General features: G+C 37.6%; 1 protein-coding gene across 5 annotated transcripts; it reads left to right on the top strand.

The window, feature by feature from the left end:
* Positions 1-15,610: 15,610 nt before the first annotated feature.
* Positions 15,611-37,726, top strand: PSMG1 (proteasome assembly chaperone 1). Of its 5 annotated transcripts, none has more exons than XM_044666914.1 (8): positions 15,868-15,947; positions 18,415-18,476; positions 26,871-26,977; positions 30,079-30,230; positions 32,193-32,255; positions 33,209-33,407; positions 35,187-35,323; positions 37,543-37,726. In XM_044666914.1, exons 4-8 carry the CDS (start codon positions 30,099-30,101, stop codon positions 37,615-37,617), a joined length of 606 nt encoding a protein of 201 aa, XP_044522849.1. In that variant the 5' UTR covers positions 15,868-15,947; positions 18,415-18,476; positions 26,871-26,977; positions 30,079-30,098; the 3' UTR covers positions 37,618-37,726. The 5 variants fall into 5 exon arrangements, with proteins under 5 accessions (XP_044522844.1, XP_044522845.1, XP_044522846.1 ...); XM_044666912.1 differs by lacking the exon at positions 15,868-15,947 and adding an exon at positions 16,862-16,881; XM_044666909.1 differs by lacking the exon at positions 18,415-18,476 and having other exon boundaries at positions 15,611-15,947.
* The last annotated feature ends 30,536 nt before the right edge of the window (positions 37,727-68,262 follow it).

Genomic DNA, 68,262 nt, shown 5'->3' with positions numbered 1-68,262 from the left:
TGTTGAATGCCCATACTTTTCCCTGGAAATATATAGTCAATTTTGATGGGTAGTTGATCCATGGTGGCAGGCCCAGCTCTCTTGCCTTTCTGAATATTGTATTCCAAGCCTTGCGATCTTTTAGCATGGAGGCTGCCAGATCCTGTGTGATCCTGATTGGTGCTCCTTGATATTTGAATTGTTTCTTTCTGGCTTCTTGTAAGATTTTTTCTTTTGCTTGGAAACTCTTGAATTTGGCAATTATATTTCTGGGTGTTTTCTTTTCTGGATCGAATGTCGCAGGTGTTCTATGAATCCTTTCAATGTCTATATTGGCCTCTTATTGTAGGACTTCAGGGCAATTTTGCTGGATTATTTCTGTTAGTATGGAGTCCAGGTTTCTATTAATTTCTGGTTTTTCTGGAAGACCAATTATTCTCAAATTGTCTCTTCTAGACCGGTTTTCTTGGTCTGTCACTCTCTCATTGAGATATTTCATGTTGCCTTCTATTTTTTCAGTCTTTTGACTTTGTTTTATTTGTTCTTGTCTTGAGAGATCATTATGTTCCAATTGCTCAATTCTAGCCTTTAGGGATTGGTTTTCGGCTATAATCTTTCGGTTTTCAGCTATAATCTTCTGGTTTTCGGCCATAATCTTCTGGTATTCCTTTTCAATCTGGTCATTTCTGGTGTTCAATTTGCTTATCAGTTCATTTGGTTTCTGAGCCTCACTTTCCAATTGCAAGAAAACTGTTATTTTCTTGCCAGATCTCTTCCATTTTCCTCAAAATCTCAGTTTTGAACTCTTCCATAGCTTGTGAGGAGTTTTCCTTATTTGAGGAGGGTACGAATGCTTGTTTGTTCTCCTCCTCTGTTTGCTTGGTTGTCTGGATTTTCTCCGTGTAAAAGTTGTCGAGTGTTAAAGACTTCTTTTTCTTGTTGTTAATCTTTCTCTTCTGAACTTCCTGAGACTGGGTAGCCATCCTTAGCCCAGCAGCTTCTCAGGTTTATCCTTGCTCTCAGGTTCTGTCCGTGGTCTATTGGCTCCTGAGGTCTGTCTGGTTTTTTCCAAGGTCAAGCCCCCTGGTGGACCCCCTTGCTTGATCCTCTGCCGGAGGTTACTTTACAAGTCTCAGGGCGCTGCTTCCACAGTCGTATGGCCGTCTGCACTGGTTCCCCACTCAGGGTTTCAGAGCTTTAGCTCGTGGCTGTGTCTGCCTCCACCCAAGCCTCCACCCGTGCCTGTGCTCTCAGCCCGTGCTCTGCGCCCTGCGTCCGCTCCCGGCGTCCTGCTCCCGCGCTCAAATTCTGCGTGCGCTCGCTAGCTTCCTGGGGTCCCAAATCCTCCCGCTCTCAGGAACAGGCCCCGGAGCCGCCAATGACTCAATGGGTGCCCCAAACTTGCTCCACCTCTTCCTAGCTGGCCTCGGCGCTATAGGTGTTATGTGTGGAGGGGGTGGGGGTGGGGTGGTTGCTCAGCTCGCGATTTAGTGAGAGCTGTTTCATCCCTTTATAGCATGGAAATGCCTTGATTCCACGTACCTTCCACACTGTGCCCTGTTGTGGGGTTCCTCCGTTCGTCTGGACTTGTTTTTATGTCCCCTTAAGGAGTTTTGTATGTTTCGGTCAGGAGAGGTTAAGAGTTGCTTCTTACTCTGCCGCCATCTTAACCCGGAACCCGAGACTGATATATTTTTAAAAATCCTATTTAATTGTAACTATAAGAATAAAGGGAAAGGTTTATCATACATTGTTTTGCTAATGTCACTTACCCCAAGTCTATTCCACTGATCCTCTCTTCTGTCTCTTAGCCAGTACCATATTGTTTTGATGACTGCTGCTTTATAGTATAGTTTAATATCTGGTACTGCTAGGCCAGCTTCCTTGTAACATGGAAATGGTAGGGTGGAATTCCTGCAAGATATAGGGTCAAGCTCCACCCAGAATTCCATGGGTCCCCCCCTGGAGAACTCTGGGTGAGAGGGCGGTTAAGGCAGTTGGTTCCTAGGGGGGTTGTGGTGAGCTGATCACTCTGCTTGTTGATCCCAGTTATTGATTGCTTTGGAGGCCATTGTGGTAAAAGCCAGTTTGGTTCTTCTCTGCCGTTTGCCTGTTTAGCTGAATTAGGCCTTTCCTGCAATGGCATTATAGTTCCAATTAGTTATTTAGATATTAGAAGTGATAATTATAGGCTTTGAGGGCAAGCTAGTTATAAAGTCTGCCACTCCCTCCTGAGGAGGGAGGGGCTGTTTCTACAATAATTTAAGGCTTCCCAGATCTTATCCAAATCCTTGTATCCTCTCCCTTCCTTCCCTTCCTTGGTTTTTATCAGTAAAACTTCATCTTTGGGTAGCTATGCCTGGCTATAATTTTGGGGATACACACATCCTCTATAAAGCTTGGTTCCTTTCAGTTGCCATGGCCCATACAAGTCTGATCCTCGTTCTGTTCCTGATAGCTACTAGACATCAAGCTTCTCCTATCTTCCCTAGTCAAACCTGTGGGGAAATAAGTTGAGAAAGTGAACATCTTGAGGGGATTAGCCTTGCGCATCCCTAGTCAGTGTATCTGATCAACCTCCATTTTCAACTGATTCTAACTGCTTGGTGGGAGGGGTGAGAGTAAAGGAGTACTTAACCCTCCCTACTCACTCAAGCCTGTGTGTGTGGGAGGAGTGAGTCCTGCAGGTTTCTGGTTTCTGGCCAACACTTCAGCTTCCCCAATATCTCCATTAAAACCAATATAACACCTTCATGTTTTTTTTTTCATTATTTCCCTTGAGCAGTCAATGTTTTTCCAATTGTTTAGATCTGGTTTTAATTGTTTGGAAAGTGTTTTGTAGTTGTGTTCATGTGTTCATGTGTTCAAAAACACATAATTCCTGTGTTTGTTTTAGTAGATAGATTCCTAAGTATTTTTTTATCTTTTTTTTTTATTTTTATTTTTTAACATTTATTAATATACATTTTTAACATGGTTGCCTGATTCATACTCCTCTTATCCCCTTCACCCCCCCCCCCGCACTCCCCCTACCCATGGCCGATGCGCATTTCCACTAGTTTTGTCATGTGTCCTTGATCAAGACCAATTTCCAAATTGTTGGTAGTTGCATTGGTGTGGTAGTTCCACACCCTCAATCATGTCCACCCCGACCCATACGTTCAAGCAGTTGTTTTTCTTATATGTTTCCTCTCCTTCAGTCCTTCCTCTGAATGTGGGTAGCATCTTTACCATAAATCCCTCAGAATTGTCCTGGGTCATTGTATTGCTGCTGGTACAGAGGTCCATTACATTCAATTTTACCACAGTATATCAGTCTCTGTGTACAGTGTTCTTCTGGTCTGCTCCTTTCACTCTGCACTGGTTCCCCACTCAGGTTTTCAGAGCTTTAGTTCCTGGCTGTGTCTGCCTCCACCCATGCCTCTGCCAGTGCCTGTGCGCTCTGCGCTGGGCGTCCACTCTCTGCCCTCGCGCTCAATAAGCTCTGGCTTATTGGGGTCCTAAATCTTGCTGCTCTCAGGAACAGGCCCCGGAGCTGCCAATGACTCGATGGGTGCCCCAAACTTGCTCTATTTCTTTTTAGCTGGCTTCAATAGATTTTGTGTGTGGAGGGGGTGGGGGTGGGGCGGTTGCTCAGCCCGCGATTTAGTGAGAGCCCTTTATAGCCTGGAAATGTCTCGATTCCACGTACCTTCCACGCTGTGCCCTGTTGTGGGGTTCCTCCGTTCGTCTGGACTTGTTTTTATGTCCCCTTGAGGAGTTTTGTGTGTTTCGGTCAGGAGAGGTTAAGAGCTGCTTCTTACTCTGCCGCCATCTTAACCCGGAAGATTCCTAAGTATTTTATATTGTCTAGGGTGATTTTAAATGGCGTTTCTCTTTCTAACTCTTGCTGCTGTGATGTGTTGGAAATATATAGAAATGCTGATGATTTATGTGCATTTATTTTGTATCCTGCAACTTTGCTAAAGTTGTATATTATTTAGAGTGCAACTTTTGGGACAAAAATCCACTATTTGACAAATACTGCTAGGAAAATTGGATAACAATATGGGAGAGATTAGGTTTAGATCAACATCTCACATCCTACAACAAGATAAATTCAGAATGGGTAAATGACTTGAGTATAAAGAAGGAAACTGTAGGTAAATTAAGTGAACACAGAATAGTATACTTGTCAGATCTCTGGGAAAGGAAAGATTTTAAAACCAAGCAAGAGTTAGAAAAAATTACAAAATGTAAAATAAATAATTTAGATCATATTAAATTAGAAAGGTTTTTTTAATCTAAAAACAAAAACAATGCAACCAAAATCAGAAAGGAAACAACAAACTGGGATAAAATCTTTATAACAAAAAATTCTGACAGAGGTCTAATTACTCAAATATACAAGGAACTAAATCAATTATATAAAAAATCAAGCCATTCCCCAATTGATAAAATGGGCAAGAGAAATGAATAGGCAATTTTCAGATAAAGAAATCAAAACTATCAATAAGCACATGAGAAAGTGTTCTAGATCTCTAATAATTAGAGAAATGCAAATCAAAACAACTCTGAGGTATCACCTCACACTTAGCAGATTGGCTAAAATGATAGCAGGGGAGAGTAATGAATTTTGGAGGGGATGTGGCCAAATTGGGACATTAATGCACTGCTGGTGGTGTTGTGAACTGATCCAACCATTCTGGATGGCAATTTGGAATTATGCCCAAAGAGTGAAAAAAGAATGCCTGCCCTTTGATCCAGCCATACCATTGCTGGGTTTGTACCCCAAAGAGATAATAGATTAACAGACTTGAACAAAAATATTTATGGCCGCACTCTTTGTGGTGGCAAAAAACTGGAAAATGAGGGTATGCCCTTCAATTGGGGAATGGCTGAACAAATTGTGGTATATGCTGGTGATGGAATACTATTGTGCTCAAAAGAATAATAAACTGGAGGAATTCCATGTGAACTGGAATGACCTCCAGGAATTGGTACAGAGTGAAAGCAGAGCCAGAAGAACATTGTACACAGAGACTGATACCCTGTGATAAAATAGAATGTAATGGACTTCTGTACTAGCAGCAATGCAATGACCCAGGACAATTCTGAGGGATTTATGGAAAAGAAAGCTACCCACATTCAGAGGAAGAACTGCAGGAGAGGAAACACAGAAGAAAAACTACTGCTTGAACACTTGGGTTGATGCAGACATGATTGGGGATGTAGACAGGAAATGACCACACCAATGCAAGTATCAATAATATGTAAATAAGTCTTGATTGATGACACATGTTAAAACCCGTGGAAAAGGCAGTTGGCTATGGCATGGGGGGGTGGAGTTTCAGGGAGTGAAGGAGAAAGTAAAAACATGAATCATGTAACCAAGGAAAATTTTTCTAAAAATAAAATAATTCTATTAAAAAAAATAAAGGGAAAGGAAATGAAGGATGAAAAGGAAAATATGAAATATATTCTTATATTATTTATATATTTCCTTAAATCTAATACATTCTAACTGGATCCCAAACCCCAAAACTAAAATTCCATGAGGAGCGTCTTCTGCCTGAAACCAGGCCTACTCTAAGCTCCTTAATCTATCTAAATATATTTTCTACGCATATACTCTACACTAATTATAAAATTCCTTATATTATGTGTTCAAAGGTCATTTAAGATTTTTCTCTCTCAGTCTCCAGAATTCTAGCTGTGACAAGAAAACAGTCACTGTAGGCTCACAGACTTGAGTTGCCCTTTTCTGCCCCCTGCTGAATAGAATCAGGGAAGCAGTCAGAGTACCACTGAATTTTCTCCAGTAATTTTCAACCATGAGATATTATTCCTAATCAACTATATCTCAAATCCTCAAGGAATATCCAAGAGGAAAATGCCAACCAGCCTCTCTTGAGCTTCAAACCCAAAAGTGTGTCCGTTATAATCCCAACAGTCTCACCTTAGGCACTTCTGGGAATTCTGCCCCTCTGACCTCTTAAACATTGCATAGAAATCTTAAAGTACCCTCCATAAATCTCAACTTACAGCTTTGATACAGCCTATATCTGATTACATTCTATTTTCACCTAGGCTAAATAACAAATAACTCTTTATACTCTCTACCTCTTTATCTCACACCATTCATATCCCTTTTGCCACTATATCTCTTCCTTTACTCCTGTCTCATATGAAACATGTGGTCCTTCCCGGCAAGGCTAATCTCTCTACATGCACAAGTGATGTAATTCCATTTCATTTTCTCCAGCAGATTAGTCCCTCTTCATTACCCTTACTCTCACTTATCATCACTTTCTCCCTATTTTCTGCTTTCTCTACTCCCTACAAACATGCCCAAGTCTGCCCCATTTCTAAAAAAATAACAAAACTCATTTGATCCATCCATCCTTGGTATTGTCCCACATCTCCCCAGCCTTCTGTGGGCTAAACACCTGGAGAAGAATATCCCTAACAGGTGTTTCCACATCCTTTCCTCTTACTTTTTTAACTCTCTGCAGTCTGGCTTCTGATTTCATCATTCAAATGAAACTGTTCCCTCAGAAGTTACTAATGGCCACTTAATTGCCAAATCTACTGACCTTTTCTCAATACTCAGTTTCTTGGCCTCTCTTCAGTCTTCAATATTGTCAATCACCCTCTTCTCCTTGATATTCTCTTCTATGTTTTTATGATACTATTCTTTCCAGGTTCTTCTACCTGACAGCTACTTCCTAGTCTCCTTTGCTGGCTTTTCATCTAGGCCATGCCTGATAATTATAGGTGTTCTACAGGGCTCTGTCCTAGGCCCTCTTCTGTTTCCTTCTCCCTATATACTATTTCATTTGGTAAACTCATAAACTCTCATAGATTATATATATATATATAGATATAGATATAGATATAGATAGATAGATATAGATATAGATATAGATATAGATATAGATTCTGAAACCTGCTTATCCTTAATGTCTCCTGCAACTTCAACTGCCTGCTGGACATCTCAAACTGGATATTCTGTAAACAAAATATTTCTAACTAAATAAACTAAATATTTCCCAAACTGAATAAATTATCTTTCCCCTAAAACCTTCCTTACTTCCAAACTTCTCTATTACTGATGAGGGTATTATTATCCTGCTAATATTCCAGGCTCATAATCTCAGTGTGATACTCAACTCCTCACTCTCACTCCCCCTCCTCATATATATATATATATATATATATATATATAATGTGATGTCAAGGCCTGTCACTTTTACTTTCATAACATCTCTCACATGTGTTCTCTTGTCACTGTGACACTATACTGTTACAGACAATTATCACCTAAAGTTTGGACTATTACAATAGACTTCTGATTGATCCGCCTGCCATAGGTCTTTTCCATCCCAGGCCATTCTCCACTCAGATGTCAAAATGATGTTCCTAAAGCACAGATCTGATCATGTCAACCTCTTACTTAATAAATTCCAGGATCTCCTTATGACCTTCAGGATCAAATATAAAATACTGTTTGGTGTCCAAAACTCTCCATAACCTCCCCCATATCTCATGTTTCCAAACTTCTTAAACCTTTCATTTTCCCCCCTTATCCTGACAGATACTATATGGTCCAATGACATTGACCTTCTTGCTGCTCCCACAATATATTCCCAACTTCCTGCATTTAACCTGGTGTGGGATCCATATTTCTGAGAGGGGTTCAAGCTGCATCACAGAATTCCATAGTGGCCACCCCCCCAGAACTCTAAGAGAGGGGGCAGTTAAAGGCAGTTGGAGTCCTGGTATAAAAGCCAGGACACCCCTCTTGCAGGGGGTCCTGACTCTTTGCTCTTGGCTCTGAGCAGAGGGACAATCTGTATAGCTCTGGGCTGGGACATTCAGTCACTGACAGCCAGGGCTGCTTTACCTTGATAGCAACCTCAAAGACTGACCCTTCAAGCAAAATCACAGTCTACCTTCAGTTTAGCAGTTTAGGTTTTAGAAGGAAGATTATTTAGGGGTTTAGATTAGAGCTCAGCCATTCCAGATACATTCCCACCCACCCCCTTGGGGGGATGTGTTGTTAGCCTACAGTTTTAGCCAGGTTACCTTCCCTCCTCTTTCCTTAAACTGATTCCCTTTCCTGTTCCCTGAAATCATTAAATACATTTAGTTTGTGAAAAGACAGAGTTCAGTGTATAGTTAGCTGGGGAATATACTTACAACCTTTCTTTCACCAAGCCAAGTATTTCATCTAGCAGGGGCTGTAACTGCCTTTGCCCTGGGGGTCTGTGGTCAGTTTTGCTGAAGACTTTAACCTCCTACATTTCCATCCTGTGAGAGAGTAATTCAAACAAAGAAAGTTAACATCACAAAGAGTTTAGTCTCTATCCACTTACCATCTTGGCCCAAAAGTTACGAAGCTAGAATATCCTCCATAACCAGTTAACTGATTTCCAACTGCTTACAGGGTAGGGGGAGGTAAAAGAGTACTCCACAGACTCCTGCCCCTCCCATCCAGTCAAGTCTGCCTGCTTCTTCAAAGACCAGGGATTGGGGAGACTCATTTGTCATCTGACCCCTAATCTCACAGTTTCCCTAATCTTACACTGGTTGCCCCCTATCCATGAGATGCCTTCCCTCCTCATCTCTGCCTCCTGGCTTGGCTTTCTTTACATTCTAGCTAAAATTCTCTTTTCTACAGGAAACCTTTCCTGATCTATCTTAATTCTAGTGGCTTCCCTCTGTTAATTATTTCCAATTTTTCTTCTACATAGCTTGATTATACCTGCTTACTTGCATTTGTCTGCCCCCATTAGTTCACGAACTCCTCAAGCACAGGGATTGCTTTTATTTTTATTTTGTATCCCCAATACTTAGCACAGTGGCTGGTTTAAGGTGCTTAAAAAATATTTACTGATTCTCAGGGTCTTAGTTTCCTGATTTGTTCCATGAGACAGATTGATTAGATGATAGGATTATAGATTTGAAGGTGGAAAGGACCTTAGGAGCCATCTAGTCAAACTCCTTCATTTTACTGTTAGAAAATGAATACCATTTATTTTTTCATAGAAGAGAATTGAGGTCTGGTGTCTTGCACAAGGTCTCACAGGTAGTAAGCATCAGAGACAGAAATGGGGAGACAGGGCCTCTAACTCCAGAGTCAATTCTTTTTCTACTGAGGACCTCTGGCATCTTCTTGTTTGGTAATATAGTAGTCCCTCACTATATCGTGGTTTACTTGCTTCACTATATCATGGGTTTTTAAAAAATATATATCTAATTATGTATTGTGAGGTTTTTGCTATATTGTGAAATTTTGCAGATGAATATTGAACTGTATATAATGGAGAAGCAGTATGCCACTACCATTTACACAAGTTTTCCAAAGTGAGATTGTACATGATATGCTATTGGCTGCTGGAACGAAAAGCGACCAACCTATAGCTCTGTGTTCTGTATCCTGGGTGCTGATTGGTTCAGTTTTTATAAGAGTGTGGGAAAGGTTAATGAGTGTGGAAAAGGTTTAAATGTGAGTGAAAGGGTTTACAAAGCCTTAATATATATATATATACACATATATATACATATATATATATATGTAGATTTGTTAGTTAGAGGCCCTGTCTCCCCATTTCTGTCTCTGATGCTTACTTCCTGTGAGACCTTGTGCAAGACACCAGACCTCAATTCTCTTCTATGAAAAAATAAATATATATATATATATGTGTGTATATATATATATGTGTGTGTGTATATATATGTGGGTATATATATATATATAATAAAATAAATATAATGCCTCTATTTCACAGATTTTCACATATCTAGGGGTTCTCTGTAATGAAACTCTCTCAATAGGTGAGGGATTGTTATTCTATTCATATTGTGGTCTATTCCTTGGCATGAAGTCTAGGTAAGCCTTCATTCACAACTGGCAAAAGGGAGAGTAGCTAGGAATAAAGTAGGGGTATACAAACACATGAACCTTTTTTTTCCCCACTGAAACCTTGAAATGGATACAGATTATGTAGTAAATATGGTGAGAATCATCTTATTTTCTTTTCTAATTATCTTTTTAAATTTTGAAAGTCATACATGCCAAATAAAATGGGCATTTCCATACACAAAGAAAAAAGGACCAATGACCATTATATAATAAATTCAACGTATATCTTTCAGAATTTTCATGCTTGCCAGTAAGTCTTTTTTTCTTTTTCTTTTTAATTTTAAACCCTTAACTTCTGTGTATTGGCTTCTAGACAGAAGAGTGGTAAGGGTAGGCAATGGGGGTCAAGTGACTTGCCCAGGGTCATACAGCTGGGAAGTGTCTGGGGCCAGACTTGAACCTAGGACCTCCCATCTCTAGGACTGACTCTCAATCCACTGAGCCACCCAGCTGCCCCAAGTCTTTTTTTTTTTTCAATCTTGTGTTCTCTGTGCATTTAAAAACGCTTTAATGATACTTTTCCTTCTTTTTTCTTTTTGGCTTGTAAGGGTTAAATTAGGAGTTTTGACAAAATAAGAGAGTTTTTTTTTTAATAACTTAAGGTTTAATGAGAATATAGTAGAGTTGTAAATTAATATTAACCCTTTAAGGCAGAGAAAACTTCTAGCAGTTTTTAACAATTAACAATTTGGTTTTATTAAAATAGAGATAGTAAAATGAATATAGTAAAATGAATATAATAAAGGAAAGAAATATAGAAAAGAGGTAGAGAAAGAAATTGCCTAATACCTAACTAGCTACCCTGTAACTACCTATAGCTGCCATTAGAGAAAGTCCAGCTGATTACCCTTCACCTCAGCTCACCAGGCAGAAATATATATATGTGTGTGTGTGTGTGTGTGTGTGTGTGTGTGTGTGTGTGTGTGTATACCCCAATCGCCAACTAACAACCAACCAACAACTAATCACCAATCTATACCACCAGCAACCTACCCCCAATGACCAACTACCAACCACCTCCCAACCCCCCCAAAAAGGTCAAAAAGTCCCTCTCAGTCCTCTCGCTGGCCTTTTATATCCTCTTCTTACCTCACTTCCTATCTCTCTGGTTTCTATTTCCTTTCAATGTGGGCTGGTATATCTTTATACATCTCTATGCTAAAAGGAACTAAAGGTCCCCAGTTAAATTAGAAGAAAGGGACTAAGAATTCCCTTTTACAGGCTACTCTAACCCTAGCCTCCCTCTAAAAACCAAAAATCTTATAATACATAAGTTTAGTCAAGAAAAACAAATTCCCACATTGGTCATATTAAAAAATGTCTTTTCTCACCTCTGGAATCTATCATTAATATATTGGTCATGGGTTCTTAAATTTTTGAAAGTTACCTGTGTTTGTCATGCTCTTGGTATGATAAAAATGGTTTTCCTGGTTCTCCTTACTTCATACAAGTTGTTATAGGTTTCTCCAAAACTGTCTGTTTCCTTTTTTCTTTGGTGGTAATAATAATACATTACAATTGGGCAATGGATAGTATTAAACTTGGTAGTCTGCCTCTGATACCTGTGAAATCAGGCAAATCAACTTCTCTCAGCCTCAGTTTCCTTGGCTAATTGTGTTAGTTAAAATCACCTGGGATTCTATTTGGAAGGATTGAACCTCAATATAGAGTTTGACAAACTTCTGTGGACCTGTGGGGGTCCTTAAAACTACATTTCCCGTGGTCCAACGGGTTTCCTGGGTTTCCTGTTTTGGATTACGTATTCAAGGTGAGGGACTATTTTAAATAGAGGGATGTGACTTGGAACTTCCTCTTTAGCTATCTGAGCTAGCAGGCGTGGGAAGGTACAAAAGGTAAAATGGCGGAGACAGTTTGAATTCTTACCAGCGCATGGTCTAATGATTTTATCCCTATCAGCATGGCTTTAACTAAAATACTAATTTCTATAATTATAGCAGCCTTTATTATTTTTAATCATAACATATTAGATAGAAATAATAGGACCTACCTCACAGGGTTGTTTTGGAGATCAAAAAGGAATGAGGAATAAAGTGCTTTGCAAACCTTAAAGTACATGGAAATGCTAGTTATTTAGAATGATTTTGTGTTATAACAAAAAAGAGGTGCTATAAATTTCTTTGTACCCATGTAAGGAATTAAATTTAGGGGTTTGACTAAAATATGAGAATTTTAAAGTAATATTGTGGTTACCAATTAAAAAATATTATAGTTCAAGTCAAGTGACTTTAAGTAGCTTTTATTTACAAATAGGTGGAAATAGTGAAAGTAGAGAAACGTAGGAAGAGGGTAGAGAAAATGTCTAACCTATCACACTAAATGTTGCTCCAGTGTCCAGCTCAGGCCCGGCAAGACTTGTTAATTCTCAGTCAGAGGACCCTGTGGTGTCTTATGCAAAGGTTCCTCCAATGCAGCCTCCTCCAGGAAAAGGAGGCCTCTCTGGAACTAATCTCTCCAGAAGCCAGGAAGGGAAGGCCAGTTACTCACTCACTCAAAACAAAGTCCAAAAGAGAAGATCTATAGCCACCTCCAAGAAGCAGTCCAAGAGCCAAGGTCCCAAGTTGAAGCCAAGGTCCAAGTCCAAAGGCACCTCCAAGAAGTAAGTCACCAGACAAAGCTTCAAGCTAAAGACCCCTTGTTATAGCCAAAAAAGCTTATAGAAATATTATAGCTTATAGCTTATAAGAATATTATAGCCAAAAAGCTAAACTTGGCAATTAAGCAAGGGGTTTTTGGATAACGTCATGCCCGGCTCAAGCAGGGCAGTTATCTCTGACTCACAGTCTCAGGGACAACTCCTGGCTAGAAGCCCCAAGGCCCCTAGATGAAACAGCCTTGAAGATTCCTAGACAGAACAGCCTTGAAGATTAAGAATCATATCCTGTGGCACCTGGAAGCATCCCTACTCCCTCTGTCTAGCTATTAGCTAACCCTAAGACAAAGGCACCTATATCCCAGAAACATATATATATTCCTTATTCTGAATGCCCCCTCGGGACTCTCTTTGCTGAGTTTCCCCAGTGCATACTGGCAATAAAGCTTTCTCCTGCTTTGATTGCATTGTCTTGTGTGTTCCTCTGGAGGCCACCCATTTTGAACCCTTAACACCCTTGGACAGGAAGTTCAGGGCTTTTTATGGTCCTTTTTCCACATCACTTCCTGTCCCTTCTTCCACTTTACAGGAACCAACTGCAGTCTTTAAATTTGCCTAGCGCTGCCCGGGGATAGGGCAGACACCTCTGGGATTGTCACTTACTTTTAGTAAATGACTTGGGAACGCCCTTATTTAGTGTTAAGGACGGATGTTTAAGCTTTTGGTTGATTAATTTAAAAATTGCTGATTGATAGACAAAGAAAATTTGGTTTACTCTTCACATCTATATCAGCTCAGTAATAATTAGTCTAATTTGGAAGCTCCAAAGTGGGAAACTTTCTTTCCATGACTGGCATGTTCTTCACAATTTAGTACTTCACTTTCCTAAAAAACAGAGTCTTCTAAGGGTAAAATAAGCTGCTTCAGAGCCATTTGCATGTGATATAATTTGCTTTGTCTTCCCTTTAGTGTATTTGCACAGGCTATCTGTTCAAAATTCTGTGAGGAATTTTCCTAGCTGTGTGACGCTAGGTAAGTCACTTAACCCCAATTGCCTTGTCCTTACCACTCTTCTGCTTTGCAGCTGATATTGAGTTTCAATTCTAAGACACAAGGAATGTTTTTTTTTTAATTCTGTGAGGAATTTCTAATGTAATCTATAACATCAGATATTCATGCAAAGATTTTGTCAGGTCTTGTTCTAAATAGCAAATGAGTTGTCATAAGGTTGTAAAGATTTTTGTAAATTTTAAAGAGCTATACAAAGAAGTACTAAACGGGGAGATGAAAATAAAAGTGAAAATTTCTTAGAAAACTCCAGGTTTACAGGATAGAGACAAGATGGTGGAGAAGGTACACAGATCCATCTGATCTCTATCAAATTACTCTCCAAAAAAAATATGCCTCAAAACAAATTGTGGACAAGAAATCATTAAGGAAAACTACCCTGATATTCTAGAACCAAAGGGTTAAAAAGAAATGGAAAGAATCCATTAATCACCTCCTGAGATTCCAAACAGATAACTCCCAAGAATATTATAGCCAAATTCCAGAATTCTTAGGTCAAGGAGAAAATATTGCAAGCAGCCAAAAAGAAATAATTTATATATATGTCGATCTACAGTCAGGATAATACAAAATCTAGCAGTTTCTACATTAAAAGGATAGGAAAGCCTTGAATATTTCATAGGGAAAAGGAGTTCAAACAAGAATCACCCAGAAAAACTGAACATAATCCTTCGAGGTAAAAAAATGGGTATTCAATAGAGAAGACTGAAACTGAATGAAATGAGCAGAACCAGAAAAACATTGTAAAATGGGTAAGAATACTGCTGAATGAACAACTATGAAAAACTTAGCTATTCCTAGCATTGCAATTGTGGAACCTAGAGTCAGAATTGACATTATGGTGAAACAGGCATGTCCACAGGAATTCCAAACTTGTAGACCTCTGGTCTCCAGAGCTTAACCTTATCTACCTTGCAGACCTTCCCCTTATTTGCAAGAACTCATCCCTGCAGACATTCTCCTTATCTGCAGGATTTCCCAACCTAAAGACATTCCCCAATCCTGCCCCCTGCTGCCTATAGACATCTCCCTACCCCACCCCCTGCTACCTACCACTCTATAAAAACCCAGCTCAGGCACAGTTCAAGGTCACACATCAGCCTTTCAATGTGAGACCCTTGGATTAAACCAAGACAATAAAGTCCCTTTGCATTTTGCATTGTTGGTTCAGACTCATTTATGGGGATAATTCTCCTGGCACTACAGCAATGATGCAAAACAATTCCAAAGGACTCACAACAAAAAGTGCCCTCTGCTTCCAGAGAAAGAACTAAAACTCTGAATCCAGATCAAAGAAAACTTTTTCCTATTCTGTTTTTTGGTTTGAGTTTCCTTCCACAAAAGGATTAACATGAAAAAATGTTTTTCATGATTGCATCTGTAAAATCTGAGATTGCTTAACAAGGGATAGAGGGGAGAGAAAACAACTCAAAATTCTTTTTAAAATGTTGGAAACGGTTTTTAAATGTAATTGGTGGAAAAATTAAATTAAAAATGAAACTCCAAGTTTATTGGATAGACTCCAAATTCTTGGGCAACAACTTGTGAAGACACATTTTCTAACTCAAAGAAGGGGGGGGAACCCTAAGTTGTCAAGGCAACTGTCACAGAAAAGCTAATGGTGCTGTCTTGTTGAGATTGGATATGGAACTCATCAACAAAACAGAGGATCCCCTGAAAGCCTCCCATTCCTATTTTTAATTGAAAAATTTCTTCCATAAAATTCCCTAGAAATAACTCATTGGCTTGAAGACCTGAAGTGTTTGCGGGGATAGGGTGTAGCATTATCTTTCTACGCCAATTCAACAAAATTATGTATATAGTTAATGGAATGCTGCTATTTGTTTTCCTCAGGGTAGGAAGGCTTAAAAGTTGTGATACAGTAGCCAAATCCCAGAACCGCGAGTCCCCTATTCCAAAAGCTGGATATGGCTATAAAGGAAAGTCCTTCCGGGCTGAGCCGGATGGGATCGCTGCGCACGCGTGCGCACTTCACGTTCTTTAAGCCCCTGGAAAGGTCTCTTCCTTGTCTTCAAGCTCTCTTCTCCACCCCTTCGGGGGCTTGGCGGGAGTTTCTTAGCGTCGCAAGGGGAGGAGTTTTGGCGATGCCGAGGTTGGAGTTCAGTTTTTCCCCAGTTGTCGGGTTCTGGAACAGCCTGTGGGCCCTGGAGAGGTTTCAGCCTTTTGCTTGAGGAGGTGGGGTGTTGCGCCGGCTGGAAGCCTACGGAGTTCCGCTGGTGAGATGGCGGCTACCTTCTTCGGGGAGGTGGTGAAGGCGCGGTCCCGGGCAGTGACCGAGGAGGAGGAGGACGATGAGGAGGACTCCTGGGCCCAGGATAACCACGAGGATAAAGAAGTCCGGCGAGAGCTGGAAAAAAAGAGGTAAGTCCAACTGCTTTTCCTTTAGAGCTGATTCTCGGCTTTGCAGCGCTGGCCCCTGCGCCCGCGGGGCTCGGGCGGTCTTTGTGGCCGCTTTTTCTAGCTTTATCCGAGACATCCTCGTGTGCCCTTGTGGTGATTCTCTCTTGAAGGGTGCTGGCCTTGGGAACAGAGGGCAAAACAGACCCTTTGTCTAAGAACTCCTTGGGTGGGAGTGTCTTCAATTGTGACTAGGTAAATATAGAGCTGGAAGGTACAGCTGCGCGCACGTGTGTATTTCTGTTCGTGTGTGCATGCTTCAGCGTGTATTCCTATGCGTATGCATGTTTGTATGTGTGTGCATGTGTTTGCGTGTGTGTGTATTTTCCTCATGTTTAAACATAGGTTACTAGCAAAAACTCACCCTCCGTGTGTTTGCCATTTTGCTGTTGTGGAAGACTGACTAGAGCTGGCAAAGAACCGATTTTTTAGAATTATAGCTTGCTACAAAGCTCAGTGGATAGAGCTCTGGGCCGGGAGTCTGGAAGATCTGAGTTCAGAAGTAGCTCTGAGTCACTTAATTAGCTGTGTGACCCCGAGAAAGTAATTTAATTCTCTTTACCTTAATACATTGGAGAAAAAAATGGCAATCACTCCAGTATCTTTGCCAAGAAAACCCCTTTAACATTATTGGTGTGCTGTGACCACAGGGTCTAGAAGTCTGTAGAACACGCCTGAATAACAGTACTTATATAGCGGTTTAACACTAGAAGAGGTAGTCCCTTAAGATGTGAAAATTTTATTATATTCTTACTTTGAAATACATTTTTTATCCTAACTCTATACTTTGCCTTAAGGATAAAAAGGGTCCCTTCACCTATTCTTAAATCCTAGGCCTTAAGATTTGCAAGCCACTTTACAAATAATCCCATTTCATCTTCACATCGGCCCCAGAAAGGTAGGTATTATTGTCCCTTTCTTAAAGATGAGGTAACTGAGGTTAAGTGAATTGCGTTAGTTTTTACAGCTAAGAGTCTGAGAGTGAATTTGAACTCTGGTCTTCCTAACTTCATATCCAGCGTTTGGCCATAGTAAGGAGTTACAAAGCGCCCTGTGAGGCCCTATCTGTTGTCTTTCTACAGCTTTGATGCCGCCTTTATTAGTGATATTGTCATGTCCAGGGTATGAAAAAGGAAATTAAGATAGTCCCCAAAATATTATTAATAAAACATTTTTTAAATGTTGGGGAGAAAATAAATACATAAAGGTCCACAAATAGAGCAATTTTGTTGCTACCTTGTTAAATGTAATGTATTTCTTAAGAAAAAGAAAACTGTGACAGGTTCCCTGTTTTTCAATGGAATCCTGTCTCTTGTCCATTATATATATCTGTTGATGGTTTTTAATCTCACTATAAAAAAGAAAATTTAAAAAAATTGCAGTATCTTAAATATTGGCACATTTTCATTAATGCTAAGGAATAAATTACTTTTAAAGTTGACTTAAACTTTAACTGTGCAACAGTATTTGCTGTATAAAGAACAATATGCTAGGCTTAGAGCACATTCAAAATCTGATAAACTATATAGATCTTTCTCAGTTTACAGATTAGTATGGGAACATCACAAACTCATATATTTATAACAAGGGAAAGGATTAAGCATTTATATAGTACCTACTATGTGCCAGTACATGCTTTTTATATATATTGTCTTATGTGTGTTAGGCATAAAACAAAGTACTTGGTGAGGTTTGTGGGGGTCACATCTGAGTTCCTGTCTTTCTTGTAGGTTTACAGGATTATGTGAATTTGACTTTTTTTAAGCCAGAGATTCTTAAACATTTTTTGTGTCATGAGTCATTTTGGCAGGCAGGTGAAGCCTATAAACTCCTGGGCAGAATAATGTTTTTAAATGGATAAAATAAATAAATGGAATTTAAAAAGAAACTATATTGAAATAGGTACCAAAGCATTTTAAAAAATCTTTTCACAAACTTCATGTTAAGAATTATTTTCAACTCTCCTCCACTGCTGGTCCTTGTATTCTTTAGAACACATGAAGCCACCAAGTCTTTTTTCTATGCAGGTCAGGTCACCATCCATATAAACTTATAACATCAATACCCTGTATTCTGAATTTCTTACTCTCTTGAGTACCACTAGGGGCCAGTTGAAGTGAGCTCCCTTTTTTCCAGTTCATGGTCTTTGCCACTGCTTCTTCTGTAGGTTGTGTCATTTATTTCTCTATTCTTTAGAGGAGAGACTGCTTTGAGGATGTCTGAATGAGAGCAAACTTCAATGACTTATTACTTCCAATACCAAATATAAAATACTCTGGCTTTTAAAGCCCTTGGCCCTTTGTCCTTTCCAATATTCTTACACTTTATTCTGTTCTCAGTATTCTGGCATATTTGCTTTTCTTCACATATAATACTCTGATCTCCTGATTGTGCCTGAATTTCACTGACTATTTTGGCATTTGTTCTACAGGTACCTTTTGCCCATGTAGGACAAGTATGGATTCTCCTCTACTTCCTGGTTCCCCCTTCCAGGTATAAATTTTTGATATAATCAAGGCAGTGCTGGCATTTCTCAGATGTTAGCCATTTCAAACCAAGTTGTCCCAGGTATCATTGGAAAACCACTTACCCCTAGATTTCATCAACAGGCTTCCAACTGTAGCAACAGATACCATAGTTCTGAAATATTAGCAATTTAAATGGCATCTCTGATAGCACAGCAAGTTTTCCTATTGGCTTTGTGATCCTGTGGATTAGATTTCTGACTTCCTTTAAGACTCAGATCAAGTTTTGCATTGTGCCAGAGGACTATCCCAGTTGCCCTACCTCTCATTTACAATGTATATATTTTCCCATTTACACTGTATATATTTTGTATTTATATAGTAGTTTGTGTGTTGTTCATAAGTAAAGTCCTTGAGGTGACAGTGATGGGGAATCTATGGCACAGGTGCCAAAGATGGCACTCAGAGTGCCCACTGTGGGCACATGACTGCTGCCCTTCCCCCCCCCCCAATTTTTTACTAGAAAGGCCAAGGGTCTCAGGCAGAGCTGCTCCCCTCCCCCTCTCCACTGTGCCTAATGACATTTTTTTCATATCCCCCACTCCTCTGCCCAGCAGACAGGGGTAAGGTGGGCAGCTCACAGGCAGCAGAACTGAAGGGGAGCAGAGCACTCAGGCCACTCCCCTCCACCCTCTACATTTGCTGAGGACATTACTCACTTCACTGGCCTCTCTGCCCAGCAGCCCCCTTGTGTGTGGTAAAGAGGGGGACAGTGGCACTCAGTCTGGAGAGTGGGGTGGGGGCAGGGCCTAGCACTCCATCTCTAAGAGGTTTGCCATCACTGTCCTAGAGGCTCCGGGCCTGGAGACTGAATTGACTGGCTGATTGAATTGAAGCTGATTGTCAAAATTTCAAGGGATTACATTTATACCTCTGAAATGAGCAAATTCTACTAAAGTGGACTTTATTTTTTTGTTGATTATCTAGATTTGGTCCTCCTACACTGGCCAATTTTTTATGGCCCAAGAGACAACACATTGCCATCATTGCTTCACACTGTTGCTAGTTGCACCTTAAATCTCAATGTCTCTTTAATAACTTGACATTTTTTAAAAAATACTATCGCCCATACCCATTATGCCAAAAAAAAGAGAAGAAGAAAAAACAAATTTTAATATGATTTTTTTGGAGCCCAGGGCCAAGATTGAAAATTTTTCAAACAAGAACTGCTCTCAGTGATTATTATCAAATTCTGAATAACTTTGATAATTAAATTTTGCTATAGACTCAATAATATTTCTTATGGAATTTAATGTAAAATCAACTAGGCAAAACAGCATTTGTGTGAAACTTGTACTGTAGTAAAGTCAATTTGATAACTAATGCTATTTGAATCACAAATAATGTCAAATAGTGCTGTCAAAAGTTAAAATAAGAAGCAGATTTTCCATTCCATACAGATTTGCAGCAGATAAATTTTCCAGCCTCAAACTTAAGTTTCAGAAGGGTATTTTGGATCTTGATTCAAATACAAAAGAAATCTCCACATTTCAAAATCTGGTTAACTGTGCATACAAGAAGCATTCATCTAACCTTCAATAAGTAATGATTAATCTGCAATATTGCCGAATAGCAAATATCAAGAGAAAAATAATAGAATTCTATAAATGCCTTCTAAGTGATAAAAGTGCATAATTAAAATCATATGTTTGTGGGTTGATAACAGTATTTTGGCAATATCTGTGTGAAAAGATATTTTGAGAAATTAAATATTTAACATTTTATTATAAATCAGCTTTAATAGATGAACATTTACAATCACTTTTGATGAAAGAAAAAGTGACTTTGGACCCCATTGTCTCTAGAGCCACAGTTTATAGTACTCTGGGAAAATTAAAGTCCCAGTGGTCCAGGTAACTTTCTCAAACACAGCTGTTTTCAGAGGTTTTGATCTCAGAATCCTCTTATATTCTTAAAAATTAAGGACCCCAAAGAGCTTTTGTTTGTGTCAGTTTTATCTATTGATTTTTTCCATTTTAGAACTAAAACTGGTAAATTTTAAAATGTTATTAAATAATAAACCATATGCAAACTCATGTTAATGTGTTTTTAGGAAAAATAACTTTTCAAAACAAAATGTGACAAGAGTGGCACTGTTTTTTATACTTTTGCCAATCTGGATTCTCATCTACTTCTGCTTTCAATCTTTTGTGATATGTTTTTTTGGTTGAGGTACATGATGAAAATCTGGCTTCACACAAATTTGTAGTTGGAAAAGAGATGAGTATTTTTTTGAATGCTGAAAAGAACCAGATTATTTATCTGAAATCATTCAAATGATTTAGCTCAGTTTTGACTAGCCTACTAAGTAGCTAGTGACAAATCATGGTTTATATCTCCTGGGTTTTTTTCCTCATGCAAAACATTTCCGTATTAGCCATGTTATTAGGGGAGGAAGTTTCAATAAAAAGCAAGAAACTTAAAGTGAAAAAAAGTGTTTTGATCTGCACTCAGAGTTCATCAGTTCTCCCTCTGGAGGTAGATAGATCCCCAAAGTAATTTGTTCCATGGTCCTCTATTTTCTTTATAATGTGACCATTTATATCTAAGTAATGTACTTATGTTCAAATGTTTGTACCTAATTTTCACCAGACTACTTTCCAAATTTCCCCACAGATTTTTTGAGTGAGTTTTTAAACTATAGTATTTGGGCTAGGGGTACTCAATTTAATTGCTTTGGGATCTTGTGCATCCATCTGTTATGCTGATCAATATCATTAAAAAAAAACTACTATGCAAATATCAATAATATGGAAATAGGTCTTGATACACATGTAAAACCCAGTGGAATTGTGCCTTGGCTATGGGAGGGGATGGGAGGAGGGGAAGGATAGAACATGAATTCTGTAACCATGGAAAAAATGCTCGAAATTAATTAAAGAATAGCATTAAAAATAAATTTAAAAAATTAGTACCAATTTATTTTAATGATTACTGCTTTTTGGCATAGTTTGAGATCTAGTAGGTAGACTTCCTAACTTTTTTTTTTCATTTTTTTTTTCTTTATTTCCTTTGAGATTCTTTGACCTTGTTTCTCCTGATGAATTTCATTATTCTTTTTTTTCCTACTCTTTCTGAATCCTTTTGATTGAAATGACACTAGATAAATAAAATTATTTTGTCAGTATTTTTATTTTTATTATTTTGGCCCAGCCACAAACAATATTTTTCCAGTTACTTAGGCCCTCTCCAAAAAGTGTGTTGTGGTTGTATTCATATAGTTCTGGCATATGTAAGTTGAGTTCTTGACATTTTAAACATTCTGTAATTATCTTCCTGCTGAGTTTTATTGATAATATACAGAATTGCTGATTTGCATGTAGTTATTTTGTAGCCTGCAGTTTTGCTGGTTATTGTTTCAATTAAATTGATTCTTAGGTACTCTAAGACTGAAGCATTTCATTTGCAGTCCTAATCAAATTAAAATATAATTGGGAAATGTTTAACAAAACAAAAACTGATATCTAATAATGTGTAATTTGTGGTTTTCCAAGTAAATTTACAACATGACAGGTCTGCTTCTTTTTTAGTTTGACACCACTGCTCTAAAGCATTATTATTATCTAAAAGAATCCTTTTTGTTTATTCTCTTATTTTTTTTGATTGCCTTACCATTATACTAATATTCTAGCAATATTACAGATAATAGTGTTAATGTTAGACGTCATTTCTTTACCTCTTATTTGAAATATATTTTGTCACTGTTAGATATAATGCTAGATTTTTATCTTAGGTAGTTAACTTTTTATCATATGAAGGATTTATTATATAATTTTCTTTCTCTGTTTAGGTTCTTCTTGTTTTAGATATCAAGACCATATTTATATTGTCAAATATAATGTATTTGATAAGATTCCTTATTTTCCAATTTCCCCCCAAATAGTTTGTGTAGTATTAAAATTAATTTGTTCTTTGAATATTTGATAGAAGTAGCTTGGTAATCCATCTAATTCTGGAATTTTTTCCTGTGGAGGCTCATTGAATTTTAAATTCTCTAGTTCTTATTTTGTTAATTTCAGAATTTTATATTTTTTGTAAATTTTCATTAATTTCATTTAAGTTGTCAGTTTTATTAGTAAGTAGCAGGGGAAAACAATTTCTAATATTCTTTTTTTAATGCCCCTTTTTCTTTATTAAATCATTTGGTTTTCCTTTTTTGAAAATTAGGTTATGTAGCAATATATATTGACTCCCACCCTCACTGGCCTCCCTCTTGCCCCCAAATAACTATAGTACTTGTTTTATTTATTTATTTATTAATTCCCTGGGGTTATTTTGTTTTCATTGTTGTTAATCTTTTTTTGAGTTAATTTTCTAGTTTTAATTGCTTTTGTAGTTGCGTGTCCAATCTCTTTCTCTATTGGTTATGATTAGTAATATACAATTTTCTCTAAGGACTATGGCTTCATATCTCAAATTTTGTTATGTCGTGTCATTGCCATTGTCTTTAATGGCATTTTTTATTGTTTGCTTCATTAGGATTAAGTTATTTAGGCTTCAGTAAATTTGTAATCTTTTCTTCAATGGACTTTCTATTGAATATAATTTGTAATGCATTGTAATCAGTAAAGGGTGTGTTTTTTATTTCTCCTTTTCTCTTTTTGTTTTTGAGTTCATGTCTTAATACAGTTTTAGTTTTCTGAGAATATTGTGGAATGCTTAGAAATAGGTACATTCTATCTCCAGAGATGTGATTTCTAATTTTCCTAAAATCCTATATAGTTCATTAGATTTTTTTTTAAACCCTACTTTCTGTCTTAGAATTGATATAAGATAGGTGATTTGCCCAGAGTTACACAGCTAGGAAGTGTCTGAAGCCAGATTTGAACCAAGATTCTTTCAAATTCAGGCCTACCTCACTATCCACTGTGCTACTACCTAGCTGCCCCTTGATTCATTGACTTTTAAAAAAATTATATTTGTGTCTGAAGAGTAGACATTGAGATCTCTATTATAATTTTTAACTATTTCTTTTTATGACTTAATTAGATTTTCTCTAAGTATTTTAATATTTGTGCCATTTCATAATTTTATGTTAATTCATTGTCTAATTTTTTTTAGTTTCTTATCTTTAAATACAGTTATATTTTTGTTTTTGCCTTGTTTGAGATCATGATTGCTACTCTGGCTTCTTTTTAGGTTTTAGGTTTGCTCCATTGACTTATTTTAATTATGTTTTAACTGTTTATGCCTCAGGTATGTTTCTTATAAACAACATTGTTTGATTCCATTTTCTAATGAATACTGCTATCCTTTTCTATTTTATTTATGAGTTCATCTCATTCAATTTCTGTTACAATTATTAATTGCATATTGTTCTCCATCTTAATCTCTTAAGAGAGAATTGCCCCATTACTATTTCTTCCCCCAATTCTTTACAGAGAAGAAAGTAGCAAGATGCTGAGCCCCTGTGATCAGCCCTTGATTCACTTGACTGCTGTTTTCCCTATCCGTCTTTCCTGACTTCAATCACTGGTCCTTTCCTTTCCTTTTTCCCTTTTAGAGTTTTACTTTGCTTATTTTCCTCTTGTTCTTCCCTCTCTTCTCCCAGTTCCCTCCTGTTTCCTTATTGAATTGAATGTATTTCTACACCAAACTGTATATGTGTGTGTACATGTTCTTTCTCTCTGACCCCAGTATAGAGGAAAATGTGGTTCAAGTTATGCCAGCTGTCCCTTACCCCTTATTCCTTATGTATAATCTACTTACATATAATTATTACATGGTATTCTCTCCCTTTCTTCCCTAGTGAATTTTTGTATCCTAATTCTAATTTCCTTCCCTCTGTCTTTTAAAATATAAATTTAAATTTTGAGATAGAACATATAAAGGTTATTTCAACACCATTTGTTGTTATTCAGTCCTTTCACTTTTATCTGACTCTGGATGAATTTGGGGCATTCTTGACAAAGATACTTGGAGTGGTTTTGCCATGCCCTTCTGAGATAAACAGGATTAAATGACTTATCCAGGGTCACACAGCTAGGAAGTATCTGAGACCAGATTTGAGCATAGGACCTTCTGCCTCCAGACTTGACCTCTAGCTGTGCCACCTAGCTATGCCTTGCCCATATCTTTTAATCATTTATCATTTGAGGAATGGATCTTATTCTTGTCGATTTGTCTTCATTTCCTTTGTATTTTAGTAATAAGACCTTTATTAGATAAACTTGCTTCAAAGATGTTCTTAGTTTCCTGCTTGTCTTCTAATTGGTTTTGATTGTGTAAAAACCTTTACATTTTTTATAATCAATATTATCCATTTTATATCATGTATATTATATCCTCTCTAGCTCTTGTTTGATCCTGAACCCTTCCCCTAAACATAAATTTAATAGGTAATTTCTTTGATGCCCCCTTAATTTGTTTATATCGCACTTTATGGCAAGGTAAGTTGAAAACTGGTACATGATTTAGAAATACAATGTGAGATGTTGATCTATGCCAATTTCTACTAGACTTGTTTATAGTTTTCCCAGCAGTTTTTTTGTCAGATAATTTTAGTCAGCACTAGATTACTGTGTTCATTTGCTTCCATATATTGTGTACCTAATCTCTTCCACTGATCAGTCTCTTCATTTCTTACCCAGTTCCAAATTGTTTTGGCAGTTCAGCTCTGTAGTATAGTTTGAGATTTGGTACTTATGGGCCCCCTTCTTATTTATTTTTTTCATTGATTAGCTTAATATTCTTGACTTTTTGTTCCTCTAGATAAATCCTCTGCCCCTCAGTCTATATAGTAATTCTTTGCTAGTTTGTATAACAGCAAATAAGTAAATTTATTTGTGTTCCTATCATTGCTGTATGTGTGTCTTGGCAGTGTTTTTATACTGTCTACAATTATTCTAAAGGAAAAATTTCTTTCTTTTTGCTAGATTTTTATAGAAATGTTGGTGGTCTCTGTGGATTTCTTCCCTATTCTGGAACTTTGAAATTATTTATTAATTATTTCAATAATTTTTAGTTGACTTTCTGGGTTTCTCTACATAATCTGTCAACATACTTTTCAAAAACTGATAGTTTTTTTTTTCCTCATTGGTTATGCTTATTTCTTCTATATCTTTTTCTTGAATCTTATCTCTGTGGCCAGGAGTTCTAGTATTTGAATAGTGATGGGATGATGATCATCTACCTTATTTTCTTTATTAAAGATTACCTAAGCATTAGTATGCTTGTCCTTGGTTTTTAGATTTTACTTATCATTTTAAGGAAAGCTCCATTTATTCCTAAACTTTCCAGTGTTTTATTTTTTTTTTTTAACTCTTACCTGTTGGAGTCAATACTGTGTATTGGCTTTAAGGCTGAAGAGTGGTAAGGGGATTAATTAATTAATGGGGATTAAGTGACTTGCCCAGGGTCACACAGCTGGGAAGTGGCTGAGGCCAGATTTGAACGTAGGACCTCCTGTCTTTAGGCCTGGCTCTCATTCCAGCTGACCCCCTTTTCAGTGTTCTTAACAGGAATGGATGTTATATTTTTTCCCTGCATCTATTATATTAATCATGTTATTTTTTTGTTGCTTTTCTTATTGAGATGATCTAGAATCAGTCCTGAATTTTTGTTATAAATCCAACCTGATCATAATGTATGATGTTAGTGATACATCACTATAATCTCTTTAGTAGTAGTTTTTTGTTTTTTAGTAGTTTTTTGTTTTAAATTTTTGCATTAATATTAACTAGGGAAATAGGTTTATAGTTTTCTTTCTGTTTTGATTCTCCTTGGTTTATGTATCAAGATCATATTTGTATTATAGACAGAATTTGGTAGGACCTCTTTACCTTTTTCTAATAGTTATGCAGTATTGGAATTCATTCTTCTCTAAATGTTTGTTCAAATTTGCTTGTAAATCCTGGAATTTCTTTCTTAAAAGAGACTCATTTATGGCTTCTTAAATTTCTTTTTCTAAGATAGGGTTATTTCAGTATTCTGTTTCCTCTTCTGTTAATTTGAAAAGTTTGTTTTCATAAATATTCATGTTTTATTTTTTTAACTTTCAGTTTTGACAATCTCTTTTCATTTTCAGACTTATTTTTGGGGGGGTTTAATTAAGAGGTTTTAATTTGATGTTTTTCTAGTGGGTTTAAAAAAATTTTTTTTCCGTTTGTATAGTACAAAGAATTAGGAGATAGCTGGTTTAAATCCTGTCCCTGATAACCTTTTTATCCTTGTGAGCAAGACAAGTAACCTCTCAGAGCTTCAGGCTCTTTGTATCTTAGGAGTAATCTTAATTATCATGCCTACTTACCAGGCTTGTTGTTAGGAATGTCCTTTGTGAATATGCTTCATGTAAATGTTGCTTTTATTATATCATACTGTTTGGTGAAAATGATAAAGCTGCCTTTATTTTTCTTATTAACAGGGAAGTAGAAGTCCTTCAGACACAGACAAATGTATCTTTGGAAATTCCCCTGCTAGAGCAGTACCCGTGTTCAAAGTTTATAATAGCCATAGGACATAATGCAGTAGGTAAGTGAAAGTATAGCAAACTAAATATTTTGAAATTTAAAAAAATGCACGTTTGTATAAAATTACTATGAGGGCAGCTGGGTAGCTCAGTGGAGTGAGAGTCAGGCCTAGAGACAGGAGGTCCTAGGTTCAAACCCGGCCTCAGCCACTTCCCAGCTGTGTGACCCTGGGCAAGTCACTTGACCCCCATTTCCCACCCTTACCAATCTTCCACCTATGAGACAATACACCGAAGTACAAGGGTTAAAATAAAAAAAAAATTACTATGTATCATTATAAAATTAAAAATTTTAAATATACTTACATGGATCTGCATCTCATATACATCCCATTACTTTTTCATGTGTATTTCTCATCTGTCTTTTCCATAAATCTTCCATTGAGTATTCATCCCTATACACTGAAGACTTCTTTTGGGTTTTTATATACCTCATAGCTATACATGTATCCATTAGGCCAAAGTTTTTAAAGTTTGTTTTGGTTATGAATCTCTTTGGCAGTCTTATAAATAGCAGACTTTTCTGAGCTAAAGAATTGAAGAAAGTGCTAAACTTTAATTAGACATTAATGAAAATAAAGATAATTTTTTTCATTCCAAGTTCACAGATTACACTGAATTTATTAAGTGCCAATTACATGCCAGGAACCGTACTAAGTGCTAGGGATACAGATAAGAAAAGGAAAAACAGTTCTTGCCCTTAAGGAAATTACAGTCTAATAGAGGCAGATATTGAGAATGAAAAGGGAGGGACACAGAAGGTACCCAGAATGAGAGTAATGATAATGGTGGTAAGAGTTGGAAGCAAGCAGAACAGCTGGTAGTAAATGAAGAGATAACTAGGATTTTGTGAAAGGGAGACTGTGGGTAGAGTTGGAGTTGGTTCTTTTGGTTGTTTTGTTTTATTTTTTTTGATGGGATAGGAATACCAAAGCTGGAGTAGAACCTCTTCATTAGGCTGTCCAGCTATTGTATCTCCTGATTATATGACTGACTCGTTTCTTTTTCCTTTTTCCTTTTCCTCATGTGTGGCTTCTTTCATCTACCATGGGTCTTTCCATTGTCCTTTGGAGTACCTGAAGTTTGGATTCTTCTGAAATCATGACATTCTGTAATTAAGGCAACATAGTAAAGTGGAAAAAATATTTGGAGTGAGAGGACAAGATTGAAAGTCATCACTTTGACTAAGAAGTTGGTGACAAAATAGAGGCCACTGGAGTTTTTAGTTTCTCCTCCAATTCTCCCTTAGGTTCCTTCACCCTAATAAATAGACCTATTCACAAATGGAATGGACTGCCTTAGATGGTGAAAAAATGTAAATATGTGGGGAAGGGGACTAGATGGACAAATGGGTGCCAGCCAGGGAATAACACAAACTGGGGACACACCCACACCCTACAAGGAAAAGGATTAACTAGGTAACACTGAATAACACACAAGGGATGTAGGGAATGGGGAATGACAGTGGACAGTTGAACTATCCACCAAACAGCCAGGTATACCAGTGATGTTAAGGTAACTCAATAGTGGGTCCTTGTTGGTATAGAGGAGACAAAGGAAGTATAATAGAACAGATTTTAATGTTGGTAAACTGGGAAAGTAGGTGAAAGATTTATAACACTAAAGAACCAGCCCAGCTGCCGTTAAGGGGTCAGCTGGCTTGTCTCTGCTACACTAGCAGACAGCTGTAGCTATATAGGAGAGCACTGGAGATTGGGAGTCTCACTGCTCAGGCTCTAGCTGCTCCAGGATGATATCAGGAACCAGGAACAAATCCTTGACCAGCTATTAAGCCCAAAGGAAGTTCTGGGGAGAATAGGCTATCTGACAGCTGTCTACCAGATGCAGACCTGAACCATATCTCTACCTAGGCTGAGTTGATTGATGAACTATTCAATCTTCTGTAAATCCCAAACTTTACAGCTACTTGAATCTCAGCAAGCTGGACCACAGATACACCCTCCTCCCCAGCTTAGCCAAGAAATCCATTCTCCTTTTTCAAACCTTTGGCTTCATTCCATCCTGGAATGTCCATCCATTCAGCCAAGGCTTGCTTTAAGCTGTCAGCTTTCTGTCCTAACAAATCTATATCTACTCTATAACTTCCCTATAACAATGGCAGTAGATTCTTTATTGTTAAGCAAAGACTACTTAGGGACCTAAGTACAACAACTTTCTCTTCCATTTGGAATTGCTTCACTCCAAAGGTTTATATAATTTTGGTTCTCTAAATTACATATTAAAGAATTGAGCTCATCATGGTAATTTGTACATATTGTTATTGCCTAATTACATAGTATTGCTATAGTTGCATAGCCATGTCAGATGTATTATAGAAAAGATTCTTGTTCATGTATGCATTTGATTGTACTAAAAGGCCACTGAGATCACTCCTACCTTCCCAATTTTATGATTGGCTTTCTTAACCAAGTAGAAGAGTTCCTATATGGATTATGTGGGTCTGCTCTTTAATGGCTCAGTGCTGTTTACTTTCTAAAATTTGCTGGGGCTTACCTATAGTGGTGTTATATGGCTAGAGGACTGTATTGCTCCTTGGAAGATCAAGTTCTCTAGAAAGGGTAGAGGTTACATGTTACCTTTCTATTAATTCTGAGTAATTTACTCTGAAATTGGAGAGGGAGAGAGGAATCACTAAGTTTCAAAGATTGTATGGGTTCTTGAGGTATGTAAAGACCTTCCAGCGAGGGATAGAACCTTTATTGTTATTTTGTTGGCCTCATATTCATAGCTTAGGTCTCATATTCATTTTCTTTGTTTGCAGGTTATGAGACATAGGCTAACTTAGTCTACATAATCATCTGGGAGTTATAGAATATTAGAACTGAAAGGGCTATTAGGGGTCATCTTCTCTAACTTATTTAGTTTTCAAATGAGGACCCTGAACCTCACAATAATATCATGGTAATGAACTAGAACTTAGGTATCTGGACCTTTAGTTCATTGTTGTTTCTAGTGTTTAATCCTGCTTCTCATATATTTTATCTTATACTAAGTAAATAATTTGTTTTTAAAACTATCACAGTGTGGTAAAAAATATTAACAGTTATAAAGGTAGTAATTTGTATTAATTTTTTCTTCCCAGCATTTTTGTCTTCATTTGTTATGAATTCAGGAACTTGGGAAGAAGTTGGATCTACTAAGCTGTGGAATGAATGGTGCAGAACAACAGATACAACAAATCTTTCCCCAACAGATGCCTTTTGTGTGTTCTACCGTCTAAAGTCAGACCCCACTGTAAGTGAGATATGTGTTAAAATGAAAATTTAAGTGCAGTTTAATAGAAGCATAGAGTAAGAGATTCTATAAGAAACCTTAAAAATTATCTAGTGTACTTTATTTTATACCCAATAAGGAAACAAGTCCAGAGAGATTTTATAACTTGCTAGTAGTCCCATATCTTGTGGTAGCATTTGGATTCTGAATGTGTATATGTACACTCCACAATTCTGGTTTATTTTAGATAAGTTTTCTGTCAAGCAACTCCAGGTTATGGATGTGTCTTGTCCATACACATACAGCAGACATTACCTTATCCAGTGAACTTCTGGTCATAAACATCAGGCGTGGTATAAGACAGGAAGATATATGTTTACCAAAGGTGTTCATTGTAATGTCCAAGTTGAAGGATGGTGAAGTCTTCCAGTTGTATCAGATGTAGATAATACTGTGCTAATTAATTGCATTCAGCCCCAGAACATTACAAAGCCTCCTGCAAGATATATGGAATGACTCAAAAGGATCAAAGCAGTAAGGGTCACACTAGGTTACCTTTGGAAAAGTTAATTTTATGATTCCCAAGGTTCTCATGAAAGCAAAGGCTGATCTCTTAAATTATAACATTGTACCAGTGTTTAATGTGATAGTAAGATATGGAGTATAAATCTCCAAATAAAATTAATATCATATGGAGAACAAAGATTCTGAATGGGTTTGAGTTGGCTCTCACATAATACCCATGAGGAATTCCTAAGAATAATGAGAGTAAAAGATGTCATCAAGGAATTATATGATAGAGAAAATGAACCAGATGTGATGGGGCAAAAGGAATGACAAATAGACAACCAGAATGTTCCATTGCTACTCTCTCAGAATAAGAAAAAGGTGAGAAGAGCTCCAGGATGTTGGGTAGGGCTCTCGAAGTGAATTTATGGCAAGGCATAGGCAACCATCAGTAAGTTTCACTCAGCATTGCCACAAATTCCCAAATCAGTGAAATTCCAGATCCATAGGATGTTTTTTATTTTTCCTCCTGTGACCTGCTTTGGTTCATAATTGTTTGACCTTAAGGGGCTCATGGCTAAGATCCTGTGAATCTTGTGACAGCTCAATCAATTGTCAATGGTTAACATTTCTTGGAAATTTTTGATGATGACAATGATGATAACTAACATTTATATAATTCTGTGTGCCAGGCATGAGGATTTTACATTTATTATGTCATTTTAAACTCACATTAAGCTGGGAGGGAGGTGGTGTTAATTATTCTCATCTTATAGTGAGGAAACTGAAGCAGGTAGGTTAAATGACTTGTCCAAGGTCACACAGCTAGTGCATGTCTGAAACCATCTTTAAGCATAGGATCATAGATTTATACTTGCAAGGGATATAGAGGTAATCCAGTCTAGAGAAGTGATGTCTGAAGTTTGAATCTAAAATGATCCTCTGATTCCAAATTCAGCAACTTTTTACTCCCACTAATGTTAGCTTTGAGTTTCATGTATATTGCAGATTTTATTCTGTATTGATAAAACAAGAATTGGCAATATAAGAAAAGAACGTTGAATACTAAGAATCTAATGCTAACCTTTCAATGGGGATATGGTAGCTTCACATAGTTAAATATGCTCACATAGTTAATGTTTTGGACACAAACATATCTAGAACTTTATTTCCTAAAATGAACCCATCTACAACAAGCATCATTTGTTTCTTATTGTTGCCATTCCAGCTGTGTATTGCTTGCTCTTCTGTCATCAATCATGTTTTGGAATTTAAAATGTATCTCTGTTGATTTTCTCTTGATTCCTTAATTTTAATTTAGATCAACAAAATAAAAATTCCTAATAGCAAACTTGAGAAAATAAATTTACAAGCTAAATGCTTTATTTCTTTACATTTGGCATCTGTTTTTGGTACTACCTATTCGTAAGATCACATAATACAAATGAGTTGACAAAACCCTTTGAATTTGTTTAGGTTTTATTGTGCCAATGCAGTTGCTATGTTGCTGAAGATCAACAATATCAGTGGCTTGAAAAGGTAAAGTTATAGGAAAAAATTATAATTTTTTTGCATATCTACTGTTTACTCAGCATTGTGCTATGACCAGTAGAGATAAAGAAATATAGACCATCATGTCTGGCCTTAAAGAGATAGGATCTTTCAGTATGAAGACATGACTAATTTTAAAATAGATTTCTTTTACACAGTACATGATGGGGGAAGAATTACCTGCATGAATAGTGCATTTCCTAATTGAGATATTGCTGTAAATATTTGTGTGTTAATTATATTTTTGTTTTTTTTTTTTGCAAGACTGTGAGAATAAGGAAATTAATATGCAAGTCATTTTATAATAGTAAAGAAAAATCCTTAAATTTACTACTCCTTTTAATCATAATTTGCAAATTATCATATTCTTTTTTGTATGTGTAAAAATTATATCCTTTGTGATCCATAAGTATCAAAGAATATTAGAAATTTAAGAGTATGGAGAGGTCACTTGTTCCAACTCTCATTTTCCAGATGAAGAAAATGAGACCCCTAAAGCAGTTAAATAACTTGTCCAACATCATAGTAGTATACCAAAAATACAGGTCTCTCAATAGGCTATAATATCTTTTTTTTTTTTAATGATACTTTTTTTTTTTTTTAACCCTTGTACTTCGGTGTATTGTCTCATAGGTGGAAGATTGGTAAGGGTGGGCAATGGGGGTCAAGTGACTTGCCCAGGGTCACACAGCTGGGAAGTGGCTGAGGCCGGGTTTGAACCTAGGACCTCCTGTCTCTAGGCCTGACTCTCACTCCACTGAGCTACCCAGCTGCCCCCGGCTATAATATCTTTTAGAAGAAAAAAATTCAAAAGACATCAGAAACCATATAGCTATGTAAACAAACACATAGTACATACAACTAGGTACACAATAAATAATACATTTCTGAGTTTTCTGGCAAAATATGATTATGTTCATATTAATAATTTTCTGTGCCAGGTTTTTGGTTCTTCTCCGAAGAGAAATTTACAGATAACTATTCTTACATCTCGCCATGTAACTGACTATAAAACTCCAGAATCCTGTTGCAACCTTCCTTCTCCCTTCCTGAAAGCCCTAAAAACACAGAGTTTCCAAGATGCTGCCTATTGTACGCTTTTAGAACAGCCAAATATCGTACATGATCTTCCTGCTGCAGGTGATTTTTTTTTTAAATACAGTTTTTAAGGTTTTTTGTTGTATTGCTAGCTTGATAGCCCAGGAATGTTACATTGTTTGTGATCTATTGAGTAATGGAAAGTTATTGATATTAAGCCTTTAATATAATAATAATATAAATCTTTAATATAATATAAGGTATTAAAATTGATATTTTACATACAAACTGATCTTGTGGCTTAGGTTAAAATTAATCGATATTCACTTTTGTGAATTTAGATTTTACAAAAGAAACTGTTCTCATAGTAAAACTTAGACATCTCTACCCCTTAGCTTTTCCTGATTTCTTCAACAACCAGTGCTTCCTTCTCCCAAAAATATTTTGTATTTTCTTTGTGTATATCTTGTAATTTATTTCCCCATATATGTTTTTCCTCAAAAAAAAAACAAAACAAAAAAAAAAAAACAATGATCAGTGAGGGAGAGGGCTAGGCCATTTCATTTTTGATTTTGTATCCCCATCAACTGGCACAGTTCATGGAGATACTTAAAAAAAAGTTTATTGATTAATTAAAAGCATCAACTTGATATTTTAAGCAAGGTAGCCTATTTTCATTACTCAAATTGTTTTAAAATTAATATGGATTATATTTCAGGCTTAATTATTTTTAATTTCCAAATTTAAATTATATTGTCTTAATTTACTATGAGCTGATAAAACTTCCCATGTATTGTCTTTTAGTTGTAATATACATACTTTGAATTTTGCTAGCCCTAAAACTACTAACAAGTGGTGCTAGTTACTCTTTGTGAAATATTTGTCTATTAGCAGCTACACAAAGCTAATAATGTTTTAATTAGCTTAGTTGCTGTCATATGTTAAATTTTGGTTTTTGCTTTAAATTTTAAGAGTACTTTATTGTTGTTTAATTGTTTTCAGTTGTCTTTGTGACCCTTTCTGTAGTGGTTTTCCATTTCTTTCTTCAGCTCAATTTTATAGATATGGAAACTTTGATAAATGGGATTAAATGACTTGCCCATTGTCATACAGCTAGTGTCTGAGGCTAGATAGGAACCCAGGAAGATGAGTCTTCCTGATTAACAGTCTAAGCAGTCTAGCCACTATGCCACCTAACTGCCCCCAGAGGATCTTATAGCTATTGGTACTTTTGCCAGAATATTATTGGAGTAAAGATTACCATTTTCTATTCACTAAAGCTATCATTTAAATCTATAGTTGGAATAGTTTATAATTATTAATCAACTTTTCACTGAGTCTTGAAAAAAATGATCTTAGAAGTCATCTATTCAAATGTCATTTTTTTTAACATGATAAAAAACTTCTGTGGGGACAGGTAGGTGGCTCAATGGATTGAGAGCCAGGCCCAGAGATACGAGGTTCTAGGTTCAAATCTGTCCTTAGATACATCCTAGTTGTGTGACTCTGGGCAAGTTACTAACCCTTACTGCTAACTAGCTCTTACTGCTCTTTGATCTTAGAAGAGTATTGATTTTAAGGCAGAAGGTAAGAGTTTTTTAAAAAAAACCTTCTAGTAGCTTACTCTTGCCATTTTGCATCAGTGCGACCTAATTTTAAAATTTTAAAATACTTGCTTCCACTAATAATTAAGAGGATAAATGTGCTGGGGGGAAAATACATATTCTAAAGTAAATAGAAATTATTTTAATTTTTTGAGCTAACATATATCACAAAAGTAACAGATTTCATTGACTTGTCTTTAATTTCCATAAAGTTTAATTTTAATTAAGACTTCTTTCCTTTTTTTCATTCTTTTTTGGTCTTCTTGTTTTCATTTAGTTCTGAGTTACTGTCAAGTGTGGAAAATTCCAGCAATTCTATATTTGTGTTACACTGATATAATGAAACTAGACCTAGTTACAGTTGAAGCTTTCAAACCAATTCTTTGTTCAAAAAGCTTCAGAGGATTAGTTAAGGTAAGTTATTGGCTTGTTTATGTAACAAAAATATATTTTAATCTTATTTTAATATGCTATTAAAAACAAGCTGCCCATGCTAAGTCACTTCTTACTAAAGATAATCTTCCTCTTTTGGATATTTAATTTGCTCGCACACATACATATACTCACAAATAAATGTACATACATATGTACATATGTATAAAATGAATAAATACAAGTTCCACAGGTACTCTCTCTTTTCCCCCTGATGCATACTTTATAGTTATACTAAAAATAACTTATTCCACAATGTTCATTCAGCTATTGACTTTGGATATTTTAATCCAAGATCATCTGATATACTTTTAAGAATCATCTTGGCAGCCAGTAATGTATGCTGTTAATCAATTGCTATCAGAAAGCATTTAATTGTGCATAGGCTTGTGCTTTGACTCTTTTTCCTCTTTGTGAAAACAAAGAAGAAAGAGGCAGAGTCATTTCTCTGATGAGGAAGAAAGTAGATGACTGGGATCGAGTAACTTTCTGAAGTTTTGTCATTTCTGTCTGTCTTCTTTCGTTTTCTCAAATTGATTATTTTACCTGCTATACCATCAATCATGGTGGATCTCTTCTAATGCAGTGGCAATGATGAGCCAGAGAAACATTAAGAACATCAGAACCATCGCACACATAGTGACATGTCTAGTATAGTCACAGATTTCTTTTCCTGATGTGAGCTTGTAAGGATGAGCAGGAGCAGCTCTAGGAACACCAAGGCCTTAGCAGGGACTCTTCTGGCACAGTCAGCAATTCTTTATCGTGAATCAATGTCATCTGTAGTGAAGTGGCTGAAAGTTCATACAACCTATCCCAGGATCCAAGTTAATAAATACCAAGATACTTCCTCTACTGCTACCCACTGGCCCTAGTCTAACTCTGAAAACTTCCTCAGAAGAATGATAAAAAATCTTTTCCCATTTTAGAGTCCTCTATGGAAAGGATACTCCTTTCTTCCACAGTGGCTAAATAAAGACTCTTACTCACCTTCAGCTCTTGACTTAAGAGTAACCATCAAGCCAACTAAGGAATCTTCTAAGCAAATAGACACATACCATAGTTATGTAACAATGGTTTCAGCTTTCCCCATGCTATTAGAAATCAAAATGCCTCCCATCAGTACCATTCCTTGATCTCCCAAGAGCTTTCTGGGAAAGAATTCTCTAAACCATCCCAAAAGAAAAGTAGTCTGCCAGTTGAGGGGAACTTGAGCTACTTTTCCAGGATAGAACTCTTCCCATCTCAGAGACTAACCCACTTAAGGTGTTTAACCTCAGATGCTATGCCTTTGACGAATCAATGTTACTCCGGAAAGGAGGATGTACAGGGTGAAGACTAGTACTTCTGGTGTGAGGGCTTGCTCTTTTCAGATCATCTTTCTCTTTTAATGTCCATCTACCACCCAGCTCTCACCCATGGCTCCAAGAAGCTGTATGATGTCCAGGCCTGGGCCCCAGACCACTTGGCCAGACCCATGGCCACTGCCCAGTAACTAGTATAAATGAAGATCATTTTTCTCTCCATTCCTCAGGCCTCTTTCACATACCAACTTTGCAGTCCAGAGCTCACCCACCTTGAAAGACTTGCCAGTACCCCATTCTGTAGTGCAGTGATGGTGAACCTATGGCACATAGAGCACACTCTGTGGGCACATGGCTACCCTCCCGCCACCCCAGCTTGTTAAAGGCAGAGGGACTCGGTGGAGCTGCTCCCTTCCCCCTCTTCATAGTGCCTGATGACATTTTTTCACTTACACACACACACACACACACACACACACACACACACACACACACACACACCCCTAGCCAGCAGTTAATGGGAACGCATGGGGGTATGATAGGCAGTTTACAGGTGACCAAGCTGGAAGGGAGTAAAGTGCTTGGGCCACTCCCCTCCTCTTCTTTACACTTGCTGAGGACATTCCTCATTTTTCCTACCCAGCAGCCCAGTGGGAAGGCTTCCTTTCATGTGTGAGGTTGAGGTGGGGGTGGGGAACAGCACTTGATCTGAGGGTGCTTTGGGGACGGGGCCTGGACTCCATCTCTGAAAGGTTTGCCATCACTGCTCTAGTGTATCTCCTGTTATTAGATTATTTGCTGTTGAAATCCAGTGAACATTTGAAACACTGCCAAAGAGAAAAGATAGTTTATCAAATTATGACATGCTTTTTATTCTTAACTTTTTTTTCTTTCCAGAATGTTTCCCTCAGTACAGAGGCACTAAAGAAATTGGTGACAACAAATGAAATTCAGAGCAACATCTACACATAATTTTGCATTGATTTTTTTGAAATCTTTTTGTTGAGGGGCAGAAGAAATATTCTGTAATTCTAATTTACCTAGTGGAAGAAAGCAAAATAAAGAGTTTATTTTAAAGTAATCTGAGTTTATTTAATTATTTCAGTGTGGAGTTGAATTTATGATTAAAACAAATCATAAATTTTTCTGACACTAGGTGGGAGTATTGTCTTAATAGCTTACCTTAAAATTATTTTTAAATGTTTGTATAATAAACTTAATCTTTATCAACAAAAAATAAAAAGGCATTATAAGAAATATTCTTAAATAAAACTCTTGGCTTTCAACAAAGTAAAACAGAACATTAGTAGCAAATTAGTAAAACAAAAATGCCTTTGTTCTGTGTCCATATAAATTTCTTTTAACTTAGACTTTAAACAAACAATAACCTCCTCCCTCCATTTTTAAAACATATGTGTCATTGATCCAGACCTATTTCCATATTATTGATATTTGCACTAGAGTGCTTATTTAGAGTCAATATCCCCAATCATATCCTCATCAACCAATGTGATCAGGCAGTTGTTTTTTTTTTCTGTGTTTCTACTCCCACAGTTCTTCCTCTGAATGTGGATAGCGTTCTCATAAGCCTCTCAGAATTGTCCTGGATTGTTGTGTTGCTGTTAGTAGAGAAGTCCATTACATTCGATTGTACCACAGTGTTTCAGTCTCTGTGTAGAAGTTTCTTCTGGTTCTGTTCCTTTCACTCTGCATCAGTTCCTGGAGGTCTTTCCAGTTCACATGGAATTCCTCCAGTTCATTATTCCTTTGAGCACAACAGTATTCCATCACCAACAGATACCACAATGTGTTCAACTCCCACTTCATTTATGGGAGGTGTCAGAAAAAGTATAAGAGATAGTTTGGTGCCTTTTCGCTCTTTCTAACTAGAAGGGTCTGCTCTGGAGCCCAGAGGCTCTCGGATCCTGAGCTCTCTCTCTTTTTCCCTTTTTCCCTTTCTGTCTACCTCTAGTTTTTCCTAGACCTTTCCCTTTCTAATTTAAATAAAACTTAGCTTTTCTAAACCCTAAAGTTGCTCTCTGATCTTTTATTTGAGCCCCAAAGGGCTCTGATCAATTTCCCTCGCCGGGGCTAGGGATCACTACCTTCCTTTCCCTTCCTCTACCTTCCTCTCTCCTTTCTCCCATTCCTCCAATTCATCCCTTCACCCCCTTACAGTGACCAGATCTAGTAAAGTTCAAATTCAAAAGGAAATTAAAAAAATTTTTTTTAATTCAAAATTGAAATTTGTGAATTTAAAAAGAAATAATATTAAGGGCCTTCATCTTGGGACTACACAAAAAGACAAGCCTTCTGGCACAGGAAGGGAGTCCCAGAGAAGCTGGTACAATAACAGGAAGACAGACTAGAAAGAAGACAATGTTTTGACTAATATAAATATTAAAAATAATAAAGGCTGATATAATAATAATTATTAGTAATTTAATTAAAGCCATGTTGATAGATAAAGTTATTAGACCATACGCTTATAAGAATTCAAAATCGCCACCCTCGCCATTACTGTCTCCTGTCTCCTCTCGAGTCTGCTGGCCAAGAGAGAGAGCCTCCCTCCTAACCCAGGAGATTATAAACTCCTCTCTGCGTCAACGTAGGCCTCCCCACGCCCAAAGAAACGGAAACCCATTGGACCACGGGAAATGTAGTTTGATACATTTCCCAAATTTCACTTTTACACTAAGGACATTTTAAGGACACCTGAAGCTTACAGCACTCTTGAATGGCGTGGTGGGGGAGGGAAAGGAGTGAACTGAGGAGGAGGAAGAAACCTATGGTGCTCTGACAAGAAAGCTCCAGGGGTATGAGAAACTTGCAGCACTTTGACCAAACATGTTAGAATATTGGGCTGGAGATTGAAGTGCTTTGATCCATGATCAAAGGTAAATGAAATCTGATAGAGCTCTTGGTTTGGACAGTCTAGAGCAGTGGTTCCCAAACTTTTTTGGCCTACCGCCCCCTTTCCAGAAAAAATATTATTTAGGCCCCTGGAAATTAATTTTTTAAAATTTTAATAGCAATTAATAGGAAAGATAAATGCACCTGTGGCCATCACCGCCCTCTTAGATAGCTGCACCACCCACCAGGGGGCGGTAGCACCCACTTTGGGAATCATTGGTCTAGAAAAAGTGGAAATCTAGGAAACACATCTGGACCAAATAGGGCTGAATACTCATCCAAAAGTGCAAGAGTAAGGCTGAGCCTGACCCTGAATAGTCTTAAGCCAGCAACTGTGGCTAGAGTTAGCATTAAACAACAAAAGAAGGCATCAAATAAATACAAATGGGGACACTCAAGAGGTAAACTCGAATTAACTCCATAAATATAAAAACTTGTTTAGACCCAAGGACTTCAAGAATAACTGGAAAAATGAAGCAAGAGATTATGAAATGATAAGTTAAAAAATCTGTAGAGAAAACAATTGGAGAGACTACTACCTTAGAACAGAAAGTAGAAAGCCTTCTAAATAGCACACTTCTTGTAGTAAACAACATAATAATTCTAGCATACAGCAAGAAATGTTAAAATTGAGGGGAAAATAGGAAGAGAATTCTCCTATCTAAAAGGAGAGGGTAGATTGGATAGGAGAACAAATCAGTTAGAAGGATCAGGAAATGCTGCTGGTTAGTCTGAACCATGAAGAAACAGGGATACTACAAAGTGAATTCCAGGCATGGGGGATGGCCAGTGCCAATGCATAAAAATGGGAGATACAATGTGTATGAGCAAGTGAAAGATGACCAGAGTGCAAGATGAGAGTAATGTAAATGAAGCTAAAAAGATAAGTTCGGGTTAGATTGTAAAATATATTAAAAACATATATATAGGGGGCAGCTGGGTAGCTCAGTGGAGTGAGAGGCCTAGAGACAGGAGGTCCTAGGTTCAAACCCGGCCTCAGCCACTTCCCAGCTGTGTGACCCTGGACAAGTCACTTGACCCCCATTGCCCACCCTTACCACTCTTCCACCTATAAGACAATACACCAAAAATTAAGGGTTAAAAAAAAAAACATATATATGTATGTGTGTTGGTATGTGTATATACTAGAAGTAATGGAAAATCACTTGAGGTTATGGTGTACAGTAAATAGTATTGGTAAATTCTTAGAAAATATTGTGCCAGACATCCAATGCCAAGATGGCTGAGTAAGGAAGCCACCCTCCTATCCAAATAACACTAAACAAAAGTCTAAGAGAATTTTGGAGGAGAAAATCAGTTTACCAGACCAGAGCAACCTAAAGGAACAGCCCAAGATGTCTTGTCTCACTTGGTAGAAGGGGAACAAAGTCTGAGGAGGCAGTAGCAAGGGCAGACCATAGTCCAACTGGAACATGAGGTCTCTCCCTTAGCAGTGAGATCCCAACCTAACCCAAACCTCCTTCAGCCTCCGCTCCGGGACCAATCAGCAACAAGATTCCATGTCTAGGGCCACTCAGAACTGAGGCTCTGCCTCTGAGGCCTGGCCAACAGTGAAACTTCACCTCTTGCAGCTGGCCAGCAGTAAGGCTCTGTCCCCAACGATGTCTAGTGCTCTGCTATTGGAGTTGTCCACAAAGGAGACTCTGCCTTTAATATTAGCCAGCAATGAAGTCTCTCACCAGTGTAAGCCAGTAGAGAGACCACATACTAGTGAAAGCCAGCACCTAGATCCCAAGGACTGATGGAGACCAGAAGTAAAGCCCCAAGCTTCAGCACAAGAAATGTGAGACACCACTCTCCAATTCACAAACAGGGCTTGACTTTATTATATAGTAAAAAGTCACAAAATAAACATGAAAATGAAAAAAAAAAAGAATTTGACTCTAGTGAGTTTCTATGGTAACAGGGAAGACCAAGATACAAAAAGCACTGATAAATTAGTGACATGTGAAGCATCAAAGAAAAGCAGAAATTGGTTTCAGATCCCAAAATGGGTCTAATGGAAGAGCTTCAAATGGAAGAGCTCAAAACGGACTTTAAAAGTCATATGAGAGAAAAAAAAAAAAAAAAAAAACTAGGGGAAAATGAGAGTGTTGTGTTGAAAGAAGGGAGGAAGGAGGATGGGAGAAAGGAAGGGAATTAGAAGGTAGGGAAGCCAGAGGAAGGGAATGAAGGTAGCCTGGGGTAGCCCCCAGCCCTGGTGGGAAATTGACCTGAGCCCTTTGGAGGGTAGGCTAGGATCTTGAGGTAGAAAAAAGTCAGGCTTGTCTCTGGGGGTATTTAATTGGATTTTATTTAGGTAGTAAAGAAAGGTTAGGGAAAGCTAGGGAAATTAGGCTCTCCAGAAGTGCTCCTCCATCCTCAGGGCACTGTGGGGGGAAAAGGCATCAAAACTTTCCCTCTCTCTTCTTCTTTTACTTTCCTTAGACACTTCCCACAAAGGAAGTGGGATGTGTTTGAGGAAGTTATGGCAGAGAGTCCTGGGAGACTTAGAGCCATTTTAAAATGCACATTCCCCCCTGTGATCCTTTGGGAGACCAGTCTCCCCCAATGGATCATAACAAACATAAATTTACAATTACAAAAGAATAAAGGGTATATACATCAATACAAGGGAGGAAATGGCAACAACTTTTACAACAAAATAAATACTTGGCACTTTAAAAAAAAATTAGAGGGCAGTCCCCTTCTTTCACAAATATATATATATACACACACACACACACACACACACACACACACACACACACACATAAAACAAATGCATTTAAACAAAACAAATGAATTTAACAAAACAAATGAATTTTTAACAAGACAAATGAATTTTTAACCCCCCAAAGTTCAAATTTTGCACATCTGGTTTTTCTCTCAGGCTCCTGGATCAGCATGTGGTCTTTATGAGCATCTCCTTCTGGATTTCAGGAGGCAGATTCCAGGAGGCAGTAAACTTCTTTCACTAAAATAACTTAAAGTCTTTTCATATGAAATAAAAAACATTCTCTCCTGAGGAGGAGAGAAACATGAAAATCACACAGGGATATATGGCTGAGGCATGAGGCATATGAATTACTGCCAATTAATATCAAAAATAGCACAAAACATCCAAATAACTATTGGATGAAAAACTTTAAACATTCAATCCTATATTTTATATGGAAAAAATTCTAAATAAGAAAAAAGAAAATCACACTAGATCTTCAAATAATGCCCAGTTAAAGTAATCTATGTCTGACATCATGTACTTACCGACTCAGTAGCCAGGACCATAGCCAACCACCCTAGCAAAAAAATTAAGAAAAGGGACTAGGTTTTTATTTATTGGTCTGATATCTCATTGTTTCTTCTTTTGTTGTCGTTTCTCAGGGATAGAATATGGAACCAAAACAGCCAATTGTTAGATACTTGATATAAATTTCACAAGCAGTGTAGTAAAAGGAGTGCTTCATCTTACATATGTTAAGCTCTGCAATCTCAAGTCTCACACTAGGTTCAAATCCTTTTTTTTTTTATTGGCATAGAAGTCTCAGAAATCCTAGCAGGATTGGTTTCTCTTTTGACCTGTGTGCTCTTTTGGCATCATTCAGGTTAAGTATGTGCTTCTGTGGCACTGTGTAGATATCCGTGCATATTTGGCAATGTGTAGATGAGGTCTGTGCTCCTTTGTTGATCTCATTTCTTTGAATCAGACATATGTACTAAGTCCCATATTAGTTAAATGCCAATGGCAGTTTCAGTAGTCCAAGGCTTTGGGGCAGGCAGTTACAGTTAGAACTAATGGATATACTAAACCTACACTAATCTAATAATTAAAAAATCTTTCAATTTATATAGATGATATGTGCTTAGGAAAAATCAAATTGCACGTGCAATTATAAAGAATGTGCTAAAAATTCAAAAATATATATCCTATAATCAGTGACAATCAAAAAAATATATCTTACAATTTGTGTCCCTTAAGGAGGGGTAGAATATAAAGGTTCTTGCCCAAGAATTTAGATGCATTTCCTCTTAGCGTAGATGTGGTCCACAGTGTTAGTGCAAATGTAGATAGATAAAACAATGGAGGTATAAAAGCAATAATACATTGAAGAAAATACAAAAATTTCACAAAAAGGCACAAAATGTAAATCAAGTCAATACAGGTTTCCTTCAAGACAATATAGGTTCAAATCTTCCAAATACACAAAATACACAAAATACAACTTTTCCAAATTATCAACACAAGTTGTTATGGACTTCTGAAAAAGCACATGTCAAATACAGGATGGCACAAATAAAGATAAGGGGGTAGACAGGCACTATATTGCAAAATTCTATTTCTTCTTCTTTGTTATTTGGGAGAGACAACAAAATAACAAAAGCAATAGGGTTTAAGGTATACCACCTTGTACTCCATGTGGAGGGGCAGTAGCACCCTGAGTAGTTTGGGGTTGAGCTCCGCTTAAAAGATGCTGTTGTGTGGTCATGTGGTTTGAGTTATCTGCTTGATTTATGTTCCTAGAATTATCATTCCTAAAATTGTGAGTTGTGAAAGTATTGTTATTATTTCGATAGTTGTTGTTCCTGAAATTATTATTTCTATAGTTGTTGTTCCTGAAAGTATTATTATTATTACAGTAGGTATTATTCCTTATTGCCTGGAATAGATTTCTGCAATTCATCATTTCATGGCCCTTCTTTTCACAGAAGTGGCAGATCAAGGATGGATTATTAGATTCTCGGAGTGGTATTGGTATAGTATTATGCCCTCTTTCCTGTTTATCTATTTTATAATGTAAAGATTTCAGGTCCTTTTATATTGTTTCCAAGAAATCATTAGTTTTTGCTGTTTTCTCTGCATGTCCTTTTGAGACATACACAACAGTTCTCCTCAATTCTTCAAGATCCATCTCAGGTCATTTTGGGCAATGCGTGTTAAAATAGTCTTGGACCACCCTGCAAGAATTATTAACGAATTGACATTGTATTTGTCTGATATCTTTTTCATCAGAAAGATCTAGGTCTAGGTACCTAGCTCCCAGCTCAATGAGCCTATCCATAAATTGGGAGGATATCTCATCATCAGATTGCGTAAGGCAGTCAAATTTTGTCCAAACCTCTGGTCTTTCAGTGAATTCTCGCATCGTTTTTAGAATGGCATTTCTAACACTTTAATTGTAAATATTCCCTGGGAACATTATAGTCCCTTTGAGGGTCTTGAGGTGACCAGTGTGCTACATCGCACCCTTGGGCTTTATTAATATGAGAGATGATTGTATTTCTCTCACATTTCATCAGAAGGGCCTGAAGTAATTTTTCAACATCCTTATAAGAAGGATCATATTGGAAGAATATAACCATCATTTTTTTCATTATGGCAATGGATTAGTCCTGAAAACTGGAAGTATCTTTTAAAAATTCTTTAATATCCTAGGGTGCGAAAGGAGTATGATGTCTTAAGTTTATCACATCCCCAGTTTGTCCTATTGTGGGCACTTCCCTTAAGGGGAAAAGGCCATCATAGGAATCAGTTTGTGGTCTTGGTTTCTTTTGAGTTGTTTGTGTGCCTACTGAGGCAGTATGGGTAGGAACCAGCATGGTCTGGGCTGGGGTTGGTCATGGGCTGGGAGAAGGAACATAAGAGGATGGGGTGTCAGGAGAAGGAGCAGGGGAGGGAGGGTTGATCAAGAGATACACAACATGAGAGAGTAGTTACTTCACATCCATCTCCTCTATTTCAGGAGAAATAGGATTTTTCTTTCTCAGTAGTTCTGGAACAGGTTCACAAAATTTTGAATTAGATATCTGAATTGGATCCTCCTTTTCCACTGGATTGTACATAGAGTATTTGAAATTTTCCAATCAAAGTTGTACTGCTGCTTGGATTTTTGCTTGCAGTTCCTATTTGCAGCCTTTTGTATTTTCACATTGAATATTAGAAAAAGAAGATTTCCCAGTAGCATGAGGAAAAGGAGGCATTCAGAAACTGTAAAAGTTTCCAATTTGGCAAAAGCCAAAAGGCTTTCCTATATGGAAGTGATTTTATTGCAAGGTTTCTTATTCTCAACTCATTTGGCACTCATTTACTTATTTTTGCTTTCATTTATTTATTTATTTGTTTATTTTCAGCTGCAAAAAATTTATTAGGTTTTTTGCTATATTATTTATTATTATTTGTGCTGCCCTCTAGTGGCAGAAAGGTTGCTCTTCAGCTTAGAAGAAAAAAAAAGAAAAAACTGTATGCCGTAGTACTACAGGGAGAGGAGAAAATTGCTGGTGGGGGAAGTGAGTTGGAAAGGGAATTGTGAGTAAGAGGGTGGAGTTAAGGCACTGCTGGAAACCAAAATGGAGGAAGGGGGTGGCCCTTTTTGCAAAGGTAAGTAAGGTTTTGGGCTTTTATTTTTTCTTTTTCTTTGCCCCTTAGCAGGTAGTTAGGGGCAGGCAGGGAGTTTTAGAATTAGGCTGGGGTGGGTGAAAGTAAGAGAGGTACCAGGTGTTTTTTTTCCAGACCCCTACTGAGTTTTTCAGTCAGACCTCCTACTGGTTTTTTTTTTTTTTTTTTTTTTTTCTGGCAGGGGTGAGGAGGGTTAGGATTAAGGCTCCTGGGCTGGGTGAGGGAGATTAAGATCTGGAACCCCTGCTGAGGCAGAAGAACCTGGCAGCAGCTTAGTAGGGGAAGGGACCTCAGCAGGGCTGGGTTCTTTGGGTGGGAAGTTTCTTTTAACTTATCAGTAGGCAAAGCAGGATGGCAGGGAGGCAGACAGGTTCAGGCTCCAATCGAGGTCGCCATTAAATGTTGGGTTGAAAGAAGGGAGGAAGGAGGATGGGAGAAAGGAAGGGAATTAGAAGGTAGGGAAGCCAGAGGAAGGGAATGAAGGTAGCCTGGGGTAGCCCCCAGCCCTGGTGGGAAATTGACCTGAGCCCTTTGGAGGGTAGGCTAGGATCTTGAGATAGAAAAAAGTCAGGCTAGTCTCTGGGGGTATTTAATTGGATTTTATTTAGGTAGTAAAGAAAGTTTAGGGAAAGCTAGGGAAATTAGGCTCTCCAGAAGCACTCCTCCATCCTTAGGGGGAAAGGTACTCTGGGGGAAAAAGGGGCCAAAACTCTAACTCTCTCTTCTTATACTTTCCTCAGACATTTCCCACAAAGGAAGTGGGATGTGTTTGAGGAAGTTATGGCAGAGTCCTGGGAGATGTAGTCTCCCAGGGCTTAAAGCCATTTTAAAATGCACAAGAGGGGCGGCTGGGTAGCTCAGTGGCTTGAGAGTCAGGCCTAGAGACTGGAGGTCCTAGGTTCAAATCCAGCCTCAGACACTTCCCAGATGTGTGACCCTGGGCAAGTCACTTGACCCCGATTGCCCACCCTTATAACTCTTCCACCAAGGAGCTAATACACAAAAGTTATGGGTTTAAAAAAAATAAAATGCACAAGAGTAATGCAGGAAAGCCATGAAAAAAAGAATAGCTTGGTAAAGGAAGCAAAACAATGGGAAAATACATAAAAAATTTTCCAAGGAAAAGAACTCCTTAAAAAAGTAGAATTGGCCAAATGGGAAAGGAGGTATAAAAAGTCACTGAGGAAAACAAATTATCAAAAAGTAGAACTAGCCAAATGGAAAAGGAGATTAAACAACTACACAAAAGAAAATAATTCCTTAACAATTAGAATTAAACAAGTGGGAGGTAATGATTCCATCAAACAAAAGCAACAGAATAAAAGAATAGAAAAAAAATTTTTTTATTGGAAAAATAACTGACTTGGAAAATAGATCATGGAAAAATAATTTAAGAATTATTGGACCTCTTGAAAATCAAAAACAAAAAGAAATGAACCTGGATATTCCATTAAGAGAAATTATCCAGGAAAATTACTCTGACATCCTAGACTCAGAGGGCAAAATAGAAATGGAAAGAATTTACCAATCACCTTGTGAATAAAATCCCAAAAGGAAAAATCCCAGGAATATTGTAGCCAAATCCTACAGCTCCCAGACCAAAGGAAAAAAAAAAACACTTCAAGCAGCTAGAAAGAAATAATTCAAATATTATGACACTATAATTAGGATTACACAGGATTTAGCAGCTTCTACTTTAAAGGATCACAGGGCTTACTATGTGATATTCCAGAAGGCAAAAGAACTAGGATTACAACCTAGAATCACCTACTCACCCAGCAGAACTTGAAAAACACTTAAAAGAAAAAAAATGGATATTTAATAGAATTGAGAAATTTCAAGAATTTCTTGAAAAGAGCAGAATTTCATAGAAAATTTGACATTTTTTCCTTGAAGACTACAGAGAAGCATAAGAAGGTAAACAGGAAAGAGAAAACATAAGAATTAAATAAGTTTAAATTGTTAATCTGTGTATATTCTTGTATGAGAAGACATAAATTATATACCTATAAATGATAAACATTATCATTATTAGGGCAATTAGAAGGAATTTACATACATAGTGTGGAAAGAATTTTCTATAGTGGAAAGATATTTAAAAAAACAAAATTTAAGGAGGAGAAAAAGAATGCACTGGGAGAAGAGAAAAGGGAGAGAGAATAGTATAAACTCACATAAAAGAGGATCAAAAGAATTATTACATAGGAGGGAAAGATGGGAGGGTGGTGGGCAATACTTGAATCTTACTCTCTGGGTTGTAGGGGATGGAGAGTTAGATTTGGATGATGACCTACAGGGCTTCAGAATCACTCAGATGTGAAGAGTATGACCAGTTGTGAGAATCATCACAGAGCAGAGAGCACCATTCCTCTTTCTAAAAGAGTATGGAAATTAGGCTAGATATAAGTGCAGTATAAGATAGCCCCACTTCACTATTCTTTTTCCTTCTAAAAGGCAAGAGATGGAATTTGAACCTAAACTGGAATAAAAAGAAATCACTTTCCCCACCAGCTTCTTTCTACAACTTCTCTTAAAGAACAGGCACAGCAAGAGATAGAAGACTTGAGCGAAAAGGAAAAGTTGTCCCTCTTTGCATTAGAAGTTTTCCACATCCTGTCCACCTCAACCCATGCGTCCAAGCAGTTGTTTTTCTTATATGTTTCCTCTCCTACAGTTCTTCCTCTGAATGTGGGTAGCTTTCTTTACCATAAATCCCTCAGAACTGTCCTGTGTCATTGCATTGCTGCTGGTACAGAAGTCCATTGCATTCGATTTTACCATAGTATATCAGTCTCTGTGTACAATGTTCTTCTGGCTCTGCTCCTTTCGCTCTGCATCAATTCCTGGAGGTCTTTCCAGTTCACCTGGAATTCCTCCAGTTTATTATTCCTTTGAGCACAATAGTATTCCATCACCAGCATATACGACAATTTGTTCAGCCGTTCCCCAATTGAAGGACATACCCTCATTTTCCAGTTTTTTGCCACCACAAAAAGCACAGGTATAAATATTTTCATACAAGTCTGTTTATCTATGATCTCTTTGGGGTACAAACCCAGCAATGGTATGGCTGGATCAAAGGGCAGACATTCTTTTATAACCCTTTGAGCATGATTCCAAATTGCCAGCCAGAATGGCTGGATTAGTTCACAAGTCCACCAGCAATGCATTAATGTCCCAATTTTGCCACATTCCTTCCAGCATTCATTACTCTCCCCTTCTTTCCTTTTAGCCAATCTGCTAGGTAGTGAGGTGATACCTCAGAGTTTGTTTTGATTCGCATTTCTCTGATTATTGGAGATTTAGAACACTTTCTCATGTGCTTATTGATACTTTTGATTTCTTTACCTGAAAATTGTCTATTCATGTCTCTTGCCCATTTATCAATTGGGGAATGGCTTGATTTTTTATACAATTGATTTAACTCCTTGTATATTTGAGTAATTAGACCCCTGTCAGAATTTTTTGTTATAAAGAGTTTTTCCCAATTTGTTGTTTCCCTTCTGATTTTGGTTGCATTGTTTTTGTTTGTAAAAAGCTTTTTAGTTTAATATAATCAAAACCATTTAATTTACATTTTGTAATTTTCTCTAACTCTTGCTTGGTTTTAAAATTTTTCCTTTCCAGAGATCTGACAAGTATACTATTCTGTGTTCACTTAACTTATTTATAGTTTCCCTCTTTATATTCAAGTCGTTCACCCATTCTGAATTTATCTTGGTGTAGGGTGTGAGATGTTGATCTAGACCTAATCTCTCCCATATTGTTTTCCAAATTTCTCAGCAGTTTTTGTCAAATAGTGGATTCATGTCCCAAAAGTTGGGCTCTTTCGGTTTATCATAGACTGATTTGCTGATGTCATTTACCCCAAGTCTATTCCACTGATCCTCGTTTCTGTCTCTTAGCCAGTACCATATTGTTTTGATGACTGCTGTTTTATAGTATAGTTTAATATCTGGTACTGTTAGGCCCCCTTCCTTCACATTTTTTTCATTATTTCCCTTGATATTCTTCATCTTTTGTTATTCCAAATAAAATTTGTTATAATTTTTTCTAATTCAGTAAAGAAGTTTTTTGGTAGTTTGATAGATATGGTGCTAAATAGGTAAATTAATTTGGGTAGAATGGTCATTTTTATGATGTTAGCTCATCCTACCTATGAGTAATCAATGGTTTTCCAATTGTTTAGGTCTAGTTTTATTTTTTTGGAAAGTGTTTTGTAGTTGTTTTCATATAATTCCTGTGATTGTTTTGGTAGATAGATTCCTAAGTATTTTATATTGTCTAGGGTGATTTTAATGGTGTTTCTCTTTCTACCTCTTGCTGCTCTAATGTGTTGGAAATATATAGAAATGCTGATGATTTATGTGCATTTATTTTGTATCCTGCAACTCTTCTAAAGTTGTTGATTATTTCTACAAGCTTCTTAGTTGATTCTCTAGGATTTTTTAAGTAGACCATCATATCATCTGCAAAGAGTAATAGCTTAGTCTCCTTGTTGCCTATTTTGATACCTTCAATTTCTTTTTCTTCTCTAATTGCTACTTCTAATGTTTCTAGTACTATGTTGAATAATAGAGGTGATAATGGACATCCTTGTTTCACTCCTAATCTTATTGGAAATGCTTCTAATTTATCCCCATTGCATATGATGCTTGTTGATGGTTTTAGGTATATACTGTTTATTATTTTTAGGAAAGGTCCTTCTATTCCTATCCTTTTCAGTGTTTTCAATAGGAATGGATGCTGCATTTTGTCAAAGGCTTTTTCAGCATCTATTGAGATAATCATGTGATTTTTGTTTGTTAGATTGTTGATATGGTGAATTCTATGGATGGTTTTCCTAATATTGAACCATCCTTGCATTCCTGGTATAAATCCCACCTGATTGTGGTGAATGATTTTCTTAATTACTTGCTGGAGTCTCTTTGCTAGTATTCTATTTAAGATTTTTGCATCTATGTTCATTAGGGAGATTGGTCTGTAGTTTTCTTTCTCTGTTTTTGGTCTCCCTGGCTTTGGAATCAGTACCATATTTGTGTCATAAAAGGAATTTGGTAGGACTCCTTCTTTGCTTATCATATCAAATAATTTGTATAGTATTGGGATTAGTTGCTCTTTGAATGTCTGATAGAATTCACTTGTGAATCCATCAGGCCCTGGCGATTTTTTCTTAGGGAGTTCTTTGATGGCTTGTTCAATTTCTTTTTCTGATATGGGATTATTTAGGTATTCTATTTCTTCTGCTGTTAACCTAGGAAATTTATATTTTTGTAAATATTTATCCATATCTCCTAAATTGTTATATTTGTTGCCATGTAATTGGGCAAAATAGTTTTTAATGATTGCCTTAATTTCCCCTTAATTAGAGCTGAGGTTTCCCTTTTCATCTTTGATACTGTCAATTTGGTTTTCTTCTTTCCTTTTTTTTATTAGATTGACCAGTACCTTGTCTATTTCATCTGTTTTTTCAAAATTCGAGCTTCTAGTCTTATTTATTAATTCAATAGTTCTTTTACTTTCGATTTTATTAATTTCTCCCTTGGTTTTTAGTATTTCTAATTTAGTTTTCATCTGGGGATTTTTAATTTGCTCGCTTTCTAGTTTTTTAAGTTGCATGCCCAATTCAATTATCTGTGCCCTCCCTAATTTGTTAATATATGCACTCAAGGATATAAATTTCCCCCTGAGTACTGCCATGGCTGCATCCCACAGAGTTTGGTAGGATGTCTCATCATTGTCATTCTCTTCAATGAAATTGTTGATTGTTTCTATGATTTCTTCTTTGACTAGCTGGTTTTGGAGAATCATATTATTTAATTTCCAATTAGTTTCTGATTTGCCTGTCCAGGTGCCCTTACTAATTATTATTTTTATTGCATTATGATCTGAGAAGGTTATATTTATTTTCTGCTCTTTTGCATTTGTTTTCAATGTTTCTATGCCTTATTACATGGTCAGTCTTTGTGAATGTACCATGTGCAGTTGAAAAGAAGTTGTATTCCTTTTTGTCCCTATTTTTCTCCACATGTCAATTAAATCTAATTTTCCTAGGACTTCATTCACTTCTCTTACCTCTTTCTTATTTATTTTTTGGTTTGATTTATCTAGATCTGAAAGAGGAATATTTAGATCTCCCACTATTATGGTTTTCCTATCTATTTCCTTCTTGAGCTCTGCCAGTTTCTCCTTTATCAATTTGGATGCTATACCACTTGGTGCATATATATTGAGCAGTGTTATTTCCTCATTGTTTATACTGCCTTTAATCAGGATGTAATGACCTTCCCTGTCTTTTTAAATTATATCTATTTTTACTTTGGCTTTGTCAGAAATCATAATACCCACTCCTGCCTTCTTTTTCTCATTTGATGCCCAAAAGGTTTTGCTCAAGCCCTTAACCTTAAACTTGTGTATTGTTATGATGATAATAACAGATAATTTGGAGAAGCAGATAAATGTGTCAGGGCCAAATAGAGCTTCAAGTCAAGAGCCACAGATTGACAGGCTTCAGTGAGGAAGGAGGGGGTAAAACACTCCTGAATCTCAAACCCCTCCCCCCTAAACAGTTGCTGATTTAAGTTGGAAGATAGAGACTGAATAAGATTCTTCTGGTAAGTTTCTGTTATGGCTGAAACCCCAATGATGTTCCTTTCTTTAATTTATATTCCTCACAGGTCTGATAGATGAGTAAACAGAAGCTAGCTATATAACTGTTGAGGACAGAGATGATCTTCTTAAAACTGTCAGCAGACAGGATTCAAGCTAGATGTCCAGACTGAGTTGTGAGTATTCACCCAAATAAATTCCCAGGCACAGATATTGAAGGTAAAGGTTATATTAGGAAATAACAAGGTAAACTAGAGAGGTTAATGAGGGTTTTAGGATAATGAAAGTTGACCCTAAACTGTTAGGTTGAAGCTGTCCTTCCCCCCTTCACAGGAGGGGATGAAGGCACTTAACTAAAACTGGCTCTCTTGCTATTAATGAATATCTTTACTCTCTAACCACTAAATATTTGTTGTAATGAAGTTGATGTAAACTAACCCTATTAAACAGGCTAATCCTTATGTAGTAACCACACTGGCTATGCCACTATGGCCTCTCAAGTCAACCCCAAGTTTGGAGTAGTAAGCAGGGTGTCTGCTCACTTCAACCTCCACAAAGTAACTGCCAATTCCTCTCAACTGCCCCCTCACCCAAAGTTCTCCAGGGGGTTCCCCTGGAATTCTGGGTGCGGCTGTCCCTGTATCTTTGCAGGGATTCCATGCTTTCCATCTCCACATAACAGTATGTCCACCCACCTCATATTTGTTTCTTGTAGACAACATATGGTAGGATTTTGGTTTCTAATACACTCTGCTATTTGCTTCCATTTTATGAGCGAGTTCATCCCATTCACATTCAGAGTTATAATTATCAGTTGTGCATTTGCTGACATTTTTGTATCCTCCCCTAGTTCTACCTCTTCTTACACTATTTCCTTTTAAACCAGTGGTTTGCTTTAAGCCGGTAACCCTTATCCCCTCCCTTGATTAACTTCTCTTTCTACCCTCTCCCTTATTATTCCCCACTTTTTATTTATAAAGGCCTAATGAATTCCCTTCCCTTTCTTCTCTCCTCCCTTTTTTGACCTCCCCACTCCCCTGCTCCCCTTGGTTTATCCCTTCTGACTTTCTGCGTAGGGTTAGATAGAGTTTTTTATCCCAATGGATAATGCAGCTACTCTTCCCTCTCCGGTTTGATTACACTGAGAGTAAGGTTTAAATATTACCTCTTAATGCTCTCTTTCTCTCCTTCTTATACTAGTATTTGTCCCCTCCCCTTCCCATGTCCTCTTTGTGTGTAATAGAATATCCTATTTTTCTTATTCACTCAAGTTTCTCTTGGTGTACCCTACTATTCACCCCCCTCTTTACCATCCCCCATGTCATCTTAGACCATTTAGTATTCCACCCTCTCCTACGAATTATTCTTCTGATTGCTATAATAGTGAATACTATAATAGTGAATAGAGTTCACTACAAAGAATTACACATAGCATTTCTCCACATAGTAATACAGATAATTAGATCTTATTGTAGCCCTTAAAGAGGCAAATTTAAAAAATTATGAGTTTTCTTTCTTTCCCCTCTGTTTCTTATTTACCTTTTCATGTTTCTCTTGATTTTTGTGGTTGGATATCAAACTTTCCATTTAGTCCTGGTCTCTTCTGTGCAAATACTTGGAAATCTTCTATCTTGTTGAAAGCCCATACTTTCCCTTGAAGGTATATAGTGTAGTACAGAGACAGGGGGTCATGACAGTTTTTTCAAGCTTTGGCTGAGTTCTGAAATCAGTTAGGAGTTTAGAATCTTGAAGGAGAGTTTCAGTTGGTTCGGGGATGTTGTGGAGAGAGAGCCAGAGCAGCTGAGCTGTTTCTTTTCTATCTGAAGAATTGAAAATTTTGTCTAGCTTTATTTAAGAATTGTTAATTTAGATAAACTCTTTGTATCTCCATACCCTGCTTCATTTCCTACCTTCTTTCCCTTACCTTAAATGTTTGTGGAGTGAATAAGGAGAGTAAATCAGAGAGTAGTTCAAATCTGTGAGGGGTTTAACTATAATTTGGCAGTATCTTATCTAGAGAGGTTAGGTAGTCATCATCTTATTGCCTTTAGATTTCAAGAGCACCTTGAGAGCTGAGTTTAGGCAGGACCTTGCTCAAACCCCATCTCTGCCTCCCTTCCCCCACCTGAGGTTTCTTCAAACAACTGCTAGGGCTTCCTTAATCCACTTTTCCTGACAATTCAACCTGAGAAGACAATAAACCCTTTGTGTTTCAACAGACCTGTTAGTTACTTTGTCAGTTAATTAGTAAGAAAGAGAAGAAGAGGGGAAGAACCAACATACTCTGGGCTTGAAGGGAAGCTGGGGTATCCATCTTGAAGAAAGGTGTAACTTCAAAACATGTCCCTTCCTGTGAAATTAACTAAAGCTTGTAGTTAATTTCAATTCAGTCTATTTCCCTCAGTTTGCCTTTAGTGTAAGTCCTAGTCTATAAGCCCTGCTGCTCTTTGCCTGTTTAGATTAATTCCTCCTCTCCCTGAAGATCTTTGTTACCTTCAGTGCTATACTCCCTGACTTCAGCCTCATATTATATCCTGAATCTCCCTATTTCATCCTATCTGTAACCCATATTATTTACCTAGCAAGTCCCTGACAACCTCCCTTCAAATCCCCTTTTACCACACACCTTTCCCAAATTCTCCCCATAACAATAGTCAGTTTTGATGCGTAGTTGATCCGTGGTTGAAGACCCAGTTCTCTTGCCTTTCTGAATATCATATTCCAAGCCTTGAGGTCTTTTAGCGTGGAGGCTGCCAGATCCTGTGTGAGCATGATTGGTGCTCCTTGGTATCTGAATTGTCTCTTTCTGGCTTCTTGTAAACTTTTTTTCTTTTACTTGGAAGCTCTTGAATTTAGCTATTATATTCCTGGGGGTTGTCTTTGTGGGGTCTAGTGTAGAGGGTGATGTATGGATCCTTTCAATGTCTATATTGCCCTCTTGTTGTAGAACTTCAGGGCAATTTTGCTGAATAATTTCTTTTAGTATGGAGTCCAAATTTCTATTAATTTCTGCTTTTTCAGGAAGACCAATGATTCTCAGATTGTCTCTTCTAGACTTGTTTTCTTGATCTGTCACTTTCTCATTGTGATATTTTGTGTCCTTCTATTTTATCAGTCTTTTGACTTTGTTTTATTTGTTCTTGCTGTCTTGAGAGATCATTAGCTTCTAATTGCTCAATTCTAGCCTATAAGCCCTGCTGCTCTTTGCCTGGGACTGGTTTTCGCCTATAATCTTTTGGTTTTGCTCTTCAATCTGGTCATTTCTGGTGTTCAATTTGCTTATCAGTTCATTTGATCTCTGAGCCTCACTTTTCAATTGCAAAATTCTGCCTTTTAAACTGTTATTTTCTTGCCTGATTTCCTTTTGAGCTATTTCCCATTTCTCTAGCCAAATCTTTTCCAACTTTCTCATCATCTCAGATTTGAACTCTTCAAGAGCTTGTGAACAGTTTTCATTATTTTGGGAGGGTTCGGATGTGATTGCTTGTTTGTTCTCCTTTTCTGTTTGCTCTGTTGTCTGGATTTTCTCTGTGTAAAAGTTGTCGAGTGTTAAAGATTTCTTCTTGTTGTTGTTAATCTTTCTCTTCTGGGCTTCCTAATTCTGGGTTGCCATTTTTAGCCCAGCACCTTCTCAGCTTTATCCTCATGCTCAGGGTCTGTCTGTGCTCTTTAGGCTCCTGAGGTCTCAGGTCTGGTTGTTCTCAAGGTCAAGCTTCCTGGTGGTCCCCCTTGCTTGATCCTCTGCCAGAGGCTCCTTTACAAGTCTCAGGGCGTTGCTTCCACAGTCATATACCTGTCTGCACTGGTTCCCCACTCAAGGTTTAAGAACCTTTGCTCGCACCTGCGTCCGCCTCCACCCGCGCCTGCGCTCAGTGTCTTCGCTCAAAGTCCGCTCAAAGTAAGCCTTTTGGGGTCTTAAGTCTTGTTGCTCTCAGGAGCAGGTCCTGGAGCTGCCAATGACTCAATGAGTGCCCCAAACTCGCTCTACTTGTTTTGCGCTGGCTTTGGCACAATAGGTGGTGTTTGGGGGAGACAGTGTTGCTCAGCCCGCAATTTAGTGAGAGCTGTTTCACTCCTTTATAGCATGGAAATGCCCCTATTCCATGTACCTTCCACATTGCGCCCTGCTGTGGGGTCCCTCCATTCGTCTGGATTTGGTTTTATGTCCCCTTGAGGAGTCCTGTATGTTTCGGTTAGGAGAGATTAAGCCGCTGCTTTTTACTCTGCCACCATCTTAACCTGGAACCCCAAAAGCACTTTTTGCAGATAAGAGTAAGTCTAGTTAGGGAACCTTAGTGAGTCTAGTAAGTAATAAATTGAAATTTTTTTGGAGAATATTAATTTGATGAATACCTTCACTAGAGTAACAAGAAATAAGCCTACATAAATCACCAGCCTTTCTGCATATTAAAACCAAAAACAAACATGAAGAGATTGAAACAAGAAAAAATCAAACAAAAACAAAAAAAGGGAAGAAAGTGAAACAGAGTATGATTTGGTGTAATGAGGGTTTATGACTAAATCTATAATGGTGATTGGTAAGGTGGTAAGGTTGGTAAAGCAGTCAGGAAACTAATATGGATTAATCACAAGCTGTTGACTGAAGGTATTGGATGTAGGAATGACAAATATCCAGTGCCTAAATCAGCCAAGGAATTGATGTAATTTCCCTTGGTAAGGACTAAACCAAAATAACTCCTATTGGCTGGTAGTGAGATTAGACAGGAAGGGAAGTATGGTGCTTCCTGTCTAAACAGTAATGGAGTTACTCTCTCTCTCTTAGAATCTTGAACAGCAGTCACTATTTAGATCTAAGATGAAGGTAGGACACACTAATTCTTAAATTAGACTAAGGATTTTTTGAATAAATTGGTTTCGGAAAAGGAATTGGAGAGTGGGTTAGAAAAACTATGAAACTAGTTTATTACTGCCTTCTAGATCTAAATTCAGGATGTTGATGAACTCTTTGCTATGATCTTCAGCTGTCCCAAGGGATCAGCCCTGGAACAGAAATAAAATTATCTCTTGATGGTAAATATAAAGCAATCTCTTGATAGGGAATAATTGGTATATCAGATTGAAGTTCCTATTTGGTTAGCAGTGATCTTTAACCCTGCTTGGCTTAGGAAACTAAGATATCCCATGTTCCACCTTCCTCGACCATCTGGATCCCACCCAAGGGGTAGAAGCAAAGGTGAGAAGTGAAGTAGGGAAAGAACCCCAGCCCTGGGTCTCCAGGCCTTTATATACCCTGGGTCCAACTACCCTTGGTACCTGCCAGTTGGTACCTCCCTATGGCTCATGCCATGGTCAACATTCCAACCAGGGCAACTGACAGGTTGCCCCAAGAAAATATGGCAGTATTATTTCTATATTACATTGGTGTACATTCAGATTCTATCAGTTCTTTCTCTGAAATCAGATGGTATTTTCATCAGGCATCCTTTGGGATTACCTTGGATCATTGTATGGGAATGAGGGTGATAATAGTTAAGTCATTCACAGTTGTATATCATACAATATTGCTGTTTCTTTGTATAATATTCTCCCAGTTCTGCTTATTTCACTCTGCTTCAGTTCATGTCTTTCTAGATTTTTCTGAAAAATTTCTGCTTGTCATTTGTTACAGCACAATAGTATTTCATTACACTACTTATTCAGCCATTCCCCAACTGTTGGGCATTCTCTCCAATTTTTTGCCACCACAAAAGGAGCCATTATAAATGTTCTCATATATATTTAAATAAGTACATAGATATACACACACATATATATATATATATATATACAAATATTCTCATACACATTTTCCATTTTGTTTTTTTTTTATTTCTTTGAGATGCAGACTTAGTAGAAGTATTGCTGGGTCAAAGGGTAGGCACAGTTTTATAGCCTTTTGGGCATAGTAGCAAATTGTCCTCTAGAATGGTTGAATCAGTTCACAGTTCCCCTAACTGTATATTCATGTTTCAATTTTCCTACATCCACTCCAGTATTTGTCATTTTCCTTTTCTATCATAATAGCCAATCTGATAGGTGTGAAGTGGTAACTCAGATTTGTTTAGATTTGCATGTCCCTAATCAATAGTGATTTAGGACATTTTTTCACATAACTTTTTTTTGGAAAAATTTTATTTAATTAATTGATTTAGAGTATTTTTCCATGCATGGTTACATGATTCATGTTTTTTTCCTTCCCCTCTCTCCTCCCTGCCCCAGCCAACAAGTAATTCCACTGGGTTTTACATATTTCACATAACTTTAGATAGCTTTGATTACTTCATCTGAAAACTGCATGTTCATATGCTTTGACCATTTATCAATTAAGGAATAATTTGTTTTCTTATACATTTGACTCATTTCTCTACATGAGAAATGAGGCCTTTATTAGGGGAATTTGTGATTTTTTCATAGTTATGATTATTATTTGTTTTTCTCTATTCCTTTCTCCCCTGTTTATCCTACTCTTTCCTTTCACTCTATCCATCCTCAAAGGTGTTTTGCTTTGGAGTGGAACTACCACTTCCCCCAATTTGCACTCTCTTCTATCAGTACCCTCTCTTCTTTTATCTCATTCCCTTCCTACTTTCCTGTAGAGTAAGATGGATTTCTATATGCCACTGAATGTGGATGGTACTATATAAATGTTTATTCCTTTCCTTTCCCTAAGGAATGTGACAATGCTAAGGATATGACACTGCAGTAGATAGCACAGGTACTGCTATTTTGGAACTGGGATTTTATGGAAGGGCTATGTGAATATTTCTGGTATTATTCTGCAGAGACTTCTTAAAGACACCAGAAAGTGTAATAGTGGGGCACCAGGTATGTTAACTATTATTATTAAAATGTAAACTAAATGGTTTGTGGGTTCACACTGGGTTGAAGGAGAGACAGGACCAACCAGGATAGGGAGACCAGGGTTTACTGCCAAGCTGTTAACTGTCACAGGTTAGGCCCAACAGTCATTCAGCTCTCCTAAGCTAGGGTCTATGGAACCAGCAGGCAAAAGGTAAAAGTTTATAACAGTTTAATTGAGGGAAACAATAATGATGGATGGGAATAAGGGATTCTATACTTACAACCTAAGGGCAAACCACAGGGGCAAGGGAAGGACTTAACTACACTATTCTATTGACCTAAGCCAGGCAGGGCCCAAAGGAAGCAGGACTGAAGTCACAGGGAAAGCTCCTCCAAACCTGGTTCCAGCCAGGTTTGGTCAGCTCAGCTAAAGGGCCTGAGGATGGCTTTCAATTGGGGTCTCATGGTAAATCCAAGGATGGTCACAGGATGCCAAGAGCCAACTCCACTAGGACAGGTGATCCAAGGTACCCAGGTAGGGAGAGTGAGTTTGCAATCCTGTCCACCAGATCACAAACCACTTCCCCACTTGGTGCTGCTCTTCAGGTCTGTTGTCCACTGCTGAAAGCCTCTACCTCTCAGGATCCCAGGGAATCTGGATGCAGTTTTTCTCTAACTCTGAGATCTCCCAAGGTTAGCAACAGTTATGTCCCCAACCACTAATAGAGTCTCTCTCAGAGTCCAAGCCCCACTTCCTGCACCTTCATTCCATCTTGGAATCCTCCAGCCCTTCCTGCTAGGTCCAACACTAATACTAAATTAATCTTCCTCACAACAAAAGGAAGTCAAAAATAGGAGTTCAGAATTCATCTTCTCTCTTCACACCATGTGGACTTTTTCAAAGTTGTGTATTCCAATCAGCTAATTAGTGAGTCAACAAACCAAAATGTTGAAGTTAATTAATATGGGGGTGTGATATTGTTGGACAGCACTTTAGAAAAAATCACTTGGGTAGCTGAACAGATAATGTACTGGAGTCGAGAGAGTCTTGAAGCAGGCAGACCTGCCAGCAGACTATACTAATCTTTGCTGCCCCTTTCATCTTTCCAAGTAAAATTCAAAAAGATGTGGTAGCTTCTGCTGATTTCAGCAGTCATTAACCAGTTATGCCTGCTTACATACATTGATGACTCCTTTCCCTCTTGAGCCTTTGTTCTTTCCTTTATTACCAATTTCCCATTTTCATATAAAGAAATAGCAGTGGCTATTCTTATTATACAATTAATGTTTTCATTGCTGACTGGAGAATAGAAGGAAAGAACAGTGTGAGAAAAGGTGTTCTTTGTAGATTTTTTATAGAATAATTACTTGTGCTTCTCTGGTATCCCCTTTTTTCCCCTTCCTAAAAGGATATTGGTTGGGGCAGCTAAGACATAAGGTAGGGTATTAAAAAAAAGAGATATTGGTGGGTAGGATTTGCAGAGTAGAAGGACTCCCCACATTCATTAATATTTTTATTCTGTTTATACATTAAGCAATAGTTGCACCTTTTTGCCAGATGTTGTATGGTAAAAGAAACAAATTAAAAAAGTGGTGAGTTTAAAATATACTTCCACTTGGGATTAAATTCTGCTGAATTTCAGGTACACATAAGTAAAAAAAAGAAGCCAGTGATTGTTTGATAGGCTAATTTATTTCTGTGAATTCCAATAAGATAGGGTAACAATCTAAAAAAATGTTTCTCAAACTGTAGTGCTCAAACACATCATTTGTTTCTTTAATTACCTTTAAGTTGCTTGTTAATAAATATTTAAAAATAAAAATTATAGAGGCTTTTACTATAAGGCTTTTGCCAAAGTTTTGTTAAAACTAAAAGGTTTTACCACAGTAGAAAAATTTGAGAACTACTGGTCTAAATGATTCAGTGTTTATTTGTATTGAGGTGAGGGATCATGGTAAGTTTCTAATCCCATCTCCCTGCTATAGATGCTGCTGCCGGTTATCCCAGGTTATTTTCCACCTTCACTCCCTTCCCTACTTTCTGATCTTTGAGGCTTGAGAAACCTTATCTCCCAGGTGTTTTTTTTCCCTTCTCCATTCTTTGCTTTCCCAGACTTCATACTCTACACAGCCATTATCTTAAACATTTTTTCCTTTAGGGAGATGTGCTTGTGACAAGTGCGACTATCTGTGTACAGATCCAGAGTACATAGGTACAGATACCCCCATTCTCACAAAGACAAATGGATAGGGATCTGGATGCTGAATCATTCCTAGATTACATTTCATAAATAATGCAGTATTAATACTTCTAAGATTCTTGGGACTTTTCCCTTGAGGTTGATAGTGATCATGGTATAGAATATGGTGGGGAACATGTAGAAAGTTAAAATCAGTCAACATGGTAATATATATTAAATGGCATGATACTTTGGATTTTTAATTACATTGGGATTAACTTTGTCATGATGCTTTAGAATATCCTTGGATGATTGCTGTTGGAAGAGACCCTACACTTTCTTTAGGACCTAGAATTGATAGGAAATCTAATTCATCAACATGACTCTTTTTGAGGAACATCTGGAGGTAACCATCAATGAGGGTGTGTGTCAATAGTTGGGTTGTTGATAGACAGTAAGGAGGCCCATTTCAGGCAAGAAGAAATCCCTTGAGGAACAGTTGGGTTTTGGGAGTACGTTTAGAAATCTTAGTTTTAGGGTAATATATCTCTCATCAATTTCCATTTCCTTATCCTGTCCTTGATATTTCTCATAGTTATTAATAAATAGGTTTTGTAGTAATCTGTCTCCAGCCATTTTCATTTATCGCCAGATCCAGCTAAGCCCTAACAGCTCTAGTGGAATCTATACCAACTGACAATTAACTGGCCATAATCAATATCAAGATCAAATATAAACATAACATGCCATTCATAGGTTTGCCAATATGGCTATAGTATTTCCAGGGGCCAAGGATTTTCCCCCCTTTTTTCAATATAATTCAGAATTAGTATTACATAAGGCCTATGCCAGATTTAAAATATTATGGACCTGATTACCTGATGCTCTGAGTGGGCTAAGTCTATTTGGTGACATAAGAAAAACAAAGATGTTTTTTATCTCTGTCTAATTAGAGTTATGTGATTATTTTAAACAGAATGTGTAGATTCTAAAATTCTAAAGTTCTATAAGGCATCAGGAGAAAGATCTTCTCAAAATATAAAGGAAAAAATATTCAAGTAACACAAAATTATTTTATACCCACTAGAAAAAAGGAAGGAATGGAATAATGTATCCAGAAGAACTTTGAACCCAAAATACAGCTCAGAAGGAACTATCCTGCAAATATGAGCTTAACTGTAAAGGTCAAAAGATGGACATTCAATAATAATGGAGAGTTTGAAGCATTTTTAGAAAGAAAATCTAAACCAAAGAGATCATTTGCCTCTCAAACACCCCAGACAATTAAAATCCAGGAGTGAAATGTAGCAGATGAGAAGAATAACAGCAACAGAGTGACAACAAAGAGACCAGTAAGAAACTTCTTTCTAAATATATATAAGTAATAGTAAAAATGTGGCATAGGGAAACTATGGTCAGAACCTGGTTACTCCCTATCTACAGATGAATGTTTTATAGCATGAGAAAGAACTGGGAAGTGGAGAAGGGAAGAAAGGGGTTAGAGAAGAGCAGGTGATGAATCAAAGTTAAATCAAGGGCTAGCAATGAGGGGAAGGTGACCCTCAGAATCTCAGAAAGAGAAGGGCTTACAGGTAAGTTGGTGACAAAGAGGGAGGAAAGCTTGAAAAGGAGAGGAAAAGAAGGAGGCCTTACTTTGGAGGTGGAATGAGATTCCATTGATGAATGTTCCTATGAGTAAAGAAAGATGGTTAGTAAAGGGAGGTAAGTATCTTACACTAGATGAGGCCTGGGCCTGGGAGATTTGGTGCTTGAGAAGTTTATTTGTCCTAGATGTATATGTTTGGGGGGGGGGAGGGAGTAGAAGGTAGGAGGGAGTGGGGATTGGAACCTCTAAAGGTAACTGGCACCTGAAGGAGACAGGAACATGGACAACAAGGAGATTTCCTTGCAAATGTGGAAAAATGGACAAGATTTTTTTTTCTCCAATATCATCACCTAATTTTTATAAATACTACAAAGAAGAGCTACCAAATGTGCTGGAGATCTCTCTCTAGAGTAGTAATGACAAACCTATGGCACAGGTGCCAAAGATGGCACTCTCTGTAGGCACACAGCTACCCTCCGAACATCCCAGCTTGTTAAAGGCAGAGGGACTCAGGTGGAGCTGCTCCCCTCCCCCTCTCCAGTGCCTGATGACATTTTTTCACATCCCCTACCCCTCTGCCCAGCAGCCAATGGGAACACACAGGGGGTGAGATGGGCAGCTCACAGGTGGCAGAACTGGAGGGGAACAGAGCACTTGGGCCACCCCCCTTCCCCTCTCTACACTCACTGAGGAAATTCCTCACTTCACCCGCCCCTCCACTCAGCAGCCCAATGGGAATGCTTTATCCCTCCCCTGTGTGGGGTAAGGAGGGGGCAGGGCATGCCTGGCACTCAGTAGGGGGGACATGGCATGTGGTATCTGGTGGAGTGGGCATTGCACTCGATCTGAGGAATGGGGTAGAGATAGGGCCTAGCACTCCATCTCTAAAAGGTTTGCCATCACTGCTCTAGAGTCTAGACATTTAATATTTTGTGGCTACCAGTACTTTACTCAGACTGTTTATCTGCTATCCATTTCTTCCACTACATGACAAATCTATCTCTTTTTCTGACTAAAGATATTCTTCCACATTGTGACGTTCTCCATTGAGGTTTCAATATATTAAGAAGTGACATAAACTAAATGGGAATTTTGGGGTTTGGGGGAGTTTTACAGAAGCCACAGAAAACACATGAAGGCCAGCAGACAATACAAAAAATGTTTAGAAACTCAGAAATACATAAAAAGTATAACATTGCATAATATCAACATGTTTTATCTTTTTACATCATAAATATACACAATTTCTCTTTGAAAATTAAAATAAGTAAAAAGTTAAAGTTTGTAAAAAGAATGGAAAAGCCAACAGATAACAAACAAAAGCTAGAAATACAGAAATATCTTTAAAAGATTAGTAAGCCATAAATGCATAAAATAAATTTACTGTTATATATATATTACCTGTACAGTATGGTCAGTATTATTCTTTTCAAATGTGTTTCATTTTAATGTTTTTTTCATATTTCTTATTTTTAAATTTTTTTTCATAAAGTTTTTTTTTCTTAACATTGACCTACATATAGCCTATGACTAAATACTTAATCAAAATTCTACAATAAGATACTGTAAGCGCCCCATAAAAGAAAAAAATCAAATTTCTTCTCTGATATGAAGAGAAGACCAAGAAATTTTACTTGAATTTTCCAGATACCTGGAGGGGCCCCACCTCTAACCTCTGAGACACAGAAGGGATACCTTTACTTATATCAATTCAGCAAGCATTTATTAAGTATCTCCTATATGCCAGACACTATACTACTTGCTGGATATACAAAGAAAGGGAAAAAAGTCCTTGTTTGACTGATGAGTAAGACAACATGTAAATAATTATGTATTCAAAAGATATATAAAGGATAAATTGGAGGGAGTCTAAGAGGAATTTCAGTAAGATCTAAGAAAATTGGGAAAGACTTCTTGCAGAAGATGGGTCTTTAGAAGAAACTTGAGGGAAACCAGAGAAACTGGGAGGTGAATGTGAAGAGAGAGAATATTCTGGACATTGGGGACAGATAGAGATAATACTCAGAGTAGGAAGTGTAGTGTCTTGTTTGGAAAAGAGCAAGTCACTAGACTAGTGACCAATGTTGCTAGAAGACATTAGAAAACCACATACTTGGAGGAGAGTAAAGGTGCAAAAAAGGGCACCTAGGTGGTACAGTGAACAGAGTGGAGTAGGAAAATATCTTTCTGAGTTTCAATCTGGCCTCAGACACTTACTCACTGGGCAAACCACTTAACCTTCTTTGCCTTATTTATAAAATGAATTGGAGAAGGAAAAGGCAAACCACTCTTTCTTTGCCAAGAAAATCCCAAATGGGGTCAGGAAGAATTAGACACGACTGAAAAGGACTGAACAATAACAAAGTTATAAAGAGATAAGAAAAGTAGGAAGGGGCCAGATTACAAAGGGCTTTGAATATCAAATGAAATATTTTATATTTAAATCTAGAGGTAACAGGAGGTAACAATGACAAATTACAATTTATTGACTATGGGAGTGATATAAAACCTGAACTTTAGGAAGGCAATTTGAAAGCTCCATGAAGGATGGATTAGAGATGGAAAAATTTGAGGAAGAGAGACTAATGAATAGGCTAGTACAATAATCCAGAATTAAGGGGATGTGTGGTCTGCACAAGAATAATGGCAGTATCACAGATGTTATGAAGACTGAAAAGGACTGGAAGGGGTGTGGGAAGGAAAGGTTGAGATACATTGAGGAGACAAGGATAATATCTTGGTTGTGAGTGGGGGTGGGAAAATGGTGCTTTCCTTGGTAACAGTAGGGAAGGTATAAATAGGTAAGGATTTGGAGAGAAAACTAATGAGTTCAGTTTTTTATATGAATTTGAGATATGTACTGGACACCCAGTAGTAAATGTCTAAAATATAGATGAAAATGTGAGTATGGATATCAGTAGAGATGTTAGAACTGAATGAGTCATCTGTGTAGCAATGAAAATTGAAACCAATGAGAGCTAATGAAATCACCAAGAGAAATAGTATAGAAGCAGAAGAGAAGAGGACCTAGTATAGAATCTTGTGGGACTACCACAGTTATTTGGAGTAAAGAGGATGAAAATTCTGAGCCAAGAAAGAGTAGTGTCATGAAAAACTAGAGAGAAGAGAGAATTAAGGAGAAAAGGGTGATTAATGTCAAAAACTTCTTCTTTTTTTTTATCCTGGGACTCCATTCTAGGAGCATAGGGCCACAACCAGTAGGCAATGGGTCGCTCAGGGTCACCCAGCTGGGAAGTGTCTGAGCCCGGATTTGAACCTAGGACCTTTCGTCTCTAGGCCTGGCTCTCAATCCACTGAGCTAGCCCAGCTGCCCCTACTTTAGGTTGCAGTTTCTTTAGCAGATGGAGTTTTTACAGGTTGGGGTTGCTAGCCCCACGCCTTTTTCGTCCGGGCTAGGGACCGTCCTTGGCCCAGGAGTGGTAAGGGTGGGCAATAGGGGTCAAGTGACTTGCCCAAGGTCACACAGCTGGAAGTGTCCGAGGCCGGACTTGAACCTAGGACCTCCAGTCTCTAGGCCTGGCTCTCAATCCACTGAGCCACCCAGCTGCCCAAAAACTTCAGTGAGGTAAAAAAGAATGAGGATTGGGAAAAAGCCATTAGATTTGACAATTAGATTGTGAGTAATTTTATTTTATTTATTTTTTTCCTGGTATTGATGTTTATTTATTCATTATTTATTATTTTGAATATTTTCCCCTAGTTACATATTTCATGTTCTTTCCCTCTCCCTCAAACCCTTCTAGCCCCCCCCCCCCCTTAGCTGATGCCCAATTCCACTGGATTTTACATGTATCATTTATCAAGACCTAATTCCATATTATTGATAGATAGTTGGACTAGAGTTATCATTTAGTGTCTGCATCCCCAATAATATCCCCAACAGCCCATGTGCTCAAGCAATTGTTTTTCTTCTGTGTTTCTCCTCCCACAGTTCTTCCTCTAAATGTGGCTAGTTTTCTTTCTCATAAGTCCCTCAGCATTGCTCTGGATCTTTACATTGCTGCTAGTAGAGAAGACCATTATGTTTGATTGTACCACAGTGTATCAGTCTCTGTATAATGTTCTTCTGGTTCTGCTTCTTTCAATCTGCATCAATTCCTGGAGGCCATTCCAGTTCACATGGAATTCCTCTAGTTCTTTATTTGTTAGTAATTTTAAAGAGAATATTTTTGGTTGAATAATGAAGCAAAATGTAAAGCAGAGAGTGAATGGAAGTGGAGACACCTATCGTAGATGGTCTTCTGAAGGAGTTTTCACTACAAAAGGAAGGACAGGTTTGGGATCATAGCTAGTGGAGATGAATGAATCAAATGAAGATTTTTTTGAGGATGGGAGAGACACAGACATGTTTGTAAGCAGTAGTAAAGCGTTCAATAGACAGGAAGAGATTGAAGATAAATGAGAGTGGATATAATAGAGGAAGAAATCTGTTGGAAAAGGCAGGATGAAATGAGATCACTTTTGCATAGAGAGGGATTTGGCTTGGGAAAGAAGTACTACTTGGCAAAACTCCCCAAACCCCAAAATTCCCATTTAGTTTATGTCACTTCTTAATATATTGAAACCTCAATGGAGAACGTCACAATGTGGAAGAATATCTTTAGTCAGAAAAAGAGATAGATTTGTCATGTAGTGGAAGCAATGGATAGCAGATAAACAGTCTGAGTAAAGTACTGGTAGCCACAAAATATTAAATGTCTAGACTCTAGAGCAGTGATGGCAAACCTTTTAGAGATGGAGTGCTAGGCCCTATCTCTACCCCATTCCTCAGATCGAGTGCAATGCCCACTCCACCAGATACCACATGCCATGTCCCCCCTACTGAGTGCCAGGCATGCCCTGCCCCCTCCTTACCCCACACAGGGGAGGGATAAAGTATTCCCTTTGGGCTGCTGAGTGGAGGGGCGGGTGATAGTTGGACTAGAGTGATAAGGTGAAGTGAGGAATGTCCTCAATGAGTGTAGAAAGGGGAAGGGGGGTGGCCCAAGTGCTCTGTTCCCCTCTAGTTCTGCCACCTGTGAGCTGCCCACCTCACCCCCTGTGTGTTCCCATTGGCTGCTGGGCAGAGGGGTGGGGGATGTGAAAAAATGTCA

This window comes from Gracilinanus agilis, chromosome 3 (genome assembly GCF_016433145.1).
Source record: "Gracilinanus agilis isolate LMUSP501 chromosome 3, AgileGrace, whole genome shotgun sequence".
Taxonomy (NCBI): Eukaryota; Metazoa; Chordata; class Mammalia; order Didelphimorphia; family Didelphidae; genus Gracilinanus; species Gracilinanus agilis.
The sequence above is the reverse complement of the archived record's forward strand: the minus strand, read 5'-3'. Positions and strand labels throughout refer to the sequence as shown.

Bases quoted from the DNA above. Each gene is read 5' to 3' on its own strand.
- PSMG1 (XM_044666909.1), top strand. From the start codon at position 15,808: ATGGCGGCTACCTTCTTCGGGGAGGTGGTGAAGGCGCGGTCCCGGGCA. The intron at 26,978-30,078 runs GTAAGTGAAAGT...TTTTCTTCCCAG, and splicing joins CATAGGACATAATGCAGTAG to CATTTTTGTCTTCATTTGTT. The intron at 32,256-33,208 runs GTAAAGTTATAG...TTTCTGTGCCAG, and splicing joins AATATCAGTGGCTTGAAAAG to GTTTTTGGTTCTTCTCCGAA.